Source organism: Budorcas taxicolor, chromosome 15 (genome assembly GCF_023091745.1).
Source record: "Budorcas taxicolor isolate Tak-1 chromosome 15, Takin1.1, whole genome shotgun sequence".
In the NCBI taxonomy this organism is placed as follows: Eukaryota; Metazoa; Chordata; class Mammalia; order Artiodactyla; family Bovidae; genus Budorcas; species Budorcas taxicolor.
In genome coordinates this window covers 46,821,559-46,887,985 of record NC_068924.1, presented here as the reverse complement: position 1 = coordinate 46,887,985, position 66,427 = coordinate 46,821,559, and the positions used below count along the sequence as shown (strand labels likewise).

The 66,427-nt window shown below is 39.9% G+C and overlaps 2 protein-coding genes across 2 annotated transcripts; both read left to right on the top strand.

Annotated features, from left to right (window-relative positions):
• Positions 1-5,690: 5,690 nt before the first annotated feature.
• On the top strand, positions 5,691-34,837 carry LOC128059861 (uncharacterized). The gene is given in 15 exon segments (XM_052652136.1): positions 5,691-6,113; positions 6,653-6,748; positions 7,699-7,929; positions 11,289-11,311; positions 12,522-12,631; positions 12,932-12,949; positions 13,163-13,786; positions 25,068-25,072; positions 26,711-27,160; positions 27,700-27,795; positions 28,747-28,977; positions 32,335-32,357; positions 33,568-33,668; positions 33,969-33,995; positions 34,209-34,837. Coding segments are annotated over 15 exon segments (3,087 nt in total).
• A 16,210-nt stretch (positions 34,838-51,047) lies between these two features.
• Positions 51,048-58,875, top strand: LOC128060084 (tripartite motif-containing protein 5-like). The gene is given in 8 exon segments (XM_052652326.1): positions 51,048-51,470; positions 52,011-52,106; positions 53,061-53,291; positions 56,390-56,412; positions 57,613-57,713; positions 57,913-58,028; positions 58,072-58,166; positions 58,437-58,875. Coding segments are annotated over 8 exon segments (1,524 nt in total).
• The last annotated feature ends 7,552 nt before the right edge of the window (positions 58,876-66,427 follow it).

The following is a 66,427-nucleotide window of genomic DNA, read 5'->3' as shown; positions in this document are numbered from 1 at the left end:
TAGTCATAGATTTGAATCATGTTGACCTCTGATTTTATTCATCAGAGAGTGATCTGGGGTACTTGATGTTTGCAGCCAGGGGCAAAGTACATATTTTCAGTATCTGTAACATTAGCTGGATTATATTTCTGGTTCACTTTCAACCTCATCTTTTTTATATATAATCATTGGAGGCTAATTACTTTACACTTTTGTGGTGGATTTTGCCATACATCAATATAAATCAGCCACGGATACATGTGTCCACCCCCCTTTTGAACCCCCCTACCACCTGCCTCCCTACCCCAGAGGGATGTCTGTCTTATATATACAGTCGTTACTGTCTTTCTAAATTCCATATACATGTCTTAATATACTGTATTGAGTTTCTCATTCTGACTTACTTCATTCTGTATATTAGGCTCCAGTTTCCTCCACCTCATTAGAACCGACTGAAATGCATTCTCTTTTATACCTGAGTAATATTCCATTGTGTAATTGTATCACAACTTCCTTATCCATTTGTCTGCCAATGGACTTCTAGGTTGCTTCCATGTCCTAGCTATTGTAAACAGTGCTGCAGCGAACACTGGGGTACATGTGTTTCTTTCAATTCTGGTTTCCGTGGTGTGTATGCCCAGCAGTGGGATTGCTGGTTCGTATGGCAGTTCTATTTCCAGTTTTTTAAGGAATCTCCACACTGTTCTCCATAGTGGTTATACAAGTTTGCATTGCCACCAACCATGTAAGAGGGTTCCCTTTTCTCCACACCCTCTCCAGCATTTATGGTTTGTAGACTTTTTGATTCAGCCTCATCTTTATCAGGATCCTTCATGTAGTATGAACATGGCACAGCTGGAGAGTTTCAGTAACTCTCAGTTTAACTCTGTGCAGGCTGTATAGCTTTCATCCCCTTGTTCCGGGTGAACAGAGACTCGTTAGCTGTCTCACACTGGAGATCTTTCTTTTGTCATCAAACTTTGGCAACCATTAAGACAGGAATATCATTTGAGAACTTCTTTTCTTGTTTGTTGCTTTATTGTCCCCTTTGCCTGGAACCTCTGATAGACCCTCTGAGTTTAGACTATGTCCACAGGGCCATAGTGAGTCCAGGCTGAGGAATGAGCATCACTGGGCTGCCACTCTGTGACACCCCCACCAACTGACCACAAGCAGTGGTTTCTAATCTGAATCACCAATCCTACACATACAACCTCATAGGATATAAACTGCCAGGTGGGCTAAGCTTAGCTGCGAGTTACAGGACAGGAGACATAGCTTTGGGCACAGCTGCTTTAGTTGAGCTCTCAGAGATGTTCCTTACAGGAGGGACATTATCCCTGTCATCTCAGCTTTGTAAGGAACCATACTAGATGGATGGATGTGAACCCACCACAGGTGAGATAAGTTTAGTTCTGTAAAGATCTGAACCCATTGTAAATGACCATGAGCACAACTTCTAGGGACCTAAAACAGACATATTTGACAGAAGACTCACAGTTCCCTTGTGAAAAATGAGGTGTATCTTCATCAATCATCATTTAAATTCCATGCAAAGTCTTTCTAGCCCAAATGCATTTCATACATCAGGCGAGTCTTGCTGTCAACAATGTGGTCATGAAAGGCTGCTGACTTTCCACTTTGTTGTAATCCAATAGGTTTCCCAGGACACAAAGCACATGCAACAAAAACAGCAACAACAACAACAACAACAACAACAACAACAACAACAAAACCTTAGGGAAAAAAAAAGGCAATATGATCTTTACAGGAGTAAAATGTCCAGGACTGATATTAATGCTTTTTCCCACATATCTAATTCAGCTCCCAGTTCTGTCCTTTGACCTCCTCTCATCTCTCACTCTCACCTGCTGCTCAGAATTTCCTTCATCATCTTGTCCCTCAAGCTATCACCATCTCTCCCCTGAGCAGCTGAGCCGGCATCCTACCTGATCTTCCCAATTCCACACTGGGTCCATTCAACATCTCACACCCCAAGGCACAGCTGGTCATGCCCTTACTCTTCTCTGATGGGAAAACATTGATAACTTCTCCTGACTCTCAGAAATGGGTCCCCAAATGTTACGTAATTTGGGAAGTGTCATATTTAATGTCACTGTAGCCTCTTATAATACAAGACTAGCAGTCTTCTGTATACAGCCACATTGGCCTTTTAAAACTCATACAAGATGATATGTCTTCCAGAAACAGATCATTTCCTTCACCTAATACACACTTTTTCTCTTTCTCTTTTAATGTCTCCTTCATCTTCTTCAGTTTTCAGTTCAATCCTTGTGTTTTAAGTTGGAAGTTTTGGATAATTCCATCTTTCCCCCCAGTCTTTGATTTCTGAACAACACATATGTCTCTCTAGTAGTGTTTTCTCTATCTCTTTATATATATATGCAAGTGTTAGTTGCTCACTTGTATCTGACTCTTTGCATCCCCATGGACTGTAACCTGCCTAGCTTCTCTGACCATGGAATTCTTCAGGCAAGAATACTGGAGTGGGCTGCCATTCTCTTCTCCAGGGGATCTTCCTGGCCCAGGGATTGAAACTGGGTCTCCTGCATTGATCATAGACTCTTAACCATCTGAGACACTAGGGAAGCCTGGGATATGTATGTATGTATATATATATATATATATATATATATATAACTGAATTTTAATTTGCTATTACTTTCCAAGTGACTAGCAAGCCCATTCATTTTAGTTTAAACACTCTATTTCCACTTTCTATGTATGGATATTAGTCCAATTGACAATACACAATTTTTTTGGCAATAATAATTAGTTGAATGATCTTGCCTAATATTTTGAGAATTTTTTTCTCAAAAGCAACGTTAATTTCATCTGTGTTTCTATTTTTTTATGTATCTGACTCATGTGATCCGATGAATCTATTTGCACCATCTCACGCCTCACCATCCTCATACTTTCATGTTATTAATCTCCTATCAATGTCCTTGGTTGGCACATTTCTGGACCAAAATGAAATCAATATTTACACACTTGAGACTGCCCAAGACCTCTTAGCTGGTCTAGGTCTCCTTACTTCTACAGCCTCAGTGCCTTGGTTTAATTGGGTCCATGAAGTCACCTCTGTCTGTCTTTGACTAACTCACTGGGTTAAGAGACCTGTCAAGGAGGACCCTGAATTCCCATTCTGTGTATTGATGATATATGATTTCTGTAGGTCACTATCTTTATTTTCACATCTGAGAAAGGAATTTTTTTTACTATCTACACAAAACTATTGTCATATATTGTGGCACGATAATAAGGGAAATCATTGTAAATATTCAACACATGGTGGTAAGGGTTACCGTATAATAAGTCATCAGAAGGGCCTATGTGATAAAAGAACATGTAAAGAGAGAGTGACCTGAAGTATGAGAGAGTCATACTCCAGTCAGAATGGCCGTCATTTAAAAGGCTACCAGTAATAAATGCTGGGGAGGGTGTAGAGGAAAAGGAATCCTTCTAGACTCTTGGTGGGAGTGTAAAGTTTTGCAGCCACTATGGAAAAAATTACGGAGGTGTTATAAAACAAATAAAATAGCGTTACTGTATAATCCTATAATCCCACTCCTAGACATATATCCAGATTAAATTCTAATTCAGAAAGATGCATGCACCACCCCAGTACTCATTGTAGCACTATTTACAATAGCCAAGCCATGGAAGCAACCTACATGTCCATCAACAGATAAATAAAGAATACATACAATGGAATCCTAGTCATAAAAAGGATGAAATACTGTCATTTGCAGCAACATGGATGGACCTAGAGATTATTATATCCAGTGAAGTAAGACAGAAAGAGAAAGAGAAATATTGTGATATCACCTATATTTGGAATCTTAAAAAAAGATACAAATAAATTGATTTACAAAACAGAAATAGACTCATAGACATCGTAAACAAGCTTATGGTTACCAAAGTGAATGGGTAATGGAAACAAATTAGGAGTTTGGTGTTAATATATACAATCTACTACACTTAAAATGGGTAAACAAGGATTCTCTATATAGCACAGGTAAGTATACTCAATGTCTTATAATAAATTTTAATGGGAAAAGAATATGAGAAAGAATATATACACATATATTTGTATATATATATATATATCTGTGTGTGTGTGTATATATATATATATACATACACATATACATATCATGCACACCCAGTCTCTCAATTGTGTCCGACTCTTTCAGACTCCATGGACTATCCTGTCAGGATCCTCTGGCCATGGGATTTTCTAGGCAAGAATGCTGGAGTGGGCTGCCATTTCCTACCCCACAAATGTTCCTGACCCAGAGATCAAACCCATATCTCCTGCACTGGCAGGCAGATTCTTTACCACTGTGCCACCTGGAAAGCCCTACACACACATACACACACACACACACACACACACACAGACATGCACGTGTATGTGTGTGCACCCTTAGTCATTTGAGTTGTGTCTGACTCTTTGAGAACCTTTGGACTATAGCCCTCCAACTTTCTCTGTCTATGGGATTCTCCAGACAAGAATAATGGCATGGGTTGCCATGCCCTACTCCAGAGGATCTTCCAAACCCAGGGACTGAACCCAGAAGCCTATATTTATATAGGCTTCCCTGGTAGTTCAGGTGGTAAAGAATCCACCTGCAATGCAGGAGACCCAGGATCAATTCCTGGGTTGGGAAGATTCTCTGGAGGAGGTCATGGCAACCCACTCCAGTATGCTTGCTTGGAGAATCCCCATGGACAGAGGAGCCTAGCAGGCCACAGTCCATGTGGTCGCAGACTCCGACACAACTGAGCAACTAAGCATAGCACAGCACAGAATATATATATATCAGAGAAGGCGATGGCACCCCACTCCAGTACTCTTGCCTGGCAAATCCCATGGACGGAGGAGCCTGGTGGGCTGCAGTCCATGGGGTCGCTAAGAGTCGGACACGACTGAGTGACTTCACTTTCACTTTTCACTTTCATGCATTGGAGAAAGAAATGGCAACCCACTCCAGTGTTCTTGCCTGGTATATCCCAGGGATGGAGGAGCCTGGTGGGCTGCTGTCTATGGGGTCACACAGAGTTGGACACAACTAAAGTAACAGCATATATATATATCTATACATATAAATAAAATCACTTTGCTGTACCCTTAATACTAACACAACACTCTAAATCAACCACACCTCAATTAAAAAAAAAAGAGTGAGTAATACTGATACACCATGATGAGACAAGAGCAGGTATAAAAGCCCAAATACTTACCTGGTTTAGGGCTTTTTACATTGAGGATGTGCTTTTAGCATGGAGGAGAAAAAGCAGGATAGATGGTGGGTCACTCACAGATCTCAGTAAGAAAAGCTCACTAGTTTGTGTTTTGGTAAAGAAAAATAACAATCAACGCATAGATGAGGATAGATGAAATTTGTCATGTGACATGAACTGGAAATAAAATGTTTAGAATTATTATAAAAAAGAATCATTTTACCAGGTCAAGAAGCTCCTTTTTTATTTTTTAATCTTTTATTTTTTTATTTTTTCTCCTTCCATATTTGTTCTTGGGTCATCCTTGATTTCTGGATAACTAGTGTCATTTTGCTTCTACTTGTCTTACTCTACACTTGTCACCTTTCCAATCATTCAAGGATCTGTGAACGAGACAACTGTCAGAAATCTAGACAGTGAGGAGCAGGTGAGCCACTGCCATGGCTTCAGGAATCCTGATGAACATACAAGAGGAAGTGACCTGCCCCATTTGCCTGGAGCTTCTGACGGAACCCCTGAGCCTTGACTGCGGCCACACCTTCTGTCAAGCCTGTATCACCGCAAACAACAAGGAATCCATAGTTGGCCAAGAGGGGCACAAAAGCTGCCCTGTATGCAGAGTTAGTTTTGTGCCTGGGAACCTGCGGCCTAACAGGCATGTGGCCAATATAGTGCAGAGGCTCCGAGAGGTTAAGGTGAGCCCAGAGGTGGAACAAGAGAGAAATCTCTGTGCTCACCATGGAGAGAAGCTCCACCTCTTCTGTGAGCAGGATGGGAAGGTCATTTGTTGGCTTTGCGAGCGATCTCAGGAGCACCGAGGTCACAACACATTCCTCATGGAGGAGATTGCACCACAGTACCAGGTAAGAGACCAGAATGGAGGAAAAAACAGAGCAGGAAATGGTACTTGAAGGAAATCTCTAGTTTGCATTGGACTTTAATTACCTGGCTACCAGGGACTTGAGGCCTGTGATTTCTTTTCTTCGCATGCCTACCTTCTGACATGTGAAGAAAATTTCTGTGCATTCCACCCAAGTATAAGCAAACAAATGGACTTTAAGGCAGAAGTAGATATTCATGTGCCTTGTGCTAGTGTGTGGACATCTGGGGCCAAGAGAAGCTCTCATTACCCTTGTAAACATGATAGGTAACTAGGACATTGGGTGGGTTGAGGTGTAATTTTTCTTTCTTACAGAATCTAGTTTCTTTCAGAACAAAGAGAACCAGTCTTCTGAGTCTCAAAGGACACATTCAACATCAAGGTTTTCTTCCAAGTCACAGATTCTAGTCACTTTCACATTTTTTGTAAAGTCTATTCTCTTTGAAAATCAGCCTTATTTATCCACTGTAGTGATGCTGAGAAAGCCCATATCTTGACAATGGTGTGATTCTTTTCTCACAGAAAATGCTCCAATCATGTCTGCAGAGGCTGAAGGGGAAAAAACAGGAAGCTGAGGAGTTGGAAATTAAAGTCAGAGAAGAGATGTCTACTTGGAAGGTATGAGGAGATGCTTCGTGAGGAAGTTAGACAGGTATCTATGCAGGACCTTGGGCTGGTCACAAGGAGCTGCCTTTTTCTTTGTACCATGACAGTTCAGTCATTTGGCTCATCCTTTTCTTCAGCCTTCCCGTAATCAGTGTGGTATTAAAAAGTGACCATATCAGAAATAAACACAAATACTGGAGGGGAGTGTCTATAGAGAGGGTCTCTCTGATGAGGATGGCTAGGGAAGTTTATATTCCATTTTTATCCCTTAACTTCTCAGGGAGATATCTGACAATGGCTCCTGGTTCTGTCCTCAGTGTTCAACTTTTGGGGAGAGGGTGGTGGGAGGGGGTCAGGAGTAATGGAGGGAGGCATGAGCATCCTGGACAGATGTGTGAAAGCTGCCCACACCCAGAGATCCCATTTGGCTCTGAGTTGTCCTCAACAGTGCAGACTTGGGACCATTATTTTGAAATATGGTGTAGAGGGAAAAAATATAAACAAAGTCAGCTACCCCAGGTATTGCTTTCCTCTTTCTATTTCACTTCCTTGTGGGCTTCCCTGATAGTTCAATTGGTGAAGAATCCGCCTGCAATGCAAGAGACCCCAGTTCAGTTCCTGGGTTGGGAAGGTCCCCTGGAGAAGGGATAAGCTACGCACTCCAGTATTGCTGGGTTTCCCTTATAGCTCAGCTGGTAAAGAATCCACCTGCAATGCGGGAGACCTGGGTTCAATCCCTAGGTTGGGAAGATCCCCTGGAGAAGGGAAAAGCTATCTAGTCCAATATTCTGGCCTAGAGAATTCCATGGACTATACAGTCCATGGGGTTGCAAAGAGTCAGACATGACTGAGAGACTTTCACTCTTTGTGGGAACTTCCCAAGCAGAATAGTTATTTTTCTGGATCCCAGTCCCAGGCTAATGGTCCAAGTACCTCTCTCTGTCTTTTTCTCATTCCCTAAGACTCAAATAGAAACTGAGATACAAAGTGTCCAGGGAGAGTTTACACAACTAAGACAAATCCTGGACAGTGAGGAGGCGAAGGAACTGAGAAAACTGCAGGATGAGTTGGGAGTTATTCTCAAAGTGCTGGCAGAATCTGAGAATGATCTGGACCAAGAGAAGCTGTTGGTGAACAACCTCATCTCAGATGTGGAGCGCCATTTGCAGGGATCAACAATGGAGCTGCTGCAGGTAAGACTGGAAAGGAACCCAGCATCTGAGGCAGGAGAGAAATATGTTCCTGTGATCCCTCTGATGCCCTCGCGGAGGTTGCTTTGACCCTGCAATATACCTTCTCTGCATCTATATCAGAGGTTGTAAGAATACCTGAATTATTCAATGTAGGAATAACAAGGGAAGTTCTATTTTTATTGTCATCAAGATCATTGCAAACACTTCTTTGTCGAGAGAAGATTATTGTGTTCAGTGATTTTCCGTAAGGCCTTGTTTTCTGTGGCCCAGTGCTGAACATTTATCAAGTACCTTTTCATGATTCAGATTATCACAGACAAATTCACTTCAGATTCCAAGACGTATTTTTTTCCTCAATGTGTTGGGATTCTCTACCTTTTTCTGTTTTTTAAGACAGTTTGTGAAGAACTGTTATTTATCTTTAAATACTCAATATAATTTACCAGCATCGCCATTTCACTCTGGGTTTTTCTTATTGGAAAAGTTTAAAATATACGTATTTTTTCTTTCTTTTTTGCTTGTATGAAGATTATTTAGATTTTTGCAACATGTTAGTCCTTTATTGTATATTTTTGTAGGAAGTTGTCTATCCTAAGTTGCCTGGTGTGTAAACATAAAGTTAGTTATAACAATTGCTTATTGTACCTTAAATGTCTATAGTACTCAGAGCAAAGTCCCTTTTTGTATTCCAGATTTTGCTCTTTCATTTTTTCCCTACTCCTTTTAGTTACTTTAGTCAATTATATTATTTTCTTCATAAGCATTGTTTCATTGATTTTGTGTATTTTGTAAATTTTCTGACGCATTTATTTCTGCTCTCACCTTTATTGTTTTCTTTGTGTGTTTGTACCCTTTTCGTGTGCATGTGTGAATGTGTAATGTGTGCGTGTGTGCACTGTTTTTTAATAACTTTTCTTTCCTAGTAGATCACTGATTTCAGAGCATCTTAATAAGAAAAGCAGCAGTGTCTTAGTTTTTTTCCATTCATTTTGATTTAGTGTTTGTTTTTATTCACGTAAACTTATTTTCCTATTTCCTATGCAATTTCTTTTTGTTAAAACGTAGATATTTGAAGATGTGTTGTTAATTAGTAATACTTGGTAAGTGTTGAATTTTACTTCTGTAGATTTTAAATTTAATTCAATTGTAATCAGAGAATATATATTTTATTCCTTTAAGCTTTTCAATTCACTGATAATTGTTTATGGCCTCAGATATCGTATGTCAGGAAAAATGTACATATGAAAAGATTGTATATTCTCCATTCATTGGGTGAAATGGTCTATAGATGTCAGGTCAAGGTGGTAGACTGTATTGTCCATGTCTTCTATAATTGGTTGGCTTCCATATAAACTGTTCTCTCCTTATTGAGAGTGAGTTGAAATCTGCAACAGCTATTGTTCAGTTCTGCATTTTTCCTTTTAAATTTGCTTGGTGAGTTTTCAAGCTCTATTGTTAGGTGTATGCACATGTATAATTGGTTTATCTTTTTGATGTACTAAACCTCTTATCATTATAAAATTATCCTCTCATTCGTTCATAATTTTTATTGTTTTAAAGTCAATTTTTTTCTAATAATAATATAAAAACTTGAAATCATTAGAGCTTGCATGATCCCTAGTTTTTCTCTTTTTACTTTTGCCTATTTGTATCTTTGCATCTAAAATACATCCCTTACAAGTGACAATCACTAATTCTTCCTTGTTATCCCATCCAACAATCTCTAACTTTTTAATTGGTATATTAAGATGATAGCTTTAATACAAATCCTGATATAGCTGTATTTAAACTTCACTACTTGTTTTCTGTTTGGCTACTGTAGTTTTCATTCTTCTCTTTCTTCCTAACTAGCTTCTTTTGTGTTAAACAAATATTCCTGGTATAAAATTTGAAGCTTTCCTATTTTCTAACTGTACTAAAAAAAAAAAATCCCCCCTGTGGTTGCTCTAGTGCTTATACAGTGTTTCCTATCCTACCATGATCTACTTCACACTAAAACTAACTTATTTTCAGTAAATACAGAACCTTCCTGTAACATTGCTTCACTTCTTTCCAGCAACAACACAATGATGATTTTACTATGGAAACCTGATTCTATGTAAACTAATCACTGCAGGCTTCTGAACTTTTGGTTACACTGGAAGGGAAAGTTCTCTTCTGGAGTTTATATCAGGAGATTCATCTTCTCTTTAAACTGAGAATAAAGTCAGTAGAGGTAGAACGAATAGAATTGGCGAAAGACACAAGCCAGCTTCTGATGACAAGGTTTGAGCTTAAGAATTAGACTTTGAATGAATTTGCAATTGACCCCCACCACCATCATTTATTTTCTCTCTACTTATTCTAATTTTACTTAATTTTTGTGATACACACACAAGAGCTTTAACACAGAGAATTTTTATCAAAAACCACTGGTTGCTCTTGTTTTTGTTGACATGAAGGAAATAAAGCTTCATGAAAAAGAGATCAGATAAAATGATGCATATCTATTCTAACTAATAACCTAATAATATATGTGACGATTAAGAAGATTACATGGCTAAAAACTGTTAAGCCATGGACTAAGCAGACAAAGTATAGACGACAGTACATATAAATGCTCAAATTTTTGGACGGTGACTGAATGCATACAGTAACATTATAAAAATGGGGTACAAGAGAGGAGTCAATCTGGTTGATGAATAGTAAGTTACATATTAGACATCCTAAGTTACTGATTCCTGTGGCTTATGTTTAACCAAATATATTAACAAGCATTTAAGAGACAAAGCTGAGTAAAACTAAGGCATTAGAAATCAACTGTACTTGTATGTATGCTGGATTTAAGAGAGTGTGAGATCACTTATAGTGTATCAAATGAGATGAAAGAGATGAAAAAACCACCTACAATCATACATTTGTTTGCTTGTACTCTCAACAAGTGCAGTATACGTAGCTTGAAGAATATTAGGATTATGAATTCATCTTTGATTCTCCAAAGCCTGGTTTAATGCTTGGCAAATAATAATACATCACTGTGCACTTTTGTTGAATAAATGGAAGAACTGTGTGTTATTCAGATCATCTCATGGGTCACCAAACTTACAAGCTTTTTGTTTTTCCCATAAATATGTCTCATCTCCAGATACTGGAAGTCTCCCTCATGCTTCTACAAGGGTCAAAGCCTTTTACCTTTTGGGAAATCTGACAACATCGCATGTGTCTTCTGGAATGACTGGCTTCACTCTTGTCTCTACTTTTTGGCTCTCACATTGAGACCATTTTTATTCCCACAATCGATGGCTGATGGGGATGTGAATAAGCTTGGGAAGTGGGGAGACTTATTACTTTTTGACTCATGTTTTCTCTTTTCTCACTAGGATGTGAATGTTATCATGAAAAGGTATGTGTGGGAAACCAGAGATAGTTCATTTATGCTGCGAAAATAAAATAAATCCCTTACAGTTATCTGATAGCCAATTAGGATAAAACAATGCTCAAGGCAGAAAAATGGACGATAGTCTTATTTTAAATTTCTGTTCATACATCAGAGTTAGATTGTTTTATAAACATTGATAATGGACTGGATTCTATATTAAAGAATATTGATTGTGGGAAGTTGCAGAGTTTGGGTCAGTACCAGTATTAAGAACAAGGCATTACAGTATCAGATCCCCACAACTTCATAAATTTAATTCACACTGTGTGTCAATATGCAACTCAGGTTCCCATATTTAATAGGTGCTTGACTTGTCATGTGAAGGTTGAGTCTTCTTTTCCGGCCAAACCCCTAGAATTTGAGACAACTCCTTTATATTTTAATTTCTGCTCCCAGAAGAGACAAAGTCCTTGTATGTTTTTCGGCTTAGGTTTCCAAAAACAGATTTGAATGTCAAGGGATGTTTTGGCCCTGGAGCAAACTATTGATCAATCTTGGTCACATACTTTAGAATCCAGAACAGAAAGGTAACATCATTGTGTCTGATGCTACATGGCAGCATCAAGATCTTTGCAAACACATGAAAGTCAGACTACTTTGTTTATTATTCACAATGTCTTTTTCTCCAAGGGTTTGTAATTATTCCTAGTGATTATGAAATCTCAGGGTATTCTGAGAGCCTCTCTATTGGACAGCAGTCTTTGAAGATCTTGGGGCTCTAGAGAGTGTTCTCCTACCTGGTATGTCTCAAATACCCAGGAGCCAGATTCGGCAACCTCACTTTCTGACTCCTTCCTGGAAACACATATCTGTGCAGGGAATGTTCCACAAATTATTGTTTTTAGATACCAACATTTTGTTTTGTTAAATCCATTGCTTGATATTATTTCATATGATCCCTAGGAGGTGGAGTGTGGTGGGTTAATGATTTCATTATAGAAGGAAGAAAACTCCCCTTCTGACATTTTAAGACCATCCAAGTCACACAGAGGGTAGCTGGGAAGGTAGACATGAACACGTTCTTTCTTGCTCCAAGATCAGGCATCCACTCTCTTCTTTCCCAAGGCATCCAGGAAAGACAATTCAGGCCCATCAACAGGGTGAACATATAGCAAGCCAGTGGTTTAGAGGGAAAAAAAATCACATTTGTGAGCACCAACTTTGTCTTCCCTAGGAGTAAAACCGTGGCTCTGAAAGAGCCAAAAACTTTCCCCAAGGAACAGAGGAGAGTGTTTCGAGCTCCTGATCTGAGAGAGATACTGCGTGTGTTTAATGGTGAGGAATGCTACCCAAGTGGGTGTAGGAGGGCTTCTTTGATGGAGGGAAAATGGGTAGGAGGCTCCAATTTCTATGTGTGGATAGAGACAGCAAAGCCCAGACACTATGTGCTAGTGACGTGGTCATATTTATGGGCGATGACCGGGGGCTTGGTTCATCCTGTCGTTCACTATTTCACTACCTCATCATAGCCATTCCCCTCAACTGGAAGAAAATAGATTTCAGGGCTGATTCTATTGCTTATATTTATTTTTTTATTGCTTATATTTAATATTGTGGATTTTTTTATCATTTCAGAGCTGACAGATATGCAACGCTACTGGGGTAAGGAGACATCACCATATAATCAAGACACCCTGTTCTCATCATCTTTTATAGTTTTTCATTTTCTAGTAGGTCTCATGTTTTAAGCCATGTTTTCCCTCCTAACACACACAAACATATTACTTTTCCAGTCAGTTCATTCTAAAGATCCCTTTCAAAATGTCACAAGGAAACTACATCATTACCCTAACCCAAGCCTATATTTTTCAACAGTTCAGGTGACCCTGAATTCTCCCAAGAATGCAAATGTCATTTCTCCGGATCAGAGACAAGTGAGATATGCATCCAGTTACCAATGCTATAATGCATATTCAGAGGATAATTATGAAGATTTTGGTGTCCTGGGCTCCCCAGTTATCACATCAGGGAGACATTACTGGGAGGTAGACGTGTCAAAGAAACGTGCCTGGATCCTGGGGATATGTGATGAAAACTGTAAAAATATCATGAAGTTACCATTAGAACTTGGAAATTATGGAAATAGAAATTGTCAAAATGTTTACTCATTACATAAACCTAAAAAAGGAAATTGTGGAAATGGTAAAAATGTTTATTCAAGATATCAACCTAAAAATGGCTATTGGGTCATAGGGTTAAAACAGGATTCTGTGTATAATGCCTTCTTAGGTATTGGGATTTTAACCCTCTCCCTGGGTGTTTCTCCCCATCGTGTTGGGGTTTTCCTAGACTATGAGGCTCGCACTGTCTTATTTCTCAATGTCACCAACTATGGGTTTCCCATTTATAAATTTTCTTTTTGTTCCTTTCCTCAGAAAGTAGTTCCATATTTCAATCCTATGAACTGTCATGCCCCCATGACTGTGTGCTCACCAAGCTGTTGAGTCTTCTTACACTCACACCCACTCCTCTATAGTGCCTCTTACTGTAGGTGCATCTGACACACCTGTGCTTATCCGCAACATACTTACGGGTTTGCCTTGCTGCCTCTCTTTTTTTTCCATTTGAACATCCTTCATTCATTAGGAGGGTGAACAATTTCCCTTGTGTCTTATTTTCCCCAATATCATGAATGTGTTAGAAAATCTTAATTTTCCATACTCCATGCTAAAATGATGGATGCCCCATAAAGAGCAGTATGATGTAATACCTTTGCCAAATTTTACAATCTCATTTACTCTGCCACTGACTGAGAAAATGAAAGAAAGCTTTTCAAAAACGTTTGTATATTCGACCTAATATAGGAGTCCTTCACTAAAGAGTGAGTGCTGAGCTCTGTCTCAGTTTATCCATGATGCCCATTATCATTAAGAAATTGTGGGAAGAATATCATAAATGACATGTACTGACAATCATAGTTTTGTGTTCAGAGGGTCTAAGATCAAGCCCTGTCTCTACACATTCGAAGTGTAACCTTGAATAGCATATTTAAGTGATGTTTATTTTCTTAAAATAATCTTATTATAAAATTGTACCATACACAAGATCATTGTGAAAAAATAAATGCAACTAAGTGTAAAGCATATAACTGTCTCAATAATAAATATTTATCTATTAATTACTAAACAATAATACCTATACCAGTGTTTCATTAAACAAATTTGTTCCTTTAGGAATACTATGGTTCTTTTCACTGAAGTCTCATTTTTCAGATTCTAGATACCTTTGTGCTGCTGTCAAGACTATTCTACCCCTTCCTGCCATGGAGAATTGTGTGACTGTATATTTGTGTGATCAAAGAATTTTATTATAATTCTTATGTTTCTACATAATAGCTCTTATCAAGTAAATGAAATTCTATGGAGTTCAGTTTCTCATTTAAAAAATCACCTGATTTTTATTGTGACAATTAAATATAACATTTGCAATAACTTCTGTAATTTCTAGCCCATACAGGAAGCCCAGTATAAATGTCTATTCCTTTTTGATTCCTCCTCACTATGATTGAAATAAATTATTTTCAGAGCATGTTACTTTATTTTCCACAGTATTTCTTTGTTTTAAGAAACAAAATAAATTGATTGAAGAATTGCAATTTTTTTTTCTCAATCTGCAGTTCAGTTCAGTTCAGTAACTAAGTTGTGTCCGACTCTTTGTGACCAAATAAATCACAGCACGCCAGGCCTCCCTGTCAATCACCAACTCCCGGAGTTCACTCAAAATCACGTCCATCGAGTCAGTGATGCCATCCAGCCATCTCATCCACTGTTGTCCCCTTCTCCTCCTGCCCCAATCCTTCCCAGCACCAGAGCCTTTTCCAATGAGTCAACTCTTTGCATGAGGTGGCCAAAGTACTGGAGTTTCAGCTTTAGCATCATTCCTTCCAAAGAACACCCAGGATTGATCTCCTTTAGAATGGACTGGTTGGATCTCTACGCAGTCCAAGGGACTCTCAAGAGTCTTCTCCAACACCACAGTTCAAAAGCATCTATTCTTTGGCACTCAGCTTTCTTCACAGTCCAACTCTCACATCCATACATGACCAGTGGAAAAACCATAGCCTACAAGACGTACCTTTGTTGGCAAAGCAATGTCTCTGCTTATGAATATGCTATCTAGGTTGGTCATAACTTTCCTTCCAAGGAGTAAGTGTCTTTTGATTTCATGGCTGCAATCACCATCTACAGTAATTTTGGAGCCCAGAAAAATAAAGTCTGACACGGTTTCCACTGTTTCCCCATCTATTTTCCATGAAGTGATGGGACCAGATGCCATGATCTTCGTTTTCTGAATGTTGAGCTTTAAGCCAACTTTTTGACTCTCCACTTTCACTTTCATCAAGAGGCTTTTGAGTTCCTCTTCACTTTCTGCCATAAGGGTGGTGTCATCTGCATATCTGAGGTTCTTGATATTTCTCCCGGCAATCTTGATTCCAGCTTGTGCTTCTTCCAGCCCGGCGTTTCTCATGATGTACTCTGCATAGAAATTAAGTAAGCAGGGTGACAATATACAGCTCAGATCATAAACTCCTTATTGCCAAATTCAGACTTAAATTGAAGAAAGTAGAGAAAACCGCTAGACCATTCCGGTATGACCTAAATCAAATCCCTTATGATTTTACAGTGGAAGTGAGAAATAGATTTAAGGGCCTTGATCTGACAGATAGGGTGCCTGATGAACTATGGAATGAGGTTCGTGACATTGTAGAGGAGACAGGGATCAAGACCATCCCCATGGAAAAGAAATGCAGAAAAAGCAAAATGGCTGTCTGGGGAGGCCTTACAAATAGCTGTGAAAAGAAGAGAAGCAAAAAGCAAAGGAGAAAAGGAAAGATATAAGCATCTGAATGCAGAGTTCCAAAGAATAGCAAGAAGAGATAAGAAAGCCTTCCTCAGCGATCAATGCAAAGAAATAGAGGAAAAGAACAGAATGGGAAAGACGAGAGATCTCTTCAAGAAAATTAGAGATACCAAGGGAATGTTTCATGCAAAGATGGGCTCGATAAAGGACAGAAATGATCTGGACCTAACAGAAGCAGAAGATATTAAGAAGAGGTAGCAAGAATACACAGAAGAACTGTACAAAAAAAATCTTCATGACCTGGATAATCATGATGGTGTGATCACTAATCTAGAGCCAGACATCCTGGAATGTGAAGTCAAGTGGGCCTTAGAAAGCTACACTATGAACAAATCGAGTGGAGGTGATAGCATTCCAGTTGAGCTGTTTCAAGTCCTGAAAGATGATGCTGTAAAAGTGCTGCACTCGATATGCCAGCAAATTTGGAAAACTCAGGAGTGGCCACAGGAATGGAAAAGGTCAGTTTTTATTCCAATCCCAAAGAAAGGCAATGCCAAAGAATGCTGAAACTACCTCACAATAGCACTCATCTCACACACTAGTAAAGTGTTGCTCAAAATTCCCCAAGTCAGGGGCCACAGTACAGTCTAGTCTAAATGCAATAGAAGAGAGCATCTCAGCTCCAATAGGCAGGGAGGCACAGGAAGAATGAATTCTTCCTTCTTTCACATGTTTGTTCTTTCCAGATCCTGAAACAAATTGAATGATGATGCTCACCGACCCTGGAAAAAGCAAACTACTTTACTGAGTCCACAGATCTAATTCTAATCTCATCTGGAAATGACACCCACACACACACATCTAGAAACAGTCTGACACAAATGACCAGCTGGTGTTAAAAAACACAAATTTAATTTTACAGCTTCATTTTATAATATCCTAAGGATTATATGTTAAATAGTATTGGATGTCATTGCTCAACAAATAACCCTCCTACAGTTTACTCTTCCTCAACCTATTTAGTAAAAGTGTCATTTTGCAACATAGCATCCAGCTTCTGAATGTCAGCATCAGTGAACGACCACTCTGTGATCACCTCTCTAACTGACCACCTGAGTGATTTCAGATTTGTTGAGCCATTTCCTCTAACATGACCTAGTAGGACAGACTGGCCAGATTCACTACTTCAGATGGTGAACAGGCCAGTAAAGAGCAAACCAATGCTGCTGCCTCAAGGGAGTCCTCAGTGTGGGTCTTCACTGGGGTAAAGGGGGTACTTTACTCCTGCATCTGACAGCTCTTTAGTAAGCAAACAAGACAAGGTGGGTGTGTGAAATTGCATTGCATAGGAAGCCTAAGTTTTCCGAAGGACCGATTCTTTTGAAGAGACTTGAGAATAACTTCTCAGAGAACAGCTGAGATAGTGAAAGGTTTTTGTTGAATCACGACTCCGGGATTCTTGACCCCCGGAGGAGAAAAATTCAATCTGGGGCCAGAGAGGACCTTGATTGTTCAGAGCTTTTGTGTAATAAAATTTTATTAAAGTATAAAGGAGATACAGAAAGCTTCTGACATAGATATCAGAAGGGGGCAGTAAGAATACCTCGCTGCTAGTCTTCAGCTGGATGTTATATGGTCACCAGCAGTCTGTTAATGGAAGAAAGGAGTATCTTAAAACTCAGGATGGCACCAGGCCCCTCACCCAAAAGATGCCTTTTGGGATAATCTTGGCACCAAATGATTCACCTTGGGCCATAAAATGATTAACTTGAATCTTGAAGAAGGGCAGATCACCATACAAATACTTTCATTTACATAGATCAGAGGAACAATATCTGAGTATAACGTACTGGTTTAGCAAGAAGGTTCTGAGCCAAAAGGTGGAACCGACTTGAAGACAGAGTTTGGGGTAAATGCATAGTACATTAGCATAGCTTAAGATAAACATTTCCATAAGAAAAAGGCATTGGTTAACTTCAGGTGAAACCAGGTGTCACTATAGCAACACAGAATTTTAAGAGATATTTTCTTTTAAATTTGTATAGATAAGGAAAAAATATCCCTAGTTTGTTTCCTCCTGCCACTTAAGAGAGATAAAAATGTCTGACAGTTGCAGGGTATTTCCTCCCTTTGGAGACCCCTGGCCTTCTTGCCTGTTACCCTCTCAATAGGATTAAAAAGCACTCACTGACTCACCAAGCACAGGCACAAAAGCCTCCTTAATTTCCAGGGGCCCTACCTGGCTGCCTCTTTCTGGCCTTATAGTTTCTCTCGTCCTTTCGGGGCCAAACTCCACCCACTAGAATTTAACTTTCAGTTTCCTTCAAGCCCCTGGTGAGGGGAGTGAATCCTGTCCAAGAGAGGCGTTTACTCTTCTCCAAGGAATGACAACTTCTCCATTCATATCTGAGGATAACTGAGTGGTTTGTGGAGGGCAGAATTTGAAAGATACACAAGAAAAAACGGAATCTGCTTAGGTGAGTGTTATTTGTTGTTTGCAAGCTGTTCTAAATGGAGGAAAGGTGCAGCTTGCAGGCTTCCTGATTAGACTGCTGACAGAAGATCAGTCTTGGGGAGAGGAAGTGTTAAGAGAAGGGTGGTTGGAAGAAAAGAAAGGCTTTGTTCCTTGGAGGGACTGTTTATTTCTGTAGGCTGCATCTACCCACAGACATTTTGAATTCTGTAAGTACTGTTGTGTGTTGTGTGTTAGTCAGTCAGTGTGTCCGACTCTCTGTGACCCCATGGACTGTAGCCTTCCAGGCTCTTCTGTCCATGGGATTCTCCAGGCAAGAAGTAGTGTTAAGTACTGTCAGGTAGGTAGAATAGGGAAAAGGAGTCCAAAATGGCGGTGGCTAAAAGACAAGGAAGGGAAAAGCCCGCGAATATAGAACAAAAGAAGGTCCGAGGACCGGAGTGAGGACCCCAGGTGAAACAAACAACACTCCTAGCTGGTCCAATTTACAGAGGACAGGCCCAGGGAGAGAGAAACATGTAAATCGAGTAGCCAAAGCCTGCTAGCTCTCTCTCTCCCGTGCGATGGGGTGGTCTTCTCGTGTCTTTGGATCCACGTGCCCTCAGGCCTCGAAGATGGATTTTCCTGCTATCTTCTAAATAAAATAGAGCTGTAACACTGATTTGTCTAAGAGCTATGACATGGTCCATTTGAGACCTGACAGCTGTAACATGGTCTATCCAAGACCTGAGAGCTGTGACACGCCGAGGGGGCTTTAATGTCCGTCACTCCAAATCTTTGTTGTGACGAGACAAAGAACCGAGGAGCATACACTCGCGTGAGAGTACGAATCGAACATACTGAGAACAGCCAGGATCTTTGGTCTTCAGAGTTAAAACGTCCCCTTCCTCAATAACAGGTCAAAGGCTGACGGGTCTTCCAGTCCTGACATTTTCATTTCTATCAGTGTAGAAATACAGTATTTCTGCATGGCTGTATAGATCATTTCTCATTTCCCTAGGTTTTCCTGTGCTCAGACATCAGATGCTGCGACATCTGGCGGGCTCTTCAGCCTCTCATGAATTCTCTTGTCCAGACACAGGGAAATGCTGCACTTCCTTACATTCCCTAACCTGTTCATGCCTCTCCTTCAGTGGGATGTGCCACCCAGAAGCAGCTCAGCTGAGAGATTGGGGCAAGAAGAGCACTTGGGAAAAACTTCCAGAAGTGCCATCTGGAAGCATCTAATTTCTAGTAACAGTGATATCTACCCTTTTTTTTTTTTTAACCTTTATTTAACTTTACAATCCTGTATTGGTTTTCCCATACATCATCATAAATCCGCCACGGGTGTACACGTGTTCCCAATCCTGAACCCACCTCCCACCTCCCTCCCCATACCATCTCTCTGGGTCATCTAACTTTAAGTTTTAAAGACTTGTTACTTGATTGTTACTAAGGATAGCAAAAGATGTTAGAGAAGTATTCTTATACCGCATCATGAGACTTGTGAGGGAAGATAAGTTAGAGTAACCACGTGTTTATCTACCTTCCTCTTTCTTATAAGGGTACAGCTGTACCCACTCTAGTCGAGGCACAGAAACAGAAGTCAAATCTTTCTTCTCACCATGACCTCTTCTCTGTTGACCAAATCTTATTTGGACATTATCACTCCTGCTACACATTCCTTGTCGCCCTCTCAGCCACAGAAGATGTTAGAAACAGCTTCTGAATTCGCAGTGAACCTGTCATGGTCATTAATACACGATTTTCAAATAGATTTGTTACTTTACTGCTTCAGCTTTTATTTTGCAAGTGTTGTCAGTAGTTTACACTATATAATAGTAGAAAACTGCCTGGCATATAAAACAAAGCACAATTTCACTTTCCAATTTGATTCTCAAAAATGATGGTTTCCCATGCGACATCAGGAATTTGTGGCTCTCTCACATTAAGAGAAACAGCTTTGCTGCAGTCACAGAAGAAAGTTCTGCTTATACATTTCCTGTTTGGACTTTTACATAATTATTGTAGTTTTATGTCCCTTTTTGTTGATCTGTAGTTGGTACCTCAGAGATACTGTGAGTTTGTATTCTCGTGAGCTCAAATGTCAGATGACCAACCTGCAAGGTGCAATCACCTGAAGGTTTTATCAGGCAGAGGTGACTCATGTTCCCACATCTGTCTTCCTGCTTGTCGGGGAGACGTTGGGTCTCTGTTTAGGTAGTGGTGGGGTATCATACATCATAGGTGAGAACTAGTTTCTTCTGTGTCTATGGTGATCACTGCTTTGACGTTAGCTCTTATCTCTGCAGAGAAAGTAAATCTGCCTCCCCATGTCTGAATGCATCTTCTGATCCTCTCTTCTCAATAGGTTCTTGATGCAGCTGAGCATTGGTTGGATCTTGAATGCACTGACATATAACTGGAGGCCCCTCACCAGATTTGAATAATAGTTTTAGTCATAGATTTGAATCATGTTGACCTCTGATTTTATTCATCAGAGAGTGATCTGGGGTACTTGATCTTTGCAGCCAGGGGCAAAGTGCATATTTTCAGTATCTGTAACATTAGCTGGATTATATTTCTGGTTCACTTTCAACCTCATCTTTTTTATATATAATCATTGGAGGCTAATTACTTTACACTTTTGTGGTGGATTTTGCCATACATCAATATAAATCAGCCACGGATGCATGTGTCCACCCCCCTTTTGAACCCCCCTACCACCTGCCTCCCTACCCCAGAGGGATGTCTGTCTTATATATACAGTCGTTACTGTCTTTCTAAATTCCATATACATGTCTTAATATACTGTATTGAGTTTCTCATTCTGACTTACTTCATTCTGTATATTAGGCTCCAGTTTCCTCCACCTCATTAGAACCGACTGAAATGCATTCTCTTTTATACCTGAGTAATATTCCATTGTGTAATTGTATCCCAACTTCCTTATCCATTTGTCTGCCAATGGACTTCTAGGTTGCTTCCATGTCCTAGCTATTGTAAACAGTGCTGCAGTGAACACTGGGGTACATGTGTTTCTTTCAATTCTGGTTTCCATGGTGTGTATGCCCAGCAGTGGGATTCCTGGTTTGTATGGCAGTTCTATTTCCAGTTTTTTAAGGAATCTCCACACTGTTCTCCATAGTGGTTATACTAGTTTGCATTTCTACCAACCATGTAAGAGGGTTCCCTTTTCTCCACACCCTCTCTAGCATTTATGGTTTGTAGACTTTTTGATTCAGCCTCATCTTTATCAGGATCCTTCATGTAGTATGAACATGGCACAGCTGGAGAGTTTCAGTAACTCTCAGTTTAACTCTGTGCAGGCTGTATAGCTTTCATCCCCTTGTTCCGGGTGAACAGAGACTCGTTAGCTGTCTCACACTGGAGATCTTTCTTTTGTCATCAAACTTTGGCAACCATTAAGACAGGAATATCATTTGAGAACTTCTTTTCTTGTTTGTTGCTTTATTGTCCCCTTTGCCTGGAACCTCTGATAGACCCTCTGAGTTTAGACTATGTCCACAGGGCCATAGTGAGTCCAGGCTGAGGAATGAGCATCACTGGGCTGCCACTCTGTGACACCCCCACCAACTGACCACAAGCAGTGGTTTCTAATCTGAATCACCAATCCTACACATACAACCTCATAGGATATAAACTGCCAGGTGGGCTAAGCTTAGCTGCGAGTTACAGGACAGGAGACATAGCTTTGGGCACAGCTGCTTTAGTTGAGCTCTCAGAGATGTTCCTTACAGGAGGGACATTATCCCTGTCATCTCAGCTTTGTAAGGAACCATACTAGATGGATGGATGTGAACCCACCACAGGTGAGATAACTTTAGTTCTGTAAAGATCTGAACCCATTGTAAATGACCATGAGCACAACTTCTAGGGACCTAAAACAGACATATTTGACAGAAGACTCACAGTTCCTTTGTGAAAAATGAGGTGTATCTTCATCAATCATCATTTAAATTCCATGCAAAGTCTTTCTAGCCCAAATGCATTTCATACATCAGGCGAGTCTTGCTGTCAACAATGTGGTCATGAAAGGCTGCTGACTTTCCACTTTGTTGTAATCAAATAGGTTTCCCAGGACACAAAGCACATGCAACAAAAACAGCAACAACAACAACAACAACAACAACAACAACAACAAAACCTTAGGGAAAAAAAAAGGCAATATGATCTTTACAGGAGTAAAATGTCCAGGACTGATATTAATGCTTTTTCCCACATATCTAATTCAGCTCCCAGTTCTGTCCTTTGACCTCCTCTCATCTCTCACTCTCACCTGCTGCTCAGAATTTCCTTCATCATCTTGTCCCTCAAGCTATCACCATCTCTCCCCTGAGCAGCTGAGCCGGCATCCTACCTGATCTTCCCAATTCCACACTGGGTCCATTCAACATCTCACACCCCAAGGCACAGCTGGTCATGCCCTTACTCTTCTCTGATGGGAAAACATTGATAACTTCTCCTGACTCTCAGAAATGGGTCCCCAAATGTTACGTAATTTGGGAAGTGTCATATTTAATGTCACTGTAGCCTCTTATAATACAAGACTAGCAGTCTTCTGTATACAGCCACATTGGCCTTTCAAAACTCATACAAGATGATATGTCTTCCAGAAACAGATCATTTCCTTCACCTAATACACACTTTTTCTCTTTCTCTTTTAATGTCTCCTTCATCTTCTTCAGTTTTCAGTTCAATCCTTGTGTTTTAAGTTGGAAGTTTTGGATAATTCCATCTTTCCCCCCAGTCTTTGATTTCTGAACAACACATATGTCTCTCTAGTAGTGTTTTCTCTATCTCTTTATATATATATGCAAGTGTTAGTTGCTCACTTGTGTCTGACTCTTTGCATCCCCATGGACTGTAACCTGCCTAGCTTCTCTGACCATGGAATTCTTCAGGCAAGAATACTGGAGTGGGCTGCCATTCTCTTCTCCAGGGGATCTTCCTGGCCCAGGGATTGAAACTGGGTCTCCTGCATTGATCATAGACTCTTAACCATCTGAGACACTAGGGAAGCCTGGGATATGTATGTATGTATATATATATATATATATATATATATCTGAATTTTAATTTGCTATTACTTTCCAAGTGACTAGCAAGCCCATTCATTTTAGTTTAAACACTCTATTTCCACTTTCTATGTATGGATATTAGTCCAATTGACAATACACAATTTTTTTGGCAATAATAATTAGTTGAATGATCTTGCCTAATATTTTGAGAATTTTTTTCTCAAAAGCAACGTTAATTTCATCTGTGTTTCTATTTTTTTATGTATCTGACTCATGTGATCCGATGAATCTATTTGCACCATCTCACGCCTCACCATCCTCATACTTTCATGTTATTAATCTCCTATCAATGTCCTTGGTTGGCACATTTCTGAACCAAAATGAAATCAATATTTACACACTTGAGACTGCCCAAGACCTCTTAGCTGGTCTAGGTCTCCTTACTTCTACAGCCTCAGTGCCTTGGTTTAATTGGGTCCATGAAGTCACCTCTGTCTGTCTTTGACTAACTCACTGGGTTAAGAGACCTGTCAAGGAGGACCCTGAATTCCCATTCTGTGTATTGATGATATATGATTTCTGTAGGTCACTATCTTTATTTTCACATCTGAGAAAGGAATTTTTTTTACTATCTACACAAAACTATTGTCATATATTGTGGCACGATAATAAGGGAAATCATTGTAAATATTCAACACATGGTGGTAAGGGTTACCGTATAATAAGTCATCAGAAGGGCCTATGTGATAAAAGAACATGTAAAGAGAGAGTGACCTGAAGTATGAGAGAGTCATACTCCAGTCAGAATGGCCATCATTTAAAAGGCTACCAGTAATAAATGCTGGGGAGGGTGTAGAGGAAAAGGAATCCTTCTAGACTCTTGGTGGGAGTGTAAAGTTTTGCAGCCACTATGGAAAAAATTACGGAGGTGTTATAAAACAAATAAAATAGCGTTACTGTATAATCCTATAATCCCACTCCTAGACATATATCCAGATTAAATTCTAATTCAGAAAGATGCATGCACCACCCCGGTACTCATTGTAGCACTATTTACAATAGCCAAGCCATGGAAGCAACCTACATGTCCATCAACAGATAAATAAAGAATACATACAATGGAATCCTAGTCATAAAAAGGATGAAATACTGTCATTTGCAGCAACATGGATGGACCTAGAGATTATTATATCCAGTGAAGTAAGACAGAAAGAGAAAGAGAAATATTGTGATATCACCTATATTTGGAATCTTAAAAAAAGATACAAATAAATTGATTTACAAAACAGAAATAGACTCATAGACATCGTAAACAAGCTTATGGTTACCAAAGTGAATGGGTAATGGAAACAAATTAGGAGTTTGGTATTAATATATACAATCTACTACACTTAAAATGGGTAAACAAGGGTTCTCTATATAGCACAGGTAAGTATACTCAATGTCTTATAATAAATTTTAATGGGAAAAGAATATGAGAAAGAATATATACACATATATCTGTATATATATATATATATCTGAGTGTGTATATATATATATATACATACACGTATACATATCATGCACGCCCAGTCTCTCAATTGTGTCCGACTCTTTCAGACTCCATGGACTATCCTGTCAGGATCCTCTGGCCATGGGATTTTCTAGGCAAGAATGCTGGAGTGGGCTGCCATTTCCTACCCCACAAATGTTCCTGACCCAGAGATCAAACCCATATCTCCTGCACGGGGAGGCAGATTCTTTACCACTGTGCCACCTGGAAAGCCCTACACACACACATACACACACACACACACACACACACACAGACATGCACGTGTATGTGTGTGCACCCTTAGTCATTTGAGTTGTGTCTGACTCTTTGAGAACCTTTGGACTATAGCCCTCCAACTTTCTCTGTCTATGGGATTCTCCAGACAAGAATAATGGCATGGGTTGCCATGCCCTACTCCAGAGGATCTTCCCAACCCAGGGACTGAACCCAGAAGCCTATATTTAATTAGGCTTCCCTGGTAGTTCAGGTGGTAAAGAATCCACCTGCAATGCAGGAGACCCAGGTTCAATTCCTGGGTTGGGAAGATTCTCCGGAGAAGGTCATGGCAACCCACTCCAGTATGCTTGCTTGGAGAATCCCCATGGACAGAGGAGCCTAGCAGGCTACAGTCCATGTGGTCGCAGACTCCGACACAACTGAGCAACTAAGCATAGCACAGCACAGAATATATATATATCAGAGAAGGCAATGGCACCCCACTCCAGTACTCTTGCCTGGCAAATCCCATGGACGGAGGAGCCTGGTGGGCTGCAGTCCATGGGGTCGCTAAGAGTCGGACACGACTGAGTGACTTCACTTTCACTTTTCACTTTCATGCATTGGAGAAAGAAATGGCAACCCACTCCAGTGTTCTTGCCTGGTATATCCCAGGGACGGAGGAGCCTGGTGGGCTGCTGTCTATGGGGTCACACAGAGTTGGACACGACTAAAGTAACAGCATATATATATATCTATACATATAAATAAAATCACTTTGCTGTACCCTTAATACTAACACAACACTCTAAATCAACCACACCTCAATTAAAAAAAAAAGAGTGAGTAATACTGATACACCATGATGAGACAAGAGCAGGTATAAAAGCCCAAATACTTACCTGGTTTAGGGCTTTTTACATTGAGGATGTGCTTTTAGCATGGAGGAGAAAAAGCAGGATAGATGGTGGGTCACTCACAGATCTCTGTAAGAAAAGCTCACTAGTTTGTGTTTTGGTAAAGAAAAATAACAATCAACGCATAGATGAGGATAGATGAAATTTGTCATGTGACATGAACTGGAAATAAAATGTTTAGAATTATTATAAAAAGAATCATTTTACCAGGTCAAGAAGCTCCTTTTTTATTTTTTATCTTTTTTTTTTTTATTTTTTCTCCTTCCATATTTGTTCTTGGGTCATCCTTGATTTCTGGATAACTAGTGTCATTTTGCTTCTACTTGTCTTACTCTACACTTGTCACCTTTCCAATCATTCAAGGATCTGTGAACGAGACAACTGTCAGAAATCTAGACAGTGAGGAGCAGGTGAGCCACTGCCATGGCTTCAGGAATCCTGATGAACATACAAGAGGAAGTGACCTGCCCCATTTGCCTGGAGCTTCTGACAGAACCCCTGAGCCTTGACTGTGGCCACACCTTCTGTCAAGCCTGTATCACTGCAAACAACAAGGAATCCATAGTTGGCCAAGAGGGGCACAAAAGCTGCCCTGTATGCAGAGTTAGTTTTGTGCCTGGGAACCTGCGACCTAACAGGCATGTGGCCAATATAGTGCAGAGGCTCCGAGAGGTTAAGGTGAGCCCAGAGGTGGAACAAGAGAGAAATCTCTGTGCTCACCATGGAGAGAAGCTCCACCTCTTCTGTGAGCAGGATGGGAAGGTCATTTGTTGGCTTTGCGAGCGATCTCAGGAGCACCGAGGTCACAACACATTCCTCATGGAGGAGATTGCACCACAGTACCAGGTAAGAGACCAGAATGGAGAAAAAAACAGAGCAGGAGATGGTACTTGAAGGAAATCTCTAGTTTGCATTGGGCTTTAATTACCTGGCTACCAGGGACTTGAGGCCTGTGATTTCTTTTCTTCGCATGCCTACCTTCTGACATGTGAAGAAAATTTCTGTGCATTCCACCCAAGTATAAGCAAACAAATGGACTTTAAGGCAGAAGTAGATATTCATGTGCCTTGTGCTAGTGTGTGGACATCTGGGGCCAAGAGAAGCTCTCATTACCCTTTTAAACATGATAGGTAACTAGGACATTGGGTGGGTTGAGGTGTAATTTTTCTTTCTTACAGAATCTAGTTTCTTTCAGAACAAAGAGAACCAGTCTTCTGAGTCTCAAAGGACACATTCAACATCAAGGTCTTCTTCCAAGTCACAGATTCTAGTCACTTTCACATTTTTTGTAAAGTCTATTCTCTTTGAAAATCAGCCTTATTTATCCACTGTAGTGATGCTGAGAAAGCCCCTATCTTGACAATGGTGTGATTCTTTTCTCACAGAAAATGCTCCAATCATGTCTGCAGAGGCTGAAGGGGAAAAAACAGGAAGCTGAGGAGTTGGAAATTAAAGTCAGAGAAGAGATGTCTACTTGGAAGGTATGAGGAGATGCTTCGTGAGGAAGTTAGACAGGTATCTATGCAGGACCTTGGGCTGGTCACAAGGAGCTGCCTTTTTCTTTGTACCATGACAGTTCAGTCATTTGGCTCATCCTTTTCTTCAGCCTTCCCGTAATCAGTGTGGTATTAAAAAGTGACCATATCAGAAATAAACACAAATACTGGAGGGGGAGTATCTATACAGAGGGTCTCTCTGATGAGGATGGCTAGGGAAGTTTATATTCCATTCTTATCCCTTAACTTCTCAGGGAGATATCTGACAATGGCTCCTGGTTCTGTCCTCAGTGTTCAACTTTTGGGGAGAGGGTGGTGGGAGGGGGTCAGGAGTAATGGAGGGAGGCATGAGCATCCTGGACAGATGTGTGAAAGCTGCCCACACCCAGAGATCCCATTTGGCTCTGAGTTGTCCTCAACAGTGCAGACTTGGGACCATTATTTTGAAATATGGTGTAGAGGAAAAAAATATAAACAAAGTCAGCTACCCCAAGTATTGCTTTCCTCTTTCTATTTCACTTCCTCATGGGCTTCCCTGATAGTTCAATTGGTGGAGAAACCGCCTGCAATGCAAGAGACCCCAGTTCAGTTCCTGGGTTGGGAAGGTCCCCTGGAGAAGGGATAAGCTACCCACTCCAGTATTCCTGGGTTTCCCTTATAGCTCAGCTGGTAAAGAATCCACCTGCAATGCGGGAGACCTGGGTTCAATCCCTAGGTTGGGAAGATCCCCTGGAGAAGGGAAAAGCTATCTAGTCCAATATTCTGGCCTAGAGAATTCCATGAACTATACAGTCCATGGGGTTGCAAAGAGTCAGACATGACTGAGAGACTTTCACTCCTTGTGGGAACTTCCCAAGCAGAATAGTTATTTTTCTGGATCCCAGCCCCAGGCTAATGGTCCAAGTACCTCTCTCTGTCTTTTTCTCATTCCCTAAGACTCAAATAGAAACTGAGATACAAAGTGTCCAGGGAGAGTTTACACAACTAAGACAAATCCTGGACAGTGAGGAGGCGAAGGAACTGAGAAAACTGCAGGATGAGTTGGGAGTTATTCTCAAAGTGCTGGCAGAATCTGAGAATGATCTGGACCAAGAGAAGCTGTTGGTGAACAACCTCATCTCAGATGTGGAGCGCCATTTGCAGGGATCAACAATGGAGCTGCTGCAGGTAAGACTGGAAAGGAACCCAGCCTCTGAGGCAGGAGAGAAATACGTTCCTGTGATCCTTCTGATGCCCTCGCGGAGGCTGCTTTGACCCTGCAATATACCTTCTCTGCATCTATATCAGAGGTTGTAAGAATACCTGAATTATTCAACGTAGGAATAACAACGGAAGTTCTATTTTTATTGTCATCAAGATCATTGCAAACACTTCTTTGTTGAGAGAAGATTATTGTGTTCAGTGATTTTCCGTAAGGCCTTGTTTTCTGTGGCCCAGTGCTGAACATTTATCAAGTACCTTTTCATGATTCAGATTATCACAGACAAATTCACTTCAGATTCCAAGACGTATTTTTTTCCTCAATGTGTTGGGATTCTCTACCTTTTTCTGTTTTTTAAGACAGTTTGTGAAGAACTGTTATTTATCTTTAAATACTCAATATAATTTACCAGCATCGCCATTTCACTCTGGGTTTTTCTTATTGGAAAAGTTTAAAATATACATATTTTTTCTTTCTTTTTTGCTTGTATGAAGATTATTTAGATTTTTGCAACATGTTAGTCCTTTATTGTATATTTTTGTAGGAAGTTGTCTATCCTAAGTTGCCTGGTGTGTAAACATAAAGTTAGTTATAACAATTGCTTATTGTACCTTAAATGTCTATAGTACTCAGAGCAAACTCCCTTTTTGTATTCCAGATTTTGCTTCTTCATTTTTTCCCTTCTCCTTTTAGTTACTTTAGTCAATTATATTATTTTTTTCATAAGCATTGTTTCATTGATTTTGTGTATTTTGTAAATTTTCTGACGCATTTATTTCTGCTCTCACCTTTGTTTTCTTTGTGTGTTTGTACCCTTTTCATGTGCATGTGTGCATGTGTAATGTGTGCGTGTGTACACTGTTTTTTAATAACTTTTCTTTCCTAGTAGATCACTGATTTCAGAGCATCTTAATAAGAAAAGCAGCAGTGTCTTAGTTTTTTTCCATTCATTTTGATTTAGTGTTTGTTTTTATTCACATAAACTTATTTTCCTATTTCCTATGCAATTTCTTTTTGTTAAAACGTAGATATTTGAAGATGTGTTGTTAATTAGTAATACTTGGTAAGTGTTGAATTTTACTTCTGTAGATTTCAAATTTAATTTAATTGTAATCAGAGAGTGTATATTTTATTCCTTTAAACTTTTCAATTCACTGATAATTGTTTATGGCCTCAGATATCGTATGTCAGGAAAAATGTACATATGAAAAGATTGTATATTCTCCATTCATTGGGTGAAATGGTCTATAGATGTCAGGTCAAGGTGGTAGACTGTATTGTCCATGTCTTCTATAATTGGTTGGCTTCCATATAAACTGTTCTCTCCTTATTGAGAGTGAGTTGAAATCTGCAACAGCTATTGTTCAGTTCTGCATTTTTCCTTTTAAATTTGCTTGGTGAGTTTTCAAGCTCTATTGTTAGGTGTATGCACATGTATAATTGGTTTATCTTTTTGATGTACTAAACCTCTTATCATTATAAAATTATCCTCTCATTCGTTCATAATTTTTATTGTTTTAAAGTCAATTTTTTTCTAATAATAATATAAAAACTTGAAATCATTAGAGCTTGCATAATCCCTAGTTTTTCTCTTTTTACTTTTGCCTATTTGTATCTTTACATCTAAAATACATCCCTTACAAGTGACAATCACTAATTCTTCCTTGTTATCCCATCCAACAATCTCTAACTTTTTAATTGGGATATTAAGATGATAGCTTTAATACAAATCCTGATATAGCTGTATTTAAACTTCACTACTTGCTTTCTATTTGGCTACTGTAGTTTTCATTCTTCTCTTTCTTCCTAACTAGCTTCTTTTGTGTTAAACAAATATTCCTGGTATAAAATTTAAAGCTTTCCTATTTTCTAACTGTACTAAAAAAAAAAATTCCCCCCTGTGGTTGCTCTAGTGCTTATACAGTGTTTCCTATCCTACCATGATCTACTTCACACTAAAACTAACTTATTTTCAGTAAATACAGAACCTTCCTGTAACATTGCTTCACTTCTTTCCAGCAACAACACAATGATGATTTTACTATGGAAACCTGATTCTATGTAAACTAATCACTGCAGGCTTCTGAACTTTTGGTTACACTGGAAGGGAAAGTTCTCTTCTGGAGTTTATATCAGGAGATTCATCTTCTCTTTAAACTGAGAATAAAGTCAGTAGAGGTAGAACGAATAGAATTGGCGAAAGACACAAGCCAGCTTCTGATGACAAGGTTTGAGCTTAAGAATTAGACTTTGAATGAATTTGCAATTGACCCCCCCCCACCATCATTTATTTTCTCTCTACTTATTCTAATTTTACTTAATTTTTGTGATACACACACAAGAGCTTTAACACAGAGAATTTTTATCAAAAACCACTGGTTGCTCTTGTTTTTGTTGACATGAAGGAAATAAAGCTTCATGAAAAAGAGATCAGATAAAATGGTGCATATCTATTCTAACTAATAAACTAATAATATATGTGATGATTAAGAAGATTACATGGCTAAAAACTGTTAAGCCATGGACTAAGCAGACAAAGTATAGACGACAGTACATATAAATGCTCAAATTTTTGGACGGTGACTGAATGCATACGGTAACATTATACAAATGGGGTACAAGAGAGGAGTCAATCTGGTTGATGAATAGTAAGTTACATATTAGACATCCTAAGTTACTGATTCCTGTGGCTTATGTTTAACCAAATATATTAACAAGCATTTAAGAGACAAAGCTGAGTAAAACTAAGGCATTAGAAATCAACTGTACTTGTATGTATGCTGGATTTAAGAGAGTGTGAGATCACTTATAGTGTATCAAATGAGATGAAAGAGATGAAAAAAACACCTACAATCATACATTTGTTTGCTTGTACTCTCAACAAGTGCAGTATACGTAGCTTGAGGAATATTAGGATTATGAATTCATCTTTGATTCTCCAAAGCCTGGTTTAATGCTTGGCAAATAATAATACATCACTGTGCACTTTTGTTGAATAAATGGAAGAACTGTGTGTTATTCAAATCATCTCATGGGTCACCAAACTTACAAGCTTTTTGTTTTTCCCATAAATATGTCTCATCTCCAGATACTGGAAGTCTCCCTCATGCTTCTACAAGGGTCAAAGCCTTTTACCTTTTGGGAAATCTGACAACATCGCATGTGTCTTCTGGAATGACTGGCTTCACTCTTGTCTCTACTTTTTGGCTCTCACATTGAGACCATTTTTATTCCCACAATCGATGGCTGATGGGGATGTGAATAAGCTTGGGAAGTGGGGAGACTTATTACTTTTTGACTCATGTTTTCTCTTCTCTCACTAGGATGTGAATGTTATCCTGAAAAGGTATGTGTGGGAAACCAGAGATAGTCCATTGATGCTGTGAAAATAAAATAAATCCCTTACAGTTATCTGATAGCCAATTAGAATAAAACAATGCTCAAGGTACATAAATGGAGGACAGTCTTATTTTAAATTTCTGTTCATACATCAGAGCAAGATTGTTTTATAAACATTAATAATGGACTGGATTCTATATTAAAGAATATTGATTGTGGGAAGTTGCAGAGTTTGGGTCAGTACCAGTATTAAGAACAAGGCATTACAGTATCAGATCCCCATGACTTCAGAAATTTAATTCACACTGTGTGTCAATATGCAGCTCAGGTTCCCATATTTAATAGGTGCTTGACTTGTCATGTGAAGGTTGAGTCTTCTTTTCCGGCCAAACCCCTAGAATTTGAGACAACTCCTTTATATTTTAATTTCTGCTCCCAGAAGAGACAAAGTCCTTGTATGTTTTTCGGCTTAGGTTTCCAAAAACAGATTTGAATGTCAAGGGATGTTTTGGCCCTGGAGCAAACTATTGATCAATCTTGGTCACATACTTTAGAATCCAGAACAGAAAGGTAACATCATTGTGTCTGATGCTACATGGCAGCATCAAGATCTTTGCAAACACATGAAAGTCAGACTACTTTGTTTATTATTCACAATGTCTTTTTCTCCAAGGGTTTGTAATTATTCCTAGTGATTATGAAATCTCAGGGTATTCTGAGAGCCTCTCTATTGGACAGCAGTCTTTGAAGATCTTGGGGCTCTAGAGAGTGTTCTCCTACCTGGTATGTCTCAAATACCCAGGAGCCAGATTCGGCAACCTCACTTTCTGACTCCTTCCTGGAAACACATATCTGTGCAGGGAATGTTCCACAAATTATTGTTTTTAGATACCAACATTTTGTTTTGTTAAATCCATTGCTTGATATTATTTCATATGATCCCTAGGAGGTGGAGTGTGGTGGGTTAATGATTTCATTATAGAAGGAAGAAAACTCCCCTTCTGACATTTTAAGACCATCCAAGTCACACAGAGGGTAGCTGGGAAGGTAGACATGAACACGTTCTTTCTTGCTCCAAGATCAGGCATCCACTCTCTTCTTTCCCAAGGCATCCAGGAAAGACAATTCAGGCCCATCAACAGGGTGAACATATAGCAAGCCAGTGGTTTAGAGGGAAAAAAAATCACATTTGTGAGCACCAACTTTGTCTTCCCTAGGAGTAAAACCGTGGCTCTGAAAGAGCCAAAAACTTTCCCCAAGGAACAGAGGAGAGTGTTTCGAGCTCCTGATCTGAGAGAGATACTGCGTGTGTTTAATGGTGAGGAATGCTACCCAAGTGGGTGTAGGAGGGCTTCTTTGATGGAGGGAAAATGGGTAGGAGGCTCCAATTTCTATGTGTGGATAGAGACAGCAAAGCCCAGACACTATGTGCTAGTGACGTGGTCATATTTATGGGCGATGACCGGGGGCTTGGTTCATCCTGTCGTTCACTATTTCACTACCTCATCATAGCCATTCCCCTCAACTGGAAGAAAATAGATTTCAGGGCTGATTCTATTGCTTATATTTATTTTTTTATTGCTTATATTTAATATTGTGGATTTTTTTATCATTTCAGAGCTGACAGATATGCAACGCTACTGGGGTAAGGAGACATCACCATATAATCAAGACACCCTGTTCTCATCATCTTTTATAATTTTTCATTTTCTAGTAGGTCTCATGTTTTAAGCCATGTTTTCCCTCCTAACACACACAAACATATTACTTTTCCAGTCAGTTCATTCTAAAGATCCCTTTCAAAATGTCACAAGGAAACTACATCATTACCCTAACCCAAGCCTATATTTTTCAACAGTTCAGGTGACCCTGAATTCTCCCAAGAATGCAAATGTCATTTCTCCGGATCAGAGACAAGTGAGATATGCATCCAGTTACCAATGCTATAATGCATATTCAAAGGATAATTATGAAGATTTTGGTGTCCTGGGCTCCCCAGTTATCACATCAGGGAGACATTACTGGGAGGTAGACGTGTCAAAGAAACGTGCCTGGATCCTGGGGATATGTGATGAAAACTGTAAAAATATCATGAAGTTACCATTAGAACTTGGAAATTATGGAAATAGAAATTGTCAAAATGTTTACTCATTACATAAACCTAAAAAAGGAAATTGTGGAAATGGTAAAAATGTTTATTCAAGATATCAACCTAAAAATGGCTATTGGGTCATAGGGTTAAAACAGGATTCTGTGTATAATGCCTTCTTAGGTATTGGGATTTTAACCCTCTCCCTGGGTGTTTCTCCCCATCGTGTTGGGGTTTTCCTAGACTATGAAGCTCGCACTGTCTTATTTCTCAATGTCACCAACTATGGGTTTCCCATTTATAAATTTTCTTTTTGTTCCTTTCCTCAGAAAGTAGTTCCATATTTCAATCCTATGAACTGTCATGCCCCCATGACTGTGTGCTCACCAAGCTGTTGAGTCTTCTTACACTCACACCCACTCCTCTATAGTGCCTCTTACTGTAGGTGCATCTGACACACCTGTGCTTATCTGCAACATACTTACGGGTTTGCCTTGCTGCCTCTCTTTTTTTCCATTTGAACATCCTTCATTCATTAGGAGGGTGAACAATTTCCCTTGTGTCTTATTTTCCCCAATATCATGAATGTGTTAGAAAATCTTAATTTTCCATACTCCATGCTAAAATGATGGATGCCCCATAAAGAAAGAGCAGTATGATGTAATACCTTTGCCAAATTTTACAATCTCATTTACTCTGCCACTGACTGAGAAAATGAAAGAAAGCTTTTCCAAAACGTTTGTATATTCGACCTAATATAGGAGTCCTTCACTAAAGAGTGAGTGCTGAGCTCTGTCTCAGTTTATCCATGATGCCCATATTCATTAAGAAATTGTGGGAAGAATATCATAAATGACATGTACTGACAATCATAGTTTTGTGTTCAGAGGGTCTAAGATCAAGCCCTTTCTCTACATATTCGAAGTGTAACCTTGAATAGCATATTTAAGTGATGTTTATTTCCTTAAAATAATCTTATTATAAAATTGTACCATACACAAGATCATTGTGAAAAAATAAATGCAACTAAGTGTAAAGCATATAACTGTCTCAATAATAAATATTTTATCTATTAACTACTAAACAATAATACCTATACCAGTGTTTCATTAAACAAATTTGTTCCTTTAGGAATACTATGGTTCTTGTCACTGAAGTCTCATTTTTCAGATTCTAGATACCTTTGTGCTGCTGTCAAGACTATTCTACCCCTTCCTGCCATGGAGAATTGTGTGACTGTATATTTGTGTGATCAAAGAATTTTATTATAATTCTTATGTTTCTACATAATAGCTCTTATCAAGTAAACGAAATTCTATGGAGTTCAGTTTCTCATTTAAAAAATCACCTGATTTTTATTGTGACAATTAAACATAACATTTGCAATAACTTCTGTAATTTCTAGCCCATATGGGAAGCCCAGTATAAATGTCTATTCCTTTTTGATTCCTCCTCACTGTGATTGAAATAAATTATTTTCAGAACATGTTACTTTATTTTCCACAGTATTTCTTTGTTTTAAGAAACAAAATAAATTGATTGAAGAATTGCAATTTTTTTTCTCAATCTGCAGTTCAGTTCAGTTCAGTAACTAAGTTGTGTCCGACTCTTTGCGACCAAATAAATCACAGCACGCCAGGCCTCCCTGTCAATCACCAACTCCCGGAGTTCACTCAAAATCACGTCCATCGAGTCAGTGATGCCATCCAGCCATCTCATCCACTGTCGTCCCCTTCTCCTCCTGCCCCAATCCTTCCCAGCACCAGAGCCTTTTCCAATGAGTCAACTCTTTGCATGAGGTGGCCAAAGTACTGGAGTTTCAGCTTTAGCATCATTCCTTCCAAAGAACACCCAGGATTGATCTCCTTTAGAATGGACTGGTTGGATCTCTACGCAGTCCAAGGGACTCTCAAGAGTCTTCTCCAACACCACAGTTCAAAAGCATCTATTCTTTGGCACTCAGCTTTCTTCACAGTCCAACTCTCACATCCATACATGACCAGTGGAAAAACCATAGCCTACAAGACGTACCTTTGTTGGCAAAGCAATGTCTCTGCTTATGAATATGCTATCTAGGTTGGTCATAACTTTCCTTCCAAGGAGTAAGTGTCTTTTGATTTCATGGCTGCAATCACCATCTACAGTAATTTTGGAGCCCAGAAAAATAAAGTCTGACACGGTTTCCACTGTTTCCCCATCTATTTTCCATGAAGTGATGGGACCAGATGCCATGATCTTCGTTTTCTGAATGTTGAGCTTTAAGCCAACTTTTTGACTCTCCACTTTCACTTTCATCAAGAGGCTTTTGAGTTCCTCTTCACTTTCTGCCATAAGGGTGGTGTCATCTGCATATCTGAGGTTCTTGATATTTCTCCCGGCAATCTTGATTCCAGCTTGTGCTTCTTCCAGCCCGGCGTTTCTCATGATGTACTCTGCATAGAAATTAAGTAAGCAGGGTGACAATATACAGCTCAGATCATAAACTCCTTATTGCCAAATTCAGACTTAAATTGAAGAAAGTAGAGAAAACCGCTAGACCATTCAGGTATGACCTAAATCAAATCCCTTATGATTTTACAGTGGAAGTAAGAAATAGATTTAAGGGACTAGATCTGATAGATAGAGAGACTGATGAACTATGGAATGAGGTTCGTGACATTGTAGAGGAGACAGGGATCAAGACCATCCCCATGGAAAAGAAATGTAAAAAAGGGAAATGGCTGCCTGGGGAGGCCTTACAAATAGCTGTGAAAAGAAGAGAACTGAAAAGCAAAGAAGAAAAGGAAAGATATAAGCATCTGAATGTAGAGTTTCAAAGAATAGCAAGGAGAGATAAGAAAGCCTTCCTCAGCGATCAACGAAAAGAAACAGAGGAAAAGAACAGAATGGGAAAGACGAGAGATCTCTTCAAGAAAATTAGAGATACCAAGGGAACATTTCATGCAAAGATGGGCTCGATAAAGGACAGAAATGGTATGGACCTAACAGAAGCAGAAGATATTAAGAAGCGGTGGCCAGAATACACAGAGAACTCTACGAAAAAGATCTTCATGACCCAGATAACCACAATGGTGTGATCACTCACCTAGAGACAGACATCCTGGAATGTGAAGTCAAGTGGGCCTTAGAAAGCATCACTATGAACAAAGCTACTGGAGGTGATGGATTTCCAGTAGAGTTATTTCAAATCCTGAAAAATGATGCTGTGAAAGTGCTGCACTCAATATGCCAGCAAATTTGGAAAATTCAGCAGTGGCCACAGGACTGGAAAAGGTCAGTTTTCATTCCAATTCCAAAGAAAGGCAATGCCAAAGAATGCTCAAACTACTGCACAATTGCACTCATCTCACATGCTAGTAAAGTAATGCTCAAAATTCTCCAAGCCAGGCTTCAGCAATATGTGAACTGTGAACTCCCAGAAGTTCAAGATGGACTTAGAAAAGGCAGAGGAACCAGAGATCAAATTGCCAACATCCTCTGGATCATGGAAAAAGCAAGAGAGTTCCAGAAAAACATTTGCTTTATTGACTATGCCAAAGCCTTTGACTATGTGGATCACAATAAACTATGGGAAATTCTCAATCTTACCTAATTACTCAGTTCAGTTCAGTCTCTCAGTTGTGTCCAACTCTGCACCCCATGAATCGCAGCATGCCAGGCCTCCCTGTTCATCACCATCTCCCAGAGTTCACTCAGACTCACGTCCATCAAGTCCGTGATGCCATCCAGCCATCGCATCCTCACTCGTCCCCTTCTCCTCCTGCCCTCAATCCCTCAAAGCATCAAAGTCTTTTCCAATGAGTCAACTCTTCGCATGAAGAGGCCCAAGTACTGGAGCTTCAGCTTTAGCCTCATTCCTTCCAAAGAAATCCCAGGACTGATCTCCTTCAGAATGGACTGGTTGGATCTCCTCGCAGACCAAGGGACTCTCAAGAGTCTTCTCCAACACCAGAGTTCAAAAGCATCAATTCTTCGGTGGTCAGCCTTCTTCACAGTCCAAATCTCACATCCATATATGACTACTGGAAAAAACATAGCCTTGACGACATGGACTTTAGTAGGCAAAGTAATGTCTCTGCTTTTCAATATGCTATCTAGGTTGGTCATAACCTTCCTTCCAAGGAGTAAGAGTCTTTTAATTTCATGGCTGCAGTCACCATCTGCAGTGATTTTGGACCCCCCAGAAATAAAGTCTGACACTGTTTCCACTGTTTCCCCATCTATTTACCATGGAGTGATGGGACCAGATGCCATGATCTTCGTTTTCTCAATGTTGAGCTTTAAGCCAACTTTCTCCCACTCCACTTTCACTTTCATGAATAGGCTCTTTAGTTCTTCTTCACTTTCTGCCATAAGGGTGGTGTAATCTGCATATCTGGGGTTCTTGACATTTCTCCTGGCAATCTTGAATTCAGCTTCTGTTTCTTCCAGTCCAGCGTTTCTCATGATGTACTCTGCATAGAAGTTAAATAAGCAGGATGACAATATACAGCCTTGACGTACACCTTTTCCTATTTGGAACCAGTCTGTTGTTCCATGTCCAGTTCTAACTGTTGCTTCCTGACCCTCATACAGATTTCTCAAGAGGCAGGTCAGGTGGTCTGGTATTCCCATCTCTTTTGGAATTTTCCACAGTTTATTGTGATCCACACAATGAAAGGCTTTGTCATAGTCAATAAAGCAGAAATAGATGCTTTTCTGGAACTCTCTTGCTTTTTCCATGATCCAGCGGATATTGGTAATTTGATCTCTGGTTCCTCTGCCTTTTCTAAACCCACCTTGAACATCAGGAAGTTCACGGTTCATGTATTGCTGAAGCCTGGCTTGGAGAATTGTGAGCATTACTTTACTAGCATGTGGATGAGTACAATTGGGCAGTAGTTTCAGTATTCTTTGGCATTGATAGGATACTGAAAGAGGAATTCCCAGGTCAGTGGGTGCCCAATATGCTACTGGAGATCAGTGGAGAAATAACTCCAGAAAGAAAGAAGGGATGGAGCCAAAGCAAAAACAATACCAAGCTTTGGATGTGAATGGTGATGGAAGCAAGGTATGATGCTGTAAAGAGCAATATTGCATAGGAACCTGGAATGTTAGGTCCATGAATCAAGGCAAATTGGAAGTGGTCAAACAAGAGATGGCAAGAGTGAATGTCGACATTCTAGGAATCAACTAACTAAAATGGACTGGAATAGGTGAATTTAACTCACATTACCATTTTTTCTACTACTGCGGGCAGGAAAACCTCAGAAGAAATGGAGTAGCCATCATGGTCAACAAAAGAGTCCAAAATGCAATACTTGGAAGCAGTCTCAAAAATGACAGAATGATCTCTGTTCATTTCCAAGGCAAACCATTCAGTATCATGGTAATCCAAGTACGCTGAAGAAGCTGAAGTTGAACGGTTTTATGAAGACCTACAAGACCTTTTAGAACTAATACCCCCCAAAAAATATTCTTTTCATTATAGGGGACTGGAATGTAAAAGTAGGAAGTCAAGAAACACCTGGAGTAACAGGCAAATTTGGACTCAGAATGCGGAATGAAGCAGGGCAAAGACTATTAGAGTTTTGCCAAGAAAATGCATTGGTCATAGGAAACACCCTCTTCCAACAACACAAGAGAAAACTCTACACATGGACATCACCAGATGGTCAACACCGAAATCAGATTGATTATATTCTTTGCAGTCAAAGATAGAGCTCTATACACCCAACAAAAACAAGACCAGGAGATGACTCTGGCTCAGATTATGAACTCCTTATTACCAAATTCATACTTGAACTGAAGAAAGTAGAGAAAACCGCTAGACCATTCAGGTATGACCTAAATCAAATCCCTTATGATTTTACAGTGGAAGTGAGAAATAGATTTAAGGGCCTCGATCTGACAGATAGGGTGCCTGATGAACTATGGAATGAGGTTCGTGACATTGTAGAGGAGACAGGGATCAAGACCATCCCCGTGGAAAAGAAATGCAAAAAAAGCAAAATGGCTGTCTGGGGAGGCCTTACAAATAGCTGTGAAAAGAAGAGAAGCAAAAAGCAAAGGAGAAAAGGAAAGATATAAGCATCTGAATGCAGAGTTCCAAAGAATAGCAAGAAGAGATAAGAAAGCCTTCCTCAGCGATCAATGCAAAGAAATAGAGGAAAAGAACAGAATGGGAAAGACGAGAGATCTCTTCAAGAAAATTAGAGATACCAAGGGAATGTTTCATGCAAAGATGGGCTCAATAAAGGACAGAAATGGTCTGGACCTAACAGAAGCAGAAGATATTAAGAAGAGGTAGCAAGAATACACAGAGGAACTGTACAAAAAAAATCTTCATGACCTGGATAATCATGATGGTGTGATCACTAATCTAGAGCCAGACATCCTGGAATGTGAAGTCAAGTGGGCCTTAGAAAGCATCACTATGAACAAATCGAGTGGAGGTGATAGCATTCCAGTTGAGCTGTTTCAAGTCCTGAAAGATGATGCTGTAAAAGTGCTGCACTCGATATGCCAGCAAATTTGGAAAACTCAGGAGTGGCCACAGGAATGGAAAAGGTCAGTTTTTATTCCAATCCCAAAGAAAGGCAATGCCAAAGAATGCTGTAACTACCGCACAATAGCACTCATCTCACACACTAGTAAAGTGTTGCTCAAAATTCCCCAAGTCAGGGGCCACAGTACAGTCTAGTCTAAATGCAATAGAAGAGAGCATCTCAGCTCCAATAGGCAGGGAGGCACAGGAAGAATGAATTCTTCCTTCTTTCACATGTTTGTTCTTTCCAGATCCTGAAACAAATTGAATGATGATGCTCACCCACCCTGGAAAAAGCAAACTACTTTACTGAGTCCACAGATCTAATTCTAATCTCATCTGGAAATGACACCCACACACACACATCTAGAAACAGTCTGACACAAATGACCAGCTGGTGTTAAAAAAGACAAATTTAATTTTACAGCTTCATTTTATAATATCCTAAGGATTATATGTTAAATAGTATTGGATGTCATTGCTCAACAAATAACCCTCCTACAGTTTACTCTTCCTCAACCTATTTAGTAAAAGTGTCATTTTGCAACATAGCATCCAGCTTCTGAATGTCAGCATCAGTGAACGACCACTCTGTGATCACCTCTCTAACTGACCACCTGAGTGATTTCAGATTTGTTGAGCCATTTCCTCTAACATGACCTAGTAGGACAGACTGGACAGATTCACTACTTCAGATGGTGAACAGGCCAGTAAAGAGCAAACCAACGCTGCTGCCTCAAGGGAGTCCTCAGTGTGGGTCTTCACTGGGGTAAAGGGGGTACTTTACTCCTGCATCTGACAGCTCTTTAGTAAGGAAACAAGACAAGGTGGGTGTGTGAAATTGCATTGCATAGGAAGCCTAAGTTTTCCGAAGGACCGATTCTTTTGAAGAGACTTGAGAATAACTTCTCAGAGAACAGCTGAGATAGTGAAAGGTTTTTGTTGAATCATGACTCCGGGATTCTTGACCCCCAGAGGAGAAAAATTCAATCTGGGGCCAGAGAGGACCTTGATTGTTCAGAGCTTTTGTGTAATAAAATTTTATTAAAGTATAAAGGAGATACAGAAAGCTTCTGACATAGATATCAGAAGGGGGCAGTAAGAATACCTCGCTGCTAGTCTTCAGCTGGATGTTATATGGTCACCAGCAGTCTGTTAATGGAAGAAAGGAGTATCTTAAAACTCAGGATGGCACCAGGCCCCTCACCCAAAAGATGCCTTTTGGGATAATCTTGGCACCAAATGATTCACCTTGGGCCATAAAATGATTAACTTGAATGTTGAAGAAGGGCAGATCACCATACAGATACTTTCATTTACATAGATCAGAGGAACAATATCTGAGTATAACGTACTGGTTTAGCAAGAAGGTTCTGAGCCAAAAGGTGGAACCGACTTGAAGACAGAGTTTGGGGTAAATGCATAGTACATTAGCATAGCTTAAGATAAACATTTCCATAAGAAAAAGGCATTGGTTAACTTCAGGTGAAACCAGGTGTCACTATGGCAACACAGAATTTTAAGAGAAATTTTCTTTTAAATTTGTATAGATAAGGAAAAAATATCCCTAGTTTGTTTCCTCCTGCCACTTAAGAGAGATAAAAATGTCTGACAGTTGCAGGGTATTTCCTCCCTTTGGAGACCCCTGGCCTTCTTGCCTGTTACCCTCTCAATAGGATTAAAAAGCACTCACTGACTCACCAAGCACAGGCACAAAAGCCTCCTTAATTTCCAGGGGCCCTACCTGGCTGCCTCTTTCTGGCCTTATAGTTTCTCTCGTCCTTTCGGGGCCAAACTCCACCCACTAGAATTTAACTTTCAGTTTCCTTCAAGGCCCTGGTGAGGGGAGTGAATCCTGTCCAAGAGAAGCGTTTACTCTTCTCCAAGGAATGACAACTTCTCCATTCATATCTGAGGATAACTGAGTGGTTTGTGGAGGGCAGAATTTGAAAGATACACAAGAAAAAACGGAATCTGCTTAGGTGAGTGTTATTTGTTGTTTGCAAGCTGTTCTAAATGGAGGAAAGGTGCAGCTTGCAGGCTTCCTGATTAGACTGCTGACTGAAGATCAGTCTTGGGGAGAGGAAGTGTTAAGAGAAGGGTGGTTGGAAGAAAAGAAAGGCTTTGTTCCTTGGAGGGACCGTTTATTTCTGTAGGCTGCATCTACCCACAGAGATTTTGAATTCTGTAAGTACTGTTGTGTGTTGTGTGTTAGTCAGTCAGTGTGTCCGACTCTCTGTGACCCCATGGACTGTAGCCCTCCAGGCTCTTCTGTCCGTGGGATTCTCCAGGCAAGAAGTACTGCTAAGAACTGTTAGGTAGGTAGAATAGGGAAAAGGAGTCCAAAATGGCGGTGGCTAAAAGACAAGGAAGGGAAAAGCCCGCGAATACAGAACAAAAGAAGGTCCGAGGACCGGAGTGAGGACCCCAGGTGAAACAAACAACACTCCTGGCTGGCCCAGTTTACAGAGGACAGGCCCAGGGAGAGAGAAACACGTAAATCGAGGAGCCAAAGGCTGCTAGCTCTCTCTCTCCCATGCGATGGGGTGGTCTTCTCGTGTCTTTGGATCCACCTGCCCTCAGGCCTCGAAGATGGATTTTCCTGCTATCTTCTAAATAAAATAGAGCTGTAACACTGATTTGTCTAAGAGCTATGACATGGTCCATTTGAGACCTGACAGCTGTAACATGGTCTATCCAAGACCTGAGAGCTGTGACACGCCGAGGGGGCTTTAATGTCCGTCACTCCAAATCTTTGTTGTGACGAGACAACGAACCGAGGAGCATACACTCGCGTGAGAGTACGAATCGAACATACTGAGAACAGCCAGGATCTTTGGTCTTCAGAGTTAAAACGTCCCCTTCCTCAATAACAGGTCAAAGGCTGAAGGGTCTTCCAGTCCTGACATTTTCATTTCTATCAGTGTAGAAATACAGTATTTCTGCATGGCTGTATAGATCATTTCTCATTTCCCTAGGTTTTCCTGTGCTCAGCGATCAGATGCTGCGACATCTGGCGGGCTCTTCAGCCTCTCATGAATTCTCTTGTCCAGACACAGGGAGATGCTGCACTTCCTTACATTCCCTAACCTCTTCATGCCTCTCCTTCAGTGGGATGTGCCACCCAGAAGCAGCTCAGCTGAGAGATTGGGGCAAGGAGAGCACTTGGGAAAAACTTCCAGAAGTGCCATCTGGAAGTATCTAATTTCTAGTAACAGTGATATCTACCTTTTTTTTTTTTAAACCTTTATTTAACTTTACAATACTGTATTGGTTTTGCCATACATCAACATGAATCCGCCACGGGTGTACACGTGCTCCCAATCCTGAACCCCCCTCCCACCTCCCTCCCCATACCATCTCTCTGGGTCATCTAACTTTAAGTTTTAAAGACTTGTTACTTGATTGTTACTAAGGATAGCAAAAGATGTTAGAGAAGTATTCTTATACCACATCATGAGACTTGTGAGGGAAGATAAGTTAGAGCAACCACGTGTTTATCTACCTTCCTCTTTCTTATAAGGGTACAGCTGTACCCACTGAACTCAAGGCACAGAAACAGAAGTCAAATCTTTCTTCTCACTATGACCTCTTCTCTGTTGACCAAATCTTATTTGGACATTATCACTCCTGCTACACATTCCTTGTCGCCCTGTCAGCCACAGAAGATGTTAGAAACAGCTTCTGAATTCGCAGTGAACCTGTCATGGTCATTACTACATGATTTTCAAATAGATTTGTTACTTTACTGCTTCAGGTTTTATTTTGCAAGTGTTGTAAGTAGTTTACACTATATAATAGTAGAAAACTGCCTGGCATATAAAACAAAGCACAATTTCACTTTCCAATTTGATTCTCAAAAATGATGGTTTCCCATGCGACATCAGGAATTTGTGGCTCTCTCACATTAAGAGAAACAGCTTTGCTGCAGTCACAGAAGAAAGTTCTGCTTATACATTTCCTGTTTGGACTTTTACATAATTATTGTAGTTTTATGTCCTTTTTTGTTGATCTGTAGTTGGTACCTCAGAGATACTATGAGTTTGTATTCTCGTGAGCTCAAATGTCAGATGACCAACCTGCAAGGTGCAATCACCTGAAGGTTTTATCAGGCAGAGGTGACTCATGTTCCCACATCTGTCTTCATGCTTGTCGGGGAGACGTTGGGTCTTGTTTAGGTAGTGGTGGGGTATCATACATCATAGGTGAGAACTAGTTTCTTCTGTGTCTATGGTGATCACTGCTTTGACGTTAGCTCTTATCTCTGCAGAGAAAGTAAATCTGCCTCCCCATGTCTGAATGCATCTTCTGATCCTCCCTTCTCAATAGGTTCTTGATGCAGCTGAGCATTGGTTGGATCTTGAATGCACTGACATATAACTGGAGGCCCCTCACCAGATTTGAATAATAGTTTTAGTCATAGATTTGAATCATGTTGACCTCTGATTTTATTCATCAGAGAGTGATCTGGGGTACTTGATGTTTGCAGCCAGGGGCAAAGTACATATTTTCAGTATCTGTAACATTAGCTGGATTATATGTCTGGTTCACTTTCAACCTCATCTTTTTTATATATAATCATTGGAGGCTAATTACTTTACACTTTTGTGGTGGATTTTGCCATACATCAATATAAATCAGCCACGGATGCATGTGTCCACCCCCCTTTTGAACCCCCCTACCACCTGCCTCCCTACCCCAGAGGGATGTCTGTCTTATATATACAGTCGTTACTGTCTTTCTAAATTCCATATACATGTCTTAATATACTGTATTGGTGTTTCTCATTCTGACTTACTTCATTCTGTATATTAGGCTCCAGTTTCCTCCACCTCATTAGAACCGACTGAAATGCATTCTCTATTATACCTGAGTAATATTCCATTGTGTAATTGTATCCCAACTTCCTTATCCATTTGTCTGCCAATGGACTTCTAGGTTGCTTCCATGTCCTAGCTATTGTAAACAGTGCTGCAGTGAACACTGGGGTACATGTGTCTCTTTCAATTCTGGTTTCCGTGGTGTGTATGCCCAGCAGTGGGATTCCTGGTTTGTATGGCAGTTCTATTTCCAGTTTTTTAAGGAATCTCCACACTGTTCTCCATAGTGGTTATACTAGTTTGCATTTCTACCAACCATGTAAGAGGGTTCCCTTTTCTCCACACCCTCTCCAGCATTTATGGTTTGTAGACTTTTTGATTCAGCCTCATCTTTATCAGGATCCGTCCTGTAGGATGAACATGGCACAGCTGGAGAGTTTCAGTAACTCTCAACTTAACTCTGTGCAGGTTGTCTAGCTTTCATCCCCTTGTTCAGAGTGACCAGAGACTCATTAGCTGTCTCACACTGGAGATCTTTCCTTTGTCATCAAACTTTAGCAACCATTTAGACAGGAATATCATTTGAGAGCTTCCCTTTCTTGTTTGTTGCTTCATAGTCCCCTGTGCCTGAAACCTCTGATAGACCCTCTGAGTTTAGACTTTGGCCACAGTGAGTCCAGGCTGAGGAATGAGCATCACTGGGCTGCCACTCTGCGACACCCCCACCAACTGACCACAAGCAGTGGTTTCTAATCTGAATCACCAATCCTACACATACAGCCTCATAGGATATAAACTGCCAGGTGGGCTAAGCTTAGCTGCGAGTTACAGGACAGGAGACATAGCTTTGGGCACAGCTGCTTTAGTTGAGCTCTCAGAGATGTTCCTTACAGGAGGGACATTATCCCTGTCATCTCAGCTTTGTAAGGAACCATACGAGATGGATGGATGTGAACCCACCACAGGTGAGATAACTTTAGTTCCGTAAAGATCTGAACCCATTGTAAATGACCATGAGCACAACTTCTAGGGACCTAAAACAGACATATTTGACAGAAGACTCACAATTCCCTTGTGAAAAATGAGATGTATCTTCATCAATCATCATTTAAATTCCAGGCAAAGTCTTTCTAGCCCAAATGCATTTCATACATCAGGCTAGTCTTGCTGTCAACAATGTGGTCATGAAAGGCTGCTGACTTTCCACTTTGTTGTAATTCAATAGGTTTCGCAGAAACACAAATCACATGCAACAAAAACAGCAACAGCAACAACAACAACAACAAAAACCTTAGGAATAAAAAAGGGCAATATGATCTTTACAGGAGGAAAATGTCCAGGACTGATATTAATGCTTTTTCCCACATATCTCATTCAGCTCCCAGTTCTGTCCTTTGACCTCCTCTCATCTCTCACTCTCACCTGCTGCTCAGAATTTCCTTCATCATCTTGTCCCTCAAGCTATCACCATCTCTCCCCTGAGCAGCTGAGCCTGCATCCTACCTGATCTTCCCAATTCCACACTGGGTCCATTCAACATCTCACACCCCAAGGCACAGCTGGTCATGCCCTTACTCTTCTCTGATGGGAAAACATTGATAACTTCTCCTGACTCTCAGAAATGGGTTCCCAAATGTTACATAATTTGGGAAGTGTCATATTTAATGTCACTGTAGCCTCTTATAATACAAGACTAGCAGTCTTCTGTATACAGCCTCATTGGCCTTTTAAAACTCATACAAGATGATATGTCTTCCAGAAACAGATCATTTCCTTCACCTAATACACACTTCTTCTCTTTCTCTTTTAATGTCTCCTTCATCTTCTTCAGTTTTCAGTTCAATCCTTGTGTTTTAAGTTGGAAGTTTTGGATAATTCCATCTTTCCCCCCAGTCTTTGATTTCTGAACAACACATATGTCTCTCTAGTAGGGTTTTCTCTATCTCTTTATATATATATGCAAGAGTTAGTTGCTCACTTGTGTCTGACTCTTTGCATCCCCGTGGACTGTAACCTGCCTAGCTTCTCTGACCATGGAATTCTTCAGGCAAGTATACTGGAGTGGGCTGCCATTCTCTTCTCCAGGGGATCTTCCTGGCCCAGGGATTGAAACTGGGTTTCCTGCATGGATCATAGACTCTTAACCATCTGAGACACTAGGGAAGCCTGGGATATGTATGTATGTATATATATATATATATATATATGTAACTGAATTTTAATTTGCTATTACTTTCCAAGTGACTAGCAAGCCCATTCATTTTAGTTTAAACACTCTATTTCCACTTTCTATGTATGGATATTAGTGCAATTGACAATACACAATTTTTTTGGCAATAATAATTAGTTGAATGATCTTGCCTAATATTTTGAGAATTTTTTTCTCAAAAGCAACGTTAATTTCATCTGTGTTTCTATTTTTTTATGTATCTGACTCATGTGATCCGATGAATCTATTTGCACCATCTCACGCCTCACCATCCTCATACTTTCATGTTATTAATCTCCTATCAATGTCCTTGGTTGGCACATTTCTGGACCAAAATGAAATCAATATTTACACACTTGAGACTGCCCAAGACCTCTTAGCTGGTCTAGGTCTCCTTACTTCTACAGCCTCAGTGCCTTGGTTTAATTGGGTCCATGAAGTCACCTCTGTCTGTCTTTGACTAACTCACTGGGTTAAGAGACCTGTCAAGGAGGACCCTGAATTCCCATTCTGTGTATTGATGATATATGATTTCTGTAGGTCACTATCTTTATTTTCACATCTGAGAAAGGAATTTTTTTTACTATCTACACAAAACTATTGTCATATATTGTGGCACGATAATAAGGGAAATCATTGTAAATATTCAACACATGGTGGTAAGGGTTACCGTATAATAAGTCATCAGAAGGGCCTATGTGATAAAAGAACATGTAAAGAGAGAGTGACCTGAAGTATGAGAGAGTCATACTCCAGTCAGAATGGCCGTCATTTAAAAGGCTACCAGTAATAAATGCTGGGGAGGGTGTAGAGGAAAAGGAATCCTTCTAGACTCTTGGTGGGAGTGTAAAGTTTTGCAGCCACTATGGAAAAAATTACGGAGGATTTTAAAACAAATAAAATAGCGTTACTGTATAATCCTATAATCCCACTCCTAGACATATATCCAGATTAAATTCTAATTCAGAAAGATGCATGCACCACCCCGGTACTCATTGTAGCACTATTTACAATAGCCAAGCCATGGAAGCAACCTACATGTCCATCAGCAGATAAATAAAGAATACATACAATGGAATCCTAGTCATAAAAAGGATGAAATACTGTCATTTGCAGCAACATGGATGGACCTAGAGATTATTATATCCAGTGAAGTAAGACAGAAAGAGAAAGAGAAATATTGTGATATCACCTATATTTGGAATCTTAAAAAAAGATACAAATAAATTGATTTACAAAACAGAAATAGACTCATAGACATCGTAAACAAGCTTATGGTTACCAAAGTGAATGGGTAATGGAAACAAATTAGGAGTTTGGTATTAATATATACAATCTACTACACTTAAAATGGGTAAACAAGGGTTCTCTATATAGCACAGGTAAGTATACTCAATGTCTTATAATAAATTTTAATGGGAAAAGAATATGAGAAAGAATATATACACATATATCTGTATATATATATATATATATATCTGAGTGTGTATATATATATATATACATACACGTATACATATCATGCACGCCCAGTCTCTCAATTGTGTCTGACTCTTTCAGACTCCATGGACTATCCTGTCAGGATCCTCTGACCATGGGATTTTCTAGGCAAGAATGCTGGAGTGGGCTGCCATTTCCTACCCCACAAATGTTCCTGACCCAGAGATTAAACCCATATCTCCTGCACGGGGAGGCAGATTCTTTACCACTGTGCCACCTGGAAAGCCCTACACACACACATACACACACACACATACACACACACAGACATGCACGTGTATGTGTGTGCACCCTTAGTCACTTGAGTTGTGTCTGACTCTTTGAGAACCTTTGGACTATAGCCCTCCAACTTTCTCTGTCTATGGGATTCTCCAGACAACAATAATGGCATGGGTTGCCATGCCCTGCTCCAGAGGATCTTCCCAACCCAGGGACTGAACCCAGAAGCCTATATTTAATTAGGCTTCCCTGGTAGTTCAGGTGGTAAAGAATCCACCTGCAATGCAGGAGACCCAGGTTCAATTCCTGGGTTGGGAAGATTCTCCGGAGAAGGTCATGGCAACCCACTCCAGTATGCTTGCTTGGAGAATCCCCATGGACAGAGGAGCCTAGCAGGCTACAGTCCATGTGGTCGCAGACTCCGACACAACTGAGCAACTAAGCATAGCACAGCACAGAATATATATATATCAGAGAATGCGATGGCACCCCACTCCAGTACTCTTGCCTGGCAAATCCCATGGATGGAGGAGCCTGGTGGGCTGCAGTCCATGGGGTCGCTAAGAGTTGGACATGACTGAGTGACTTCACTTTCACTTTTCACTTTCATGCATTGGAGAAAGAAATGGCAACCCACTCCAGTGTTCTTGCCTGGTATATCCCAGGGATGGAGGAGCCTGGTGGGCTGCTGTCTATGGGGTCACACAGAGTTGGACACAACTAAAGTAACAGCATATATATATATATCTATACATATAAATAAAATCACTTTGCTGTACCCTTAATACTAACACAACACTCTAAATCAACCACACCTCAATTAAAAAAAAAAGAGTGAGTAATACTGATACACCATGACGAGACAAGAGCAGGTATAAAAGCCCAAATACTTACCTGGTTTAGGGCTTTTTACATTGAGGATGTGCTTTTAGCATGGAGGAGAAAAAGCAGGATAGATGGTGGGTCACTCACAGATCTCTGTAAGAAAAGCTCACTAGTTTGTGTTTTGGTAAAGAAAAATAACAATCAACGCATAGATGAGGATAGATGAAATTTGTCATGTGACATGAACTGGAAATAAAATGTTTAGAATTATTATAAAAAAGAATCATTTTACCAGGTCAAGAAGCTCCTTTTTTATTTTTTAATCTTTTATTTTTTTATTTTTTCTCCTTCCATATTTGTTCTTGGGTCATCCTTGATTTCTGGATAACTAGTGTCATTTTGCTTCTACTTGTCTTACTCTACACTTGTCACCTTTCCAATCATTCAAGGATCTGTGAACGAGACAACTGTCAGAAATCTAGACAGTGAGGAGCAGGTGAGCCACTGCCATGGCTTCAGGAATCCTGATGAGCATACAAGAGGAAGTGACCTGCCCCATTTGCCTGGAGCTTCTGACAGAACCCCTGAGCCTTGACTGTGGCCACACCTTCTGTCAAGCCTGCATCACTGCAAACAACGAGGAATCCATAGTTGGCCAAGAGGGGCACAAAAGCTGCCCTGTATGCAGAGTTAGTTTTGAGCCTGGGAACCTGCGGCCTAACAGGCATGTGGCCAATATAGTGCAGAGGCTCCGAGAGGTTAAGGTGAGCCCAGAGGTGGAACAAGAGAGAAATCTCTGTGCTCACCATGGAGAGAAGCTCCAGCTCTTCTGTGAGCAGGATGGGAAGGTCATTTGTTGGCTCTGCGAGCGATCTCAGGAGCACCGAGGTCACAACACATTCCTCATGGAGGAGATTATACCACAGTACCAGGTAAGAGACCAGAATGGAGAAAAAAACAGAGCAGGAAATGGTACTTGAAGGAAATCTCTAGTTTGCATTGGACTTCAATTACCTGGCTACCAGGGACTTGAGGCCTGTGATTTCTTTTCTTTGCATGCCTACCTTCTGACATGTGAGGAAAATTTCTGTGCATTCCACCCAAGTATAAGCAAACAAATGGACTCTTAGGCAGAAGTAGACATTCATGTGCCTTGTGCTAGTGCGTGGACATCTGGGGCCAAGAGAAGCTCTCATTACCCATTTGAACATGATAGGTAACTAGGACACTGGGTGGGTTGAGGTGTAAGTTTTTCTTTCTTACAAAATCTAGTTTCCTTCAGAACAAAGAGAACCAGTCTTCTGAGTCTCAAAGAACACATTCAACATCAAGGTCTTCTTCCAAGTCACAGATTCTAGTCACTTTCACATTTTTTGTAAATTCTATTCTCGTTGAAAATCAGCCTTATTTATCCACTTTAGTGATGCTGAGAAAGCCCCTATCTTGACAATGGTGTGATTCTTTTCTCACAGAAAATGCTCCAATCATGTCTGCAGAGGCTGAATGGGAAAAAACAGGAAGCTGAGGAGTTGGAAATTAAAGTCAGAGAAGAGATGTCTACTTGGAAGGTATGAGGAGATGCTTCGTGAGGAAGTTAGACAGGTATCTATGCAGGACCTTGGGTTGGTCACAAGGAGCTGCCTTTTTCTTTGTACCATGACAGTTCAGTCATTTGGCTCATCCTTTCTTCAGCCTGCCCGTAATAGGTGCAGTATTAAAAAGTGACCATATCACAAATAAACACAAATACTGGAGGGGGAGTATCTATAGAGAGGGTCTCTCTGATGAGGATGGCTAGGGAAGTTTATATTCCATTCTTAGCATGTTTATTAGTCTCCTCAGGGAGATATCTGACAATGGCTCATGGTTCTGTCCTCAGTGTTCAACTTTTGGGGAGAGGGTGGTGGGAGAGGGTCAGGAGTAATGGAGGGAGGCATGAGCATCCTGGACAGATGTGTGAAGGCTGCCCACACCCAGAGATCCCATTTGGCTCTGAGTTGTCCTCAACAGTGCAGACTTGGGACCATTATTTTGAAATATGGTGTAGAGGAAAGTATATTAAAAAAGTCACCTACCCCAGGTATTGCTTTCTTCTTTCTATTTTACTTCCTCACGGGCTTCCCTGATAGTTCAACTGGTGAAGAATCCACCTGCAATGCAGGAGACCCCATTTCAATTCCAGGTTGGGAAGGTCCCCTGGAGAAGGGACAGGCTACCCACTCCAGTATTCTTGGGTTTCCCTTATAGCTCAGCTGGTAAAGAATCCACCTGCAATGCGGGAGACCTGGGTTCAATCCCTAGGTTGGGAAGATCCCCTGGAGAAGGGAAAGGCTATCAACTCCAGTATTCTGGCCTAGAGAATTCCATGGACTATACAGTCCATGGGGTTGCAAAGAGTCAGTCATGACTGAGAGACTTTCACTCCTTGTGGCAACTTCCCAAGCAGAATAGTTATTGTTCTGGCTCCCAGTTCCAGGCCACTGGTCCAAGTACCTCTCTCTGTCTTTTTCTCATTCCCTAAGACTCAAATACAAACTGAGATACAAAGTGTCCAGGGAGAGTTTACAAAACTAAGACAAATCCTGGACAGTGAGGAGGCGAAAGAACTGAGAAAACTGAAGGATGAGTTGGGAGTTATTCTCAAAGAGCTGGAAGAATCTGAGAATGATCTGGTCCAAGAGAAGCTGTTGGTGAGCAGTCACATCTCAGATGTGGAGCACCGTTTGCAGGGATCAACAATGGAGCTGCTGCAGGTAAGACTGCAAAGGAACCCCAGCCTCTGAGGCAGGAGAGAAATATGTTCCTGTGATCCTTCTGATGCCCTCGTGGAGGCTGCTTTGACTCTGCAATATACCTTCTCTGCATCTATTTCAGAGGTTGTAAGGATACCTGAATTATTCAGTGTAGGAAAAACAAGGGAAAGCTCTATTTTTATTGTCGTCAAGCTCATTGCAAACACTTCACTGTCTAGAGAAGATTTATTGTATTCAGTGATTTTCCATAAGCCCTTGTTTTCTGTGATCCAGTGCTAAATATTTATCAAGTACCTTTTCATGATTCAGATTATCACAGTCAAATTCACTTCACATTCCAAGAAGTTTTTTTTTCCCCTCAATGTGCTGAGATTCTCTACCTTTTTTCTGTTTTTGAAGACAGTTTATGAAGAACTGTTATTTATCTTTAAATACGCAATATAATTTACCAGCATTGCCATTTCATTCTGGGTTTTTCTTATTGGAAAAGTTTAAAATATACATATTTTTTTCTTTCTTTTTTACTTGTATTAAGATTATTTAGATTTTTGCAACCTGTTAGTCCTTTATTCTATATTTTTGTAGGAACTTGTCTATCCTAAGTTGTCTGGTTTGTAAACATAAAGTTAGTTATAACAATTGCTTATTGTACCTTTAATGTCTATAATACTCAGAGCAAATCCATTTTTGTATTCCAGATTTGCTCTTTCATTTTTTCCCACTCCTTTTAGTTATTTTTGTCAATTATGTTCCTTTTTTTCAAAACCATTGTTTCATTGATTTTGTGTATTTTGTAAATTTTCTTATGCATTTATTTCTGCTCTCAGCTTTATTGTTTTCTTCGTGTGTTTGTACACTTTTGCGTGTGCATGTGTGATATGTGCGTGTGTGTGTGCGCTGTTTTTTAATAACGTTTCTTTCCTAGTAGATCACTGATTTGAGAGCATTTTAATAAGCAGCGGTGTTAGTTTCTTTCCATTCATTTTGATTTAGTGTTTGTTTTTATTCAGATAAACTTATTTTCCTATTTCCTATGCAATTTCTTTTTGTTAAAATGTAGATATTTGAAGATGTGTTGTTAATTAGTAATACTTGGTGATTTTTGAATGTTACTTCTGCTGTAGATTTCATATTTAATTCAATTGTAATCAGAGAATATATATTTTATTCCTTTAAACTTTTAAATTCACTGATAATTCTTTATGGCCTCAGATATTGTATGTCGAGAAAAATGTACATATGAAAAGATTATATATTCTCCATTCATTGGGTGAAATGGTCTATAGATGTCAGGTCAAGTTGGTAGATTGTATTGTCCATGTCTTCTATAATTGGGTGGTTTCCATGTAAACTGCTCTCTCATTATTGAGAGTGAGTTAAAATTTGCAACTGCTATTGTTAAATTCTGCATTTTTCCTTTTAATTTTGCTTGGTGAGTTTTAAAGCTCTATTGTTAGATGTATGCATATATATAATTGGTTTATCTTTTTGATGTACTAAACCTCTTATCATAAAATTATCCTCTCATTCGTTCATAATTTGTATTGTTTTAAAGTCAATTTTTTTCTAATAAGAATATAAAAACTTGAAATCATTAGAGCTTGCATGATCTATAGTTTTTCTCTTTTTATTTTTGCCTATTTGTATCTTTAAATCTAAAATATATCTCTCTTTTTTTTTAATACATGTCTTATAAATGACAATCACTAATTCTTCCTTGTTATCCCATCCAACAATCTCTAACTTTTTAATTGGGGTATTAAGATGATAGCTTTAATACAGATACTGATATAGCTGTATTTAAACTTCACTACTTGCTTTCTATTTGGCTACTGTAGTTTCCATTCTTCTCTTTCTTCCTAACTAGCTTCTTTTGTGTTAAACAAATATTGCTGGTATAAAATTTGAAGCTTTCCTATTTTCTAACTGTATTTGAAAAAAATTTTCCCCCCTTTGGTTGCTCTAGTGATTACAGTGTTTCCTATCCTACCATGATCTACTTCACACTAAAAGTAACTTATTTTCAATAAATACGGAACCTTCCTGTAACATTCCTTCATTTCTTTCCAGCAACATCACAATGACGATTTTACTATGGACACCTGATTCTATGTAAACTAATCACTGCAGGCTTCTGAACTTTTGGTTACACTGGAAGGGAAATTTCTCTTGACATGAAGGAAATAAAGCTTCATGAAAAAGAGATCAGATAAAATGGTGCATATCTATTCGAACTAATAAACTAATAATATATGTGATGATTAAGAAGATTACGTGGCTAAAAGCTGTTAAGCCATGGACTAAGCAGATTCAGTATAGACTACAGTGCAGACAAAGGCTCTAGTTTTTGGACAGTGACTGAACGCATACTGGCAACATTATTCAAATGGGGTACAAGAGAGGAGTCAATCTGGTTGATGAATAGTAAGTTACATATTAGACATCCTATGTTACTGATTCTTGTGGCTTATGTTAAACCGAATATATTAATAAGCATTTAAGAGACAAAGCTGAGTAAAACTAAGGCATTAGAAATCAACTGTACTTGTGTGTATGCTGGATTTAAGAGAGTGTGAGATCACTTATAGTGTATCAAATGAGATGAGAGAGATGAAAAAACTACCTACAATCATACATTTGTTTGCTTGTACTCTCAACAAATGCAGTATAAATAGCTTGAGGAATATTAGGATTATGAATTCATCTTTGATTCTCCAAAGCCTGGTTAAAAGCTTGGCAAATAATAATACATCACTGTGCACTTTTGTTGAATAAATGGAAGAACTGTGTGTTATTCAAATCATCTCATGGGTCACCAAACTTACAAGCTTTTGGTTTTTCCCATAAATATGTCTCATCTCCAGATACTGGAAGTCTCCCTCATGCTTCTACAAGGGTCAAAGCCTTTTACCTTTTGGGAAATCTGACAACATCGCATGTGTCTTCTGGAATGACTGGCTTCACTCTTGTCTCTACTTTTTGGCTCTCACATGAGACCATTTTTATTCCCACGATTGATGGCTGATGGGGATGTGAATAAGCTTGGGAAGTGGGAAGACTTATTACTTTTTGACTCATGTTTTCTCTTTTCTCACTAGGATGTGAATGTTATCCTGAAAAGGTATGTGTGGGAAACCAGAGATAGTCCATTGATGCTGTGAAAAGAAAATAAATCCCTTACAGTTATCTGATAGCCAATGCTCAAGGCAGAAAAATGGAGGATAGTCTTATTGTAAATTTCTGTTCATACATCAGAGCTAGATTGTTTCATAAACATTGATAATGGACTGGATTCTATATTAAAGAATACTGATTGTGGGAATTTGCAGAGTTTGGGTCAGTACCAGTATTAAGAACAAGGCATTACAGTATCAGATCCCCACGACTTCATAAATTTAATTACACTGTGTGTCAATATGCAACTCAGGTTCCCATATTTAATAGGTGCTTGACTTGTCATGTGAAGGTTGGGTCTTCTTTTCCCACCAAACACCTAGAATTGGAGACAACTCCTTCATATTTTAATTTCTGCTCCCAGAAGAGACAAAGTCCTAGTATGTTTTTCAGCTTAGGTTTCCAAAAACAAATTTGAAACTCAAGGGATATTTTGGCCCTGGAGCAAACTATTGATCAATCTTGGTCACATACTTTAGAATCCAGAACAGGAAGGTAACATCATTGTGTCTGAATTTGCACCTACATGGCAGCATCAAGATCTTTGCAAACACATGAAAGTCGGACTACTTTGTTTATTATTCATAATGTCTTTTTCTCCAAGGGTTTGTAATTATTTCTAGTGATTATGAAATCTCAGGGTATTCTGAGAGCCTCTCTATGGGACAGCAGTCTTTGAAGATCTTGGGGCTCTAGAGACTGTTCTCATACCTGGTATGTCTCAAATACCCAGGAGCCCGATTCGGCAACCTCACTTTCTGACTCCTTCCTAGAAACACATATCTGTGCAGGGAATGTTCCACAAATTATTGTTTTTAGATACCAAAGTTTTGTTTTATTGAATCCATGCTTCATATAATTTCATATGATCCCTAGGAGGTGGAGTGTGGTGGGTTAATGATTTCATTATAGAAGGAAGAAAACTCCCCTTCTGACATTTTAAGACCATCCAAGTCACACAGAGGGTAGCTGGGAAGGTAGACATGATCATGTTCTTTCTTGCTTCAAGATGAGGCATCCACTCTCTTCTTTCCCAAGGTCTCCAGGAAAGACAATTCAGGCCCATAAACAGGGTGAACATATAGCAAGCCAGTGGGTTAGAGGCGGAAAAAATCACATTTGTGAGCATCAAATTTGTCTTCCCTAGCAGTGAAACCGTGGCTCTGAAGAAGCCAAAATCTTTCCCCAAGGAACAGAGGAGAGTGTTTCGAGCTCCTGATCTGAGAGAGATACTGCGTGTGTTTAATGGTGAGGAATGCTACCCAAATGGGTCTAGGAGGGCTTCTCTGATGGAGGGAAAATGGGTAGGAGGCACTTTAAGCCATGTTTTCCCTCCCAACACATGCAAACATATTACTTTTCCAGTCAGGTCATTCTAAAGATCCCTTTCAAAATGTCATAAGAAAACTACATCATTACCCTAACCCAAGCCTATATTTTTCAACAGATCAGGTGACCCCGAATTCTCCCAAGAGTGCAAATGTCATTTCTCCGGATCAGAGACAAGTAGGATATGCATCCAGTTGCCAACCCTATGTTGCATCCCGCTGCCAACTGTCTGATGCATCCAGGCTCCAACGCTTTGGTGCATGGGGATCCTTTTCAGGATTTTGATGTCCTGGGCTCCCCAGTTATCACATCAGACAGACATTACTAAAAGGTAGACGTGTCACAGAAAAGTGCCTGGATCATGGGGATGCTGTTGCTGCTAAGTCATTTCAGTCGTGTCTGACTCTGTGCGACCCCACAGATGGCAGCCTACCAGGCTCCCCTGTCCCTGGGATTCTCCAGGCAAGAACACTGGAGTGGGTTGCCATTTCCTTCTCCAATGCGTGAAAGTGAAAAGTGAATGTGAAGTCATTCAGTTGTGTCTGACCCTCAGTGATCCCATGGACTGCAGCTTTCCAGGCTCCTCTGTCCATGGGGTTTTCCAGGCAAGAGTACTGGAGTGGGTTTCATTGCCTTCTCCAGGATCCTGCAGATATGTGGTGAAAAATGTGAAGATATCATGAAGTTACCATTAGAACTTGGAAATTGTGAGAATGGAAATTTTCAAAATGTTTATTCAAGATATGAACCTAAAAAGGGAAATTGTGGAAATTGGCAAAAGATTTCTTCAATTTATCAACCTAAAAATGGCTATTGGGTCATAGGGTTAAAACATGATTCTGTATATAATGCCTTTGAGTCCTCCTCAACTCCTGGGATTTTAACCCTCTCCCTGAGTGTTTCTCCTCATTGTGTTGGGGTTTTCCTAGACTACAAGGCTCGCACTGTCTTATTTCTCAATGTCACCAACCATGGGTTTCCCATTTATAAATTCTCTTCATGTTCCTTTCCTCAGAAAATAGTTCCATATTTCAATCCTATGCACTGTGGCCCCATGACTGTGTGCTCACCAAGCTGTTGAGTTTTCTTACACTCACACCCACTCCTCTATAGTGCCCTTTACTGTAGGTGCATCTAACACACCTGTGCTTATCTGCAACATTCTTACCGGTTTTCCTTGCTGCCTCTTTTTTTTCCATTTGAACATCCTTCATTCATTAGGAGGGTGAACAGTTTCCCTTGTGTCATATTTTCCCCGATATCGTACGTGTTAGAAAATCTTAATTAATTTTCCATATTGCATGGTAAAATGATGGATGCCCCATAAAGAAAGAGCAGTATTGATGTAACACCTTTCCCAAATTTTACAATCTTATTTACTCTGCCACTGACTGAGAAAATGAAAGAAAGCTTTTCAACAACGTTTGAATATTAGACCTACTATAGGAATCCTTCACTAAAGAGTGAGTGCTGAGCTGTGTCTCAGTTTATCCATGATGCCCATATTCATTAAGAAACTGAGGAAAAAGTATCATAAATGATATGTATTAAGAATGAAAGTTTTGTGTTCAGAGTGTCTAAGTTCAAGCCCTGTCTCTTCATATTAGAAGTGTAAACTCAAATAGCATATTTAACTGATATGTTTATTTTCTTAAAATAACCTTTTTATAAAATTGTACCACACACAAGATCATTGTGAAAAAGTAAATTCAACTAAGTGTAAAGCATATAACTGTCTCAATAATAAATATTTTATCTATTAATTATTAAATGATATAACCTACACCAATGTCTCATTAAACAGATTTGTTCCTTCCAGAATACTATGGTTCTTTTCACTGAAGTCTCATTTTTCAGATCCTAGATTCCTTTTTGCTCCATCAAGGCTACTCTAGCTCTTCTTACCATAGAAAATTGTGTGTGTGTGTGTGTGATCACAGAATTTTATTATAATTCTTATGTTTCTACATAATAGCTCTTATCAAGTAAACTAAATTCTATGGAGTTCAGTTTCTCATTTAAAACATCACCTCGTTAATATTGTGAAAATTGAACATTACAACATTTGCAATAACTTCTGTAATTTCAAGTCCAGTAGAAATGTTTATTCCTTTTTGTTTACTTCTCACTGTGATTGAAATAAATCGTTTTCAGAATGCATGTTACTTTATTTTCCACATTATTTCTTTGTTTTAAGAAACAGAATAAATAGATTTAAAAAATTGCAATTTTTTCTCAGTCTTACCTAATTGCTAAATAAATGTTTTTGGATAGCCACATTATCTCACATGTTAAATATTTTCTGTAGTAATTCTATTTCATTGAAGTGGTCTGTTTGAAAGTGCAAGTTGCTCAGTTACATGTAACTCTTTGCAACCCCATGGACTATAGCCCGCCAGGCTCCTCTGACCATGGAATACTTCAGGCAAGAATACTGGAGTAGGTAGCCATGCCTTTCTCCAGGGGATCTTCTTGATTCAGGGATCAAACCCAGGTCTCCTGCATTATAGGCTGATTCTTTTCTGTCTGAGCCACCAGGGAAACCCATGGTATGGTTGTCCAGCTTTAAAAAAATTCACAGTGATTACATTCACTGCTGCTGCTAAGTCACTTCAGTTGTGTCTGACTCTGTGTGATCCCATAGACCGCAGCCCACCAGGCTCCCCCGTCCCTGGGATTCACAGTGATACATTAATACTCAAAAGGAGTCATGGGATCTCTTCACAGTGGTGTAGATAAATGTTTTCTGAGCCCTGGTCAGACTTTTGCATTGAGGTTAAAGTTCACAAGAAGGAAGAGAAAAGTCTGCTATCTTCCTTTAGTGAGATTAGAGAAAGAATTATTTCTGAAATGAATCTTCTTGTAGGAACTAAGGGAATCCCCATGTCTTTTGGAATTTTTTCCCCAGTCTTCCTCCAACAAAATCATAGTTCATTTTTTCTTTCTAAAGGAATAAAATGGATTATTTGTTTAAGCTATCATTGCTTTTATTCCTGTTTGTTCTCAGGAATTCTCAACTTTCTCATTTTAGGAAGACCTTTGATGAGAGAAAGGCTACCAAGGAGGAATTTTCCAGTGTTTCTCTGTGTGTTCGAGTATGTGTGTGTGTTTGCATGCACAATCAATATCTTAGTACTGATTCTTGAAAACAGAAAAAACTTGGGCTTTAAAATTTTCCCTTTGACCTCTGCCTTCCTGTCTGCCCACTGCTACTATAACTAAAGTTCTGACTTACTAGGAAAAACCTCTACTCTTGAATTATTGACAAGTGACTGTCCAGGGACATTGATTCCTTTTCTTTCACTGGAATGCCCCATTGTCCAGTTCAGGATCAAGTACCTAGTTATGAGAAAATGAAGATCTGAATGTCTATATACAAAAGAAAACATCAGTTCACTGTGTGGCACTCACTTTCTCACAGAGGTTCCTGACCCCAGAAATGAAGCCACCTTCTGCTGAAAAGAATAGGAATCTATCAGTTTCTCCCAGTTACAGATTCTCTTCTCAGTAAAAGACTAAAGAAAGTGTCCTGGAATTTCATCAATAACGGATGCTGAGAAACTGGACAGCTATATGTAAGAGAATAGATTTGAACATTTCCCCAGACCGCGTACAAAATTAAATTAAAAATGGATTAAAGCCCTAAATGTAAACCCTGAAACCATAAAACTTCTAAAAGAGAATGTAGGTAAGACAGTTTTTCATAAAAAATCCTTGCAATATGTTTTTGAATCTGTCTCCTAAGGCAAAAGAAATAGAGGCAAAATCAAAAACAAAAAAAGAATTGAGACCTAATTAAAAGCTTCTGCACAACAAGCAAAACAATTGGCCAAATGAAAGGACAACATATGGAAAGGGAGAAAATATTTGCAAATGATATGACCACTAGGGGTTAATATCAAAATTTATGAATAGCTCAAAAAAAAAAAAAAAAAAACAAGACCCCAATAACAAATCAATAGAAGCCTGGAATAGACATTCTTCTAAAGAAGACATGGATTTCTAACAGGCACATGAAAAAATTCTTAACATTGCTAATCGTCAGGTTTGATGAAAATCAAACCTACAAAGAAATATCACCTAACATCTGTCAAAATGACTATCGTCAAAAACACCACAAATATAAAGAGAAAATAAATAGCACAAATACCAAATGTTGGTGAGGAGCAAGGGAAAACAGGGAACACTGGTAGAGTATGGATGAAATTTATAATTGGTGTAGGCCCTATAGAAACATTACAGAGGTTCTTCTTAATATTTAAACACTCCAACAGAATCAAAGTCAAAAATAAAGTGGATCAGGGATATCTGCTCTCATCCCTGCTTGTTCCCCAAAAGTCCCAGTTTCTTTAACTTTGGACAACCTTTGATTTGACAAGAGATTCTCAGGAGGATTTTTTTCCCGTTTCTGTGTCTGTATGTGTATGCACATACTCATATCTTAGCTCTCATTCTTCAACAAATTGGATGATGTCCAACCAACATTGGGAAAGCAAACTACTGAGCCTTCAGCTGCAATTCTAATCTTGTCTGTAAACAACACACTCACAGACCCACCCAGAAAGAATGTCTAATCTAGGCACCCAGTGACTAGTCTTGCTGACGTGTGTGCTCACTTGTGTCTGACTCTTTGCCACCCCTTGGATGGTAGCCTTCCAGGCTTCTCTGTCCATGAAATTGTCCAGGCAAGAATACTGGAGTGGGTTGCCATTTCCTACTCCAGAGGATCGTCCCAATACAGGGATTGAACCTATGTCTCCTGGGTCTCCTGAATAGGCAGACAGATTCTTTACCACTGAGCTACCTGAGAAGCCCCTTGTTGACACATAAAATGAACCATCTCACTAATTTTCCTACTTTATCATTATTATGTTAAGGTCATAGGGATTATATGTTAAATAATATTAGATGACACTCCTACAGTTTCATCTGTCTCCGCCTGTTTAGGAAAAGTGTCAATCTGGTCATATCACATCCATCTCCTGAAAGTCAGCATCAATGAACAACTGCTCTGTGGTCCCCCTCTGACCGACCACCTGAGTGATTTCAGATATGTTGAGCCAGTTCCTCTAACATGACCTAATAGGATAGACCGGCCAGATTCACTTACTTTAGCTTAGGGACACGGGCCGGGGGAGAGCACAGCAGTGTTGCTGCCTCAGGGAAATCCTCAGTGTGGGTCTTCACTGGGGTAAAGGGGCGTACTTTACTCATCTCTCCACACAGCTTTCTTAGTAAGGAAACAAGACAAATTGGGTGTCTATGAAATTAACTTGCTCGGTAAGTTTAGTTTTCCAAAGGATAGAAGAGACAGGAGAAGAGTTTCCAGGAGGAGAGCTGAGATAGAAAAACCTATCACTGCCCCACCAGGCTCAGGCACAAAAGCCTTGTCATTGCCCCATAGAACCTGTTCGGAGAGCTTCTATTGGTCTACAGTTTATCTTGTCCTGTCCTGCCCTTATTCCACACCCTTGAATTTAACTTTCATTTCCCCTCACCTTCTACTAGGACTCTTCTTACGGGTGCTCAGGCCTTTGATGTGGTGACTGAATCCTGAAAACATCTGCCCAGGTCTTGCCTTCACTCTTCTCCAAGGAATCAAAACTTCTCCACTGGTGTCTGAGGAAAGCTGTGTGGTTTGTAGAGGACAGAGTTTGAGAGACACAGTAGAAACAATTAAATCTTCTTGGGTGAGTTTTATTTGGTGTGTGGAAGCTGTTCTAAGGAGGGTAAAGCCAACTTGCAGACTTCCTGCTGAGAGTGCTGACTAAAGATATGTCTGGGGAGGGGAATTATTACAAGAAGCAGGGTTGGAATAAAGCAAATGACTTTATTGTTTCTTCCCTGGAAGGGATGTTTATTTCTCAAGGCTGAATCTACCCACAGCTCCTTCCCATTCTGTGAGTGTGAACTGCACCTTGCTGAAGACAGTTCTTTATCTGCATGGCTGTTTAGGTAAATCCTCATTCCCTGGGCTTGCCTGGATGCTATGGCATCTGGCAGGCTCTGCAGCCTCTCGTGAATTCTCTTGTCCAGACACAGGGAACTGCTGCACTTCCGTGCATCCCTAACCTGTTCATCCTTCTCCTTGAGCCGGATCGGCCACCTAGAGCCAGCTCAGCTGAGAGATCAGAGGCAAGGGGAGAACATGAGAAGAATTTCTAGAAGTGACATCTGGAAGCTCTAACTTCTAATAACAGTGATATCTAAGTTTTATTTTTAAAATCTTACTTGATTGGTATTCAGGATATAAAAGGATGTCAGAGAAGTATTCTCATAACAACACTGTGAGACCCACATGGAAAGTAATTTAGAGGAGTCTCTGCATTCCCCCCTTTCCTCCTTCCTAAAGAAGCTTCATCTGCACCCACCTTTCTCAGGCACATGATGACGCGAGTCAAATCCTTTTCCTCGCCTCGATTTCCCTTCTTCTGACCAAGTCTTATTTCGTCAAGGCTGACTTTGGAGACAGTCACCTCTGCTACCTATTCTTGTCGCCCTCTCAGGCATAGTCAGTGTTAGACCCTTCTCTTCTGAACTCATACAGTTCACCTCTGTCAGGCCAATTGCTACAAGGCTTTAGAATTGTTACTTTAATTTTTCAAGTTTTACTTTGCTAGTATTGTAAGGTATTTATATTAAATAATAGTAGATGACTTCCTGGGAAATATTACAAAGCCCAACTTCACATTCCAATTCTGTTTGGGAAAAGTGAAGTTTTCTCATATAACATTCACAACTTGTGATGGCTATATTATGTTTAGAGAAACAGTTAAACCGCAGTCACAAAAGAAAAAGGCATCTCTAAGATCTTACTATTTTCCCTTTTGTGTAAATATTGTCTGTTTATGTTCTTATGCTTATCTTTGGCTGTTATATCTGACGTGTTTTCAGTTTGTATTTTCATGAGCTCCAAGTCAAAAGATCAAAGGTAAGGATCAACCATCTGACATTATGGGAGTCAAATGACGTGAAGTTTCATCAGGCAGATGCCACTCCTGTTCCCACATCTATCTTCCTGTTGCCAAGGGAAGCCTGTATCACTGCTTAGAGAGTGGTGCGGGGGTCATCCTTCAGGTATGAGGTCCAGTTCCTTCATGTCTCTTGTGGATCTAGCTGCTTTGATATTAGATCCAAGGAACACTGCAAGGAAAATCCATTTTGCCATTTCCTGTCTGAATGCATGTTCTGTGCCTCCCTTCTTGATAGACTCTTGATGCATCTCAGCAGTAGCTGGATCTTGAATAGGAACAGGAATAATTGGAGGCCCCTCACCATATTTTAAGCAAAGCTTTAGCCATAAAATGATATAAGGTCTACCGCTGACCTTAATATTCATTAACATGTTATCTTGTGCACCTACCAAAAGGCACTTAATACATCCAGACTAGTTTTACTGTCAAAAATGTGGCCTTAAGGTGAAAGGTTGCTACTGAGCCATGAAAGACACCCAGATTCTTAGCCTCCAGAGGACGGGAATTCAATCTGGGGCTAGTGACAAGGATTGATCTCTCAGAGCTTTTGTTTAACAAATTTTTATCAAAGTATAAAAGAGATAGACAAAGCTTCGGACATAGACATCAGAAGGGGGAGGAAATAGTGCCCCTCTTGCTAGTTTTAGCAAGCTGTTTTACGTCTGTTAGAAAGCTATTAGTCTGATAAGAGAGACACCTCAAGGCTGAGGGAGTTTCACCAGGCCCCTCTCCCACACTATGCATTTTTGAGATAGGATGGCATGAAGTATATCATCCCCCAGCGATAAAACCGTTGATATGAATACTGGTTTGTTTAGCTATTATGTGCCCTAGATTTGAGAAAAGGAAAAAGGTTAGTCTGAGGTGGAACCACTTTGAAGAAAGCCAAAGTGAAAGTGAAAATGAAAGTGAAGTCACTCAGTCATATACGACTCTTTGTGACCACACGGACTGTAGCCTACCAGGGCTTCTCCGTCCATGGGATTTTCCAGGCAAGAGTACTGCAGTGGGTAGCCATTTCCTTCTCCAGGGGATCTTCCTGACCCAGGGATCAAACCCTGGCCTCCCGCATGATAGGCAGATGCTTTTACAGTCTGAGCCAGGGAAGTCTGAAGAAAGGCAAATTCCAAAGCAAATGCAGTTTCATTAACACAGTTTATGAAAAACATTTTCATAAGAAAAACTCAAGGTTTGAGAAAAGTCAAGTTCAGGTGGAACAAGGTGTCATCATGGCAAAACAGAATTTTAAGAGAAACCTTCTTTTAACTTTGTATAGAGAAGGAAAACATTCTGACACGTGTAGTGTGTTTCCTCCTGCCTCTTAAGGGAGACATAAACAACGTCTGACACTTGCAGCCTATTTCCTCCTTTTGGAGATCCCTGGCCTTCCTGCCTGTTACCCTCTCAAAAGTCTGCTGACTTTTCGCTTTATTGTAACCCAGTAGGCTTCCCAGAAAACAAATTACACACACATACACACAAAACACAAAACAAACAGCAACAACAATAACAAAACTTAGCCGAGTAAGCCAATACTACCTTTACAGGAAGAAAGAGTCCAGGACTGATGTTGCCCCTTGTCCCCACACATCTAGTCCAACTCCCAGTCTTGTCCTTATACGTCATCTTATCTCTCACTCTCACCTCCTGCCCAGCATT